At 32.8% G+C, this 72,089-nt stretch overlaps 1 pseudogene; it reads left to right on the top strand.

The window, feature by feature from the left end:
- Positions 1 to 20,625: 20,625 nt before the first annotated feature.
- On the top strand, positions 20,626 to 64,948 carry LOC120130261 (annotated as a pseudogene).
- The last annotated feature ends 7,141 nt before the right edge of the window (positions 64,949 to 72,089 follow it).

The following is a 72,089-nucleotide window of genomic DNA, read 5'->3' as shown; positions in this document are numbered from 1 at the left end:
AGTGTTAAGTGTTAAAAGTTTTAAAAGCGAGAAGTGTTATAGTAAGGGGGAGTAATTTCAAAATTGATTTCAAAACTTATTTTCAAAGAAAATCTTAAATTACTTAAGAGTTTTGTTATATCAAAAAGGGGGAGATTGTTGAAAACATTTTGATGTTTCGATATAACAATTTAAGTTAAATGAATTTTAAGATTTTACAAATGATTTTCTAAGTATATTCGATTCAATTAATCGAATATCAAGCTATTACTCCAAGTCTTTCAAGATCAATTTTAAACCTTACTAAATGTGTAAATTTGTGTTTTATACTTAAACTATTTTTAAACAAATTTTCACAAAGTATTTTGAACCAAAATCAAGCCTAAAATCAAATTTTCGAAGTGATGCACCGATGCACCAATCCATGCATCGATGCACCATGGAATTAATTGAACATCGAATGCATTTGATGCATCGATGCACAAAACTATGCATCGATGCACTCAGGCTTTTTCAAAACATCGAATGCATTTTATGCATCGATGCACTCTTAGTGCACCGATGCACTAAGTGTCCAACGGTCAAAATATTTGAATTTTACATTGATGCACCGATGCACCATGGGTATGCATCGATGCAGTGACGCTCCCAACTGATTTTATTAATTGTTTTCACACTTAAACGGCTATATTGACTCCATTAAGCATCCCCAATGTTCAGAATCATTTGAAGGTGTATTTAAACAAGCTTAGAAGCCTTTGATCAATAACAAGAAACATCAAGCAACTAGAATCAAGAGAGAATCAAAGAGAAAGCATCAAACCTCAAGTTTGAGCATTTCAAGCCTATTTTTCATTCAATATTCATTTTTCTTTCAAGAACACTTATTGTGCTCAATTGTATTTATTCTTGAGTGTTCTTTCTTTGTTCTAGAATTGTGCAAACATATTTGCCTTGTGAGGTTTTTCTTATAAGTTTACAAATTTGTAATCTTCTCTTTGAGAAAAGAGTATTCTTAAGAATTGGGGTGTATTCTTGAGGGAGTTGTAAGGTTATCTCTTTGGCCTCAAAAGAATGAACAAATTAGTGAATTTGTTGGAAAATCCTTAGTGTGGATAGCTAAGGTAGTGGACGTAGACTTTGGTTGATAAAGTCGAACCACTGTAAATCGTTGTGCAATTACTTTCAATTTTCTACAAAAGCTTCCACCAAAATTTTTATTGCCAATTCACCCCCCTCTTGGCCGATTCCATCGATCGATTAACTCAATAAAGACAACCATGAACTGATCAAGGTACGGTTGGAATACTCTAATCATGAGTTCCATAAATGTTGCAAATGCATTGGTTAATCCAAACGGCATTACTATAAATTCATAATGGCCATATCGAGTCTAAAAGTTGTTTTTGGAATATCCTTTTCTTGTATCTTTAACTCATGATAACCAGAGTGAAAATCAATTTTTCGAAAACACTGAAACTCCCTTGAGTTGATCAAATAAATCGTCGATTCTTGGGAGAGGATACTTATTCTTTATAGCCATTTTTTTGAGATGTTGATAATCAATACAGAGACACATCAAACCATTTTTCTTCTTTACAAATAGCACTGGTACACCCCAAGGTGACACAATGGGTCTGATGAATCCCTTATCCAATAACTCTTGCAACTAAGCCTTTAACTCACTCAGTTCTTTTAGGGGCATTCTGTACAGAGTCATTGAAATTGGTGTTGTTTCGGACATTACCTCAATTTGAAACTCAACTTCTCTATCTGAAGGTAATCTCTGTAACTCATATGGAAATTCTCGAACCGTCAGAATGTCCTCTAATCTAAACTCCTTGGTTCGAATATCGATTACATTGGCGATGAAAGCTTGACATCCTTGCAATAATAACTTCTTAGCCAACATTACTGATATCACATTAGTAAAAGGATTAAATCTTTCACTGACCACTATTACTTCTGATCCATCAAAACTTCTCAACACTACTTGTTTCAATCAGTAGTCGACATTGGCATGATAATGATACAATCAATCCTTTCCCAAGATAACTTCAAACTCATCAAAGGATAATTCCATCAGATTAGTAGGCAATTCAATCCCTGAATCCTTATGGGACACACTCGACACAATTGATTCACCCGAGCACTATGCCCTAACGGGTTAGTCATGATCACATCATTACTTATAACTTCAAATTGGATTTTCAGTTCTCTCACTAGTTTACTATTAATATAAGAATAAGTTGATCTCGGGTCAATCAATACCAAAAACGATTTATCAACTAATTGGAAAGTACCTACAATGATCTCCGGATCATCGCGATCTTTATTAGTCTTAAGGTTGAAGATCCGAGCAGTCGAGCGCATTTCAGGTTGAGTGGTCGACTTAGATTGATTTCTTCCTCTACCTCGTCCTCCACTTCTCTCAGGTACAGTAACAAATCTCTCCAGTTTTACAGACTCTCTGGTCATCAATGGGCAATCCCGATAAAATATCTCGTGTCCCTACATCTGAAACATGCTCCGAAGACCATTAAACATATGTCACTATGATTTTTTTCCATAATGCTGACATTGACTTGGCCTTCCAACTCTTGATTTAGTTTATTGAGTCTTCTTAGCTCTCACTAGGTTTGATCCTCTACCTGATGATGCATCTAATTTAGATTTAGACTGAGGTCAAAAACCTGAACCTTGGCTTTTCTTCGATTGCGATGCACTCGACGAGGCACCCATTTTCTTGGTCATTGGATTTTTTGCTCCCCATATCTTTCATTGTGAGTTCGCTCTAAAGCTTTAGCTCGATTTACCACCACTTGGAATATAGAAAGGTTTAGTTCTATTAGAAGCTCTTTCAATCTAGGGTGTAACCCCTCCACGAACCAATCACATGAGTATTTTTCCGTAGGGACCAATTCAGTTGAAAATTTGCTCAACTTATTAAACTCGTACTCGTACTCATACATAGTTTGATTCCCTTGCTTCAAATTCATAAATTATTGTTTCATTTTTTGAATGAATTGATCACCAATATACTTGTTCTTGAACTCTTCTAGAAAGAACGACCATGTTACTTGGTCCCTAGGAGCTCTTATCGTCACATTAGTCCACCATATACGCGCTTGACCTCATAGAAATGAGAATACTCCATCCAGCTTATCTATTTCAGAACAATAGAGACCCTCAAGAATAATCTGTATATCATTAAGCCAAAGATCCGCAGAAACAGGACCTTCCTCGGATTCTTCTTTAAACTCCGGTGTTCCTAAACTTTTAAGCTCCTTTACCATATTCATCATAGGGGCTGGGGAAGCAGACGGTTGAAACCCTTCAAAATCGCATCCAACATCTTGAAAAAGACTCTCTAATCTTGCACAGGCACTGTTTGAGGCGTCTGCTCGCAGGTGAATTACTACTACCCTCATTTTCTTATCCCGCTTCACTTTGGGAGCCCTCATAGTCCTACATCTATTAAGATATAATCACTAACTCTATTAACAAGACATCATACTAATTACCTTTTCAAATCAGAAATTTTTAATATTTCATTGGCTTGTTCACTTTTTTAAAACAAAAATTGCTTCGTTTTGAACTTAAAATCAGTTAAATCATATCTCTTATACCAAAAAATGTAACACCCCCAACCCGTACCTAACCCGGATACGAATCAAAGGTATCACATTAACTTTTCAAAACTTTGACTCTTTGAAAACTCGTTGAAAATTTAAGCTTTTACTTGTATTTAAGTGGTGAAACCCTTATACCAAAGTTACTATCGAAAATTTATAATTCAAAACGAAGATAAATACTCAATATATTTACATAACTTAAAATAGTATGCTTACAAAATTGATCAGATCCATTTGATTTAAAACTTTATAACACATGCCAACAAAATTTTAAAGTAACCAAAAGAAAACACCTACAATTCAAATAGTTCTGATCTGATTGTCTTTAGTTATATGATGCCCTTTCCTAGCTTTACTCCTCGGATCTTTTTGTACCTACGTGTGAAATAATCACACGCTAAGTCGTTGACTTAGTGAGGCAATAATGAGTATAATAAAACATTTAGAAACATTTGCTTATTCATTTCATTGAAAACATTGCATACTGAAACCAAGATACACTTCTCGAAATAACATATACTGTTACACATTATTCAATTTATATCACTTTGTTATATTAGCCCAATGCATATTACTGAAAACTCAAGGTATCTGAGTACATTGAGGTTGTGCACTATAATTGCAGTCACCACTGCCCATATAATTTGCATCGAAGTGCCACGCAGAATATGCACCGAAGTACCACATAGATTTGTCCCGAAGGACCGCGCATAATTTGTCTCGAAGGACCGCGTATAATTTGTCTCGAAGAACCACGTAGAAATTTGTCCCGAAGGACCACGTAGAACCCTCGACTCTTGGCATTCCAACTATACCTCAAAATTTCTTTCATATACTTTGGACTTTAAACATATAATTATTACACATTCCATTATTCAAGGTATCTTTTATTTACATGGAATACATGTGATTGCTATTTTATTCTAAGAAAAGATGTGTTAATTAATCAAACTAAACAAGCTAGATATTTTAATAAATTTGATTGTAAGTAAGGATTTTAGCAAATAATGTTAACTGACGAGTCAAAACCATTGACAACTTTTTGTGCACCGAATAGACGTTATCAATGGAAGGTAATGCCTTTTGGATTATGTAATATACCACAAGTATTTCAAAGATAGATGGATTCAATTTTTAATAAGTATAAAAAATTTTGTGTAGATTATATAGATGATATTTTAGTATTTTCAAAAACACAGAAATTAAATAGAAAACATTTAAATATTATTTCACAAGAATCCATAAAACATAGAATTATACTTAGTCCTAAGAAGATAGAATTAGAAAAAACAGAAATAGAATTTTTATGATTAAAATATCTTCTAATGGTCTTAAACTACAAGATCATATTATAATCAAAATAAAAGAATTTCCTGAGAATATTGAAGATAAAAAAACAACTTCAACAATTTTTAGGAATAGTTAATTATGAAAGAAACTTCTTTCCAAAATTATCTGAAAAATAGGTGTTATACGATAAATTAAAAATGATGTACCCTTTTCCTGGACTAAACAAGATTTGGAAATAGTTAGAAAATTAAAATTGAAATAACGGATGTTCCAAAAGTTTATCTACCTAAACAGGGTGATAAATTAATATTAGAAACAAATGCCTCAGAAAAACATTGGTGATATGTTTTAAAAGACAAAACAATGGATAATCAAGAATTAATATGTTGATATGCATCAGGTAAATTTAAACCAAATGAAATTAATTATGTAATTCTTGAAAAAGAATTGGTTGCCATAAAAAATGGCATACAAAATTTTCTTATTTATCTAGCACTTGAGAAATTTGTAATAAAAACTGATAACCAAGCAGTTAAACAATTTATCACCAATAAAAAATTGCAGACAATACCAAGAAGAAATAGATGGTATAATGAATTATGTACATTTAATTTTGAAATTTATATATTAAAGGAACTAACAATTTTATTGCTAATTTTCTTAGCATGCCTAATGGATAGAGGAAAAAAATTATAGAAACAGGAGGAGAATGAACAACCGTTAGGAAAAAACCCAACAAAGGGATTTCTAGACAACAAAATCCTAACCAAGGATTTGTGCCAGTACAACCTTCGGTAATGTATTATCTTAACCAAGGATATTATATTTCATATCCGAAAGGAGGTGTATAACAATTTTTGATGACACCTTCAATAAGCCAACTACAGTGGTCACAAGATCCAAATTCAATATATCAAGAAAGCTATGCTAAAATTATAAAAATGGCTAAAGCGCTGTTGAAACCACAACAATTAGAAACCAAAAAAGAAGAAATAAAAGATTTTTGTAATCCCGGTTTAGAAACAAGAATCTATAATTTGAATAATGAGGTATGGAAAACCCATATCACTAATCAAAGAGCTAATTTTAGAAGATTTTTTTCTAAACTTTCTGAAACTTTAGTTGAAGAAACAACTAAGGAAAATAAAGCTGAAGAATTATTACTAAACACCATAATCTATAGAGATTGGGAAGAATTAGAAATAGGTTTTTTGAAAGATGAAGAATTATTACTAAACACCATAATCTATGTTAGTAAAATTATATAGATTATGTTTATATAATAAAGCTAGAATAATATTACCTAGAGAAATATTTTCAAAAATAGATAGAGCAATTTGCAACCAGCAAGCTCAGTTCAAAATTGTTTTTTCTGAATATTTCCTACAAGCTTATGTCTATACAGATATTATTGGGGGGAAATCCGATAATTAAATTTAGACTGGATCATGAATTGTTAGATATAAAAAGTATTGAATAGGGTTTTGTTAGAGAAATAACTGTTTAAAACTTTTCTTTTCATCATTTGAAAGGTTTTCTAGCCTTTATAAAATCTAAGTTATATACTTATATTCCTCAAGATTATTATTATTATTATTATTATTATTATTATTATTATTATTATTATTATTATTATTATTATTATTATTATTATTATTATCATTATCATCTTAATATAAATAATCTAATTGGAATAGCTGGAAGAGAAAAATTCTATCAGCCTTACCAAAATTGGATTGTACTAAGGTACTTGGAGGACCAAAACTTTGTGTAGTAAATTAAGACAATAACAACTTACAGTCCTCTATTAAAAAGTGCTATAATAATATGATCTACTATCAAATCCAAGCAGGACTCGATCTAAAAGAAGAAGCAAGAAATATACTGAACGATAATGCCAAAAAATGTTGGACAGATGGCCAAAGAATATTTGTACATCAAAATTACATGGGTAACATAATAGACATTGAAGCCATAAAGCTATTACAAAAAATAGTTTACATGGAAATTGAGGACTACCCAAACAATATAATCGAAGGAATAAACTGCTAATGGGACAATTGGAACTCACCACCATTGTCACCGCAATCTTTAGACTTGGACGAAATCGAGACCATGAATTTGGACAACATGCTAGAAGGATAAAAATTGTCAGAAACTTAAAGAGAATGAAGACAATAATAAATAAAAGTACAAAATTTGGATGCCACCACATGGAGAAAAGTACAAGATGTTGAAGCCACAACAAGAAGACAAAAATAAAAGCACCAACACATTGAAGACTACCAAGGCGGACTTCAAAATAAATTGAAAGTAGTTTAGTAATGTAGTCTACAAAAGGAGAGACAAGTGATCACCTTTGGTATCACCTTTAGCATCACCTTTTCCATTACCACTCTCATCTCCAGCTTAGTTCCCTTAGGTTTTTCTTTGTAATCTTTTGTTCTCTTTCTTTTGTGTTACTATCCTTTTTGTAAAATACTTGTGTAAAATTGTTTCCACACCCATTTAAAAATGGTGACATTTTGATTGTTGAATCTTAGACCTAAAAGTGATATCGTTTGGGATTTTGACCCATGCCTTGACCCATACCCAAGAGTAAATCCATGTGTTTTAATATATTTAGGATATTTGTATTTTAGTCCTCCTGCTAATGCAATTTCATCCTTTTTTTTCTTGCTTTATTCACATTTTTTCTTTTAACTTTATATTTAATGTGATTTAGTGTTGATAAACCTAAATGGGTAGCCTAACTTATGCAATTGGGTTTGTTGATAAGCTTGGGTTTATAACTGGCCTGGGTGTATATATTATTGGGTTTAAGAAATGGGTAATTAGATTTATAATTTATATATTATTTATTAGACTTATTTTTGGGTTATTTTGGCCCAATACTGTATGTGAGTTAATTATTTAGCCCAATACGATATTAGATTTTTTTTTTATTTTGGGAATTACAACGTTTGCTACAGTAACTTGGAACTCGTCACATCGAAGTGACGAGTTTCAATAAAATATATATTTTTATTGAAAATTGTCATTTCAAGACGATAAAATTCAATAAAAAGTATATTTATTAGAACTCGTAATGACGAGTTTGAATAAAAAAATATTATTTGGGTAAACTCGTCATGTGAAGATGACAAATTTGTCTTGCACTGTACATATGCTGTAAATCTCAAATTAATTTTGGAGATAACCTAATGGCTAATTTTTTCGCCCGTCTGACCTAGTAGGTAAATTTTACCCTTATTTTTCATCTCGATTGAAATTAGGTTTTTAAACTCATATACCATCTCAAAAACTCTTTCGGAGGGAAAAAATCTCAAGAAAAATAGGTGAAAAACACAGGATGGTAAAAAGAATGAAAAAAACATAAGAAATTACTAATTACGGTGTCTCATGGAGGTAGTCTTTCAGTGCGACAAAAAAGAACTCATATGATTACAAATTATTAGAACTGTGTCCGTAGGGATGGATCGTGGGATGGGCATGGTTAATCGTTGAAATTTTTAAATGTTTCTATATTTTAAATTTTGAATAAATTATGCGTTTAGTATTTAAATTATTAGTTTAGGTCTATTTTAGTATCTAAACTTTTAATTTATTCAAAATCATACCTAAAATTTAGTTTTTTATTTTATTTTAGTACCCATTTTCAAAATTTAATGATAGGTTTTAAAAAATTGAAAGTTTAGATGCTAAAACGGGCCAAAATTGATAGTTTAGGTAAGCACAAATTTTTAATGGTCGAGATACTAAAATGAAACAAAAATTGAATAGGTATTGTTTTGAAAAAAAATTGAAAGTTTAAGTACTAAAACGGACCAAAATTGATAGTTTAGGTGTTAAATATGTTGTTTATCTAAAAAATTTATATATTTTCTATTGATAATCTATTTTCACCTCTAAAATTTTAGAAATTTATTTTCCTCTAAAATTTAATAAATCATCCTCCTAACATAATATTCTTTATACTCTATATATGTCTCTATATATCGATTTATATCTTCAAATAAGAGAGAAAATGTATTATCTTTCCCATATCGCATGTATAGAAAGGTTGGAAGCTTTATCTATACAATTGCCTTTAGCATGTAGTCTTTACTAGTTATAGACATTGAATCCAAACATATCTATTTCTACATGTATTAAAATTAATTAATTTATTCACCAACGGGTTGGAACAAGTGATTAGATATTTGATATCGGTTAAGTAAGGTCTTAGGTTTGATTTCTTGTGTATGCAAAAAATTCATGTTGGGAGACTCAAACACCATAACCAGGTGTGCAATTCGGGTCAGTCCAGATTAGCTAGGACTAAGCCGCAACCAAAAAATAATTAATTTATTAAGAATCAAAATTATTATCTATTGACAAAACAATAAAAATAATTTTTATATAAAAAAATAAATTTTAATATAAAAATTATTTTACACTTTTATTTATGTTAATATTAAAATTTAGTTAAATTAATTTTAATAATTTAAGATAATTATAGAATAATAATTGTTTATAATTTTTTAATCATTAACAACATAAAATAGATCCTGCAAAAATAACTGTTTAAATCTGAAACTTTTGAGAAACAACACTTAAACAAAGTTAAACTCAAGTGATTTAAAAAAATCCATTCGACCTGCACAAATTAAACAACCTCAGTGGTAAAGAAATTGTTGTTATTCTTAAAGTATCGGGTTCGAATACCAAAAATATCAAAGATGTAAACATTTAATATTTACATTTGAACATACAATACCTTATATTTACCTCATATTAATAAAAAAAATCTACTCAGCCTAATTATAAATACCTCTACTTAGTGTCATTAAGCGATATCCATTATGATTGGTGTGAAAACTTATGTGCCCGAACTCCAATACATGCTATTTATGATTGATCAAATTAACTCGAATCTTAGAAAGAAAGCATTCAAGTTGAGCATGTGGCATTTAATTTTGATCCCACTAATTAATTTATTAATTATATTTAAATGCTAGTAATTAATTAATCGCTAAATTAGTAAGTCTGCTAGGGAAGTAGAAACCAAGAAATCACTTTAAAAAGGACAGCTAAACAGTACCATTAATTTTGGCCAACAATTAATTTTAAATTAAATGTGTATACAAATTGCAGTCCTACCCTACATTATATTTTGTTTCTACTCACGCTTTTCATTATAATATTTATGCGTAATTATTTTTATTATTTGATAAAATATTTTTATTTTATGTATCATAATTAAAGATGATAAAAATACATAAAAAAGTTAATTTCAAATAATCATTAACGTAATTATACAATATTGAGAAATTTGTGTGCAGTGTTTAAAAATTTATGCTGTCTATTTATATTTTTCTTACTTTCAATATATTCATTGTCCAATTCTCCCCCACCCTCCCATGGTAAATGTATTATTTAGTTTCTTTTAAATGTATTTTTTATTGTAAAATGATAAAATTGATTTTATGATTAATCCCTTTAAATATTACAAATATTAAATTATATAATAATAAATTATATTTTAACACCTAAATTTTAAATTCAAGTTTACTCTTAAAAACCTCTTGCTTCATCCTCCATTAATAATACTCATATTTACAATAAAAAAAAATAATAGTGAGAGTAGAAAACTACATTCACAATTAGATTGATATCAAATTATGAAGTTATGTCATTTTCTTGAGATAGAAAAATAAAGATTGATTTTTTATAATTTCAAATTAATAAATTATATTTATTTTATTTTCATGCAAAATATAGTGTAAACTACACTATGATCACTAATGTTTGAGTATGTTTTCATTTTTCGTTTTCCCCATTGAAGTTTCAAAAGTAACAACTTAGTCACTAATGTTATCGATTTGTAACAAAAAAGTTACTCCATCGGTGTCTCTTTAAATTGATGACGTGGAACCATTAATAATTTTTTTATTAATATTTAGTTTTACCCCTAAAATATTGCTTAAACATTAAATAGGTTCTTAAACAATGATTGCATATCTAATTTATCCCAAAATCCTTTTAATTGCTATTTTTTTTTTCAAACATCACACCATCTCAATTATATTCCAATCACTTTCCTTGCAAAATGAAAACCACACTTAAACAAACTCTTGCCTACTAGTTTGTCTTTAAGTGCACATAAATTATTTTCATAATATTTTTTTTAGGTTGAAGAGTTTGAAAGATATAACAATATCTGCACCCTCAGTTTAGATGACAATCTCATTCGACCTAAATAACCCTCACAACTTCATTACCAAGATTTCACGATATAGTAAGACGGTCAATATTCACAACAGAATGACAATCTTGGATGAACTTATACCAATTTCGATAGAGATGACAAAGAGGAACTTGAGGGGCATATAGAATTCACGAACCTCGGGGTTGTAAGCCATAATAAATTTTTGGAGATGTACAAGAAATACATTGACCCAAAGTTTCAGTGGGGTGAACTTCACATTTGATTAACAAGCAAAGGTGATTGTTGCCCCTGGAAGTAATAATGAGATGGAGGCATCCAAATTGCAGAAAAATTTCCTGAATTGCTACTGATCATGGAATCACTGATATCGTATATCTTCAAACCAAACAAAAGAACTTGACCCTTTGAACATTTTTTCAGCTATAATACCCCAAGATTAACCTTTGCATATTTGTTAATTATTAGTTTGATTCATATGTTATTGTTATTGGCCTAGACAATAATTTTACTCGAAAGTTATAGGCATTTTGCATCTTTGGTCCTTACTCGCTGCACTGCAGTTGTGTCTTAGTTTGCTTAATGCTGGGAATACCATTAATGGAGGAACTGTCATAAGCTAGTTTACAATTTGTGTGATTTGCAGGTTGTTTGGTGCATTATTTTTACATTAAAACTAGTTGAATATATGGCTTTAAGTACGTCATCAATTTAACAGAGATAACGGTGGAATGACCATTTGTTACAAATCGATAATGTTAGTGACCATTTTGTTACAAATTGATAATGTTAGTGACCAATTCGTTACAAATTGACAATGTTAGTGACCAGTTTGTTACTTTTAAAAATTCAGTGGGGAAAACAAAAACTTACTCAAACATTAGTGACCACAGGATTAGTTTACCCTAAAACATATTCAATGATTTTATTTATTTAATAATTTTAGTTAAGTGATTGATTGCATTTTTCCAAAAGAACAATCGAAACATATCAAGATGATGAATTAAATTTTTTTAAATTTTTGATGAAAGTGGACAAGACATAGAGACAACTGATACAAAAGTTTTAGATTTCAACCAAATATTTCTTTTTTAAATTCACCATCAATTATACAAACTTTTTAAAATTTGAAGACAAGATTTAATATAACAACACAAAATCTTTATCTAAATCTTGAGTCAATAACAAGTAAACTATGAATAATCCTAAAAATAGGATAAGTTTATAAATTTAAGCAAACATCTAGCCATAAGAACACTTGATAAAAGAAAACGCAATGAAAACTCACAAATGTTCAATGAAAACAAGGATGAAATATATAGGGACAAATGGAAAATTAGCTCTAGATTGTTGGTAAGTATTTCCTTGATGTTGTTGAAGTGTTTTAGAGCTCTACTTATGCTTACTCTCATAAATATATTCGCTTGAGATTGCTAGAAGTAACAAATAGACGTTTGAGATTGATAGGTACAAATAGACGTTTTAAGGGTATCAAATACATTATACATTTAATGTCTAAATTTTGTGGCCATTAGACCTAAAATATTGATTTTTTTTATATGAACCAAGTTATCTTAACGATTGCATGATATTATCTTAGGTCATAGGTTTTAGACCCAATAGGAGTATTCCCCTTCCTTTCCTTAGAGTCATTCTTTCCTTTTTCATCTAGGTAGGATTAAGATTATATTTAGATAAAAAAAAGATAAATGATGTATGAATCATTAAGCGATCTTAGTTGTTAAATGAAATATTATCTCATTACAGATATTAGGTTAAGAAAAATTCTAAACAAATTAAATCATCCCAGACTACTCAGAATAATAATAATATTAATACATTTGTATGCAAAAGATTAGAAATCTCTAAAAATTCAAATCAAATGTTATCTAGAATAAAATTTATCATATCAATTCTATAAATTTTAAATTCACCACAAATGACTTAAATCTTAGATTAATTTTCAAATATTTATATTTTCTAAAAATATTTTCGATCCAACTTTCATGAAAAAAGAAAAGGAAAAATTGTGCATGAACCAAATTATTTCATTAGTTAAATAGATAAATATCATCCTTAAATGCTTCAGGTTCGAACATATTATATATCAAGGGTATTTAAACATTTACTCTTAAATAAATTACATTTTCTTGAATATATAATATATTATAATAACCCTTACATTAATTAAAAAAATAAAAGAAAGTAGAGGCGGTAGTTATATGCGATATGCACAGTCTTCGTAACCGCATGTGCTTATAATTCCAGACCTCCCTGGACCTATCAAAAAGCACCAACCCACTGTTTTTTTTTTTAAAGAATAAAGTTTAGGTTAAGAGTAGTTTCGACAGTACAAAATTAGAGCATACTTAAAACTCAATTGAGATTTACATAGGAATTTACAAATTGTCTATTAAGAGAGACAGTAGTAAGATTCAAACTTAACCTTATAAGCATAAATTTTTGAATCTCAACCACATGTACTTGATTAACCGGAGAGGAAATTATAATTGTTGATTAATGGATAAGGTTGTATTTTTTTAATTTTTTTTCCTAAAGTTGATTAGCGGATAAATTTAATTTCATTAGTTGAGATCCAAATATATTTTATTAATAAAAAATATATTTATTTTATTTTTTAATGTTGATTCATTGTAAATAAAAATATTAAATTAAGCTTTTCATTAAACTGATTTCTTTTATATTTAATATTTTATTGAATATGTCCAATTTAAACTTTAGAAAAGGCATTCATTTTCAAGTCAATGCATATATCAATTTTGTGTGAAGATTATAATAAGTTCTAAATATTACATAAATAATCAAAATTAAAAATATATTAAATTAATTATATATTAATAAAAGATATTATTTTATTTAATTGAAATTAAATCATAAATTTGATCTTAAAATAGTTTTTTCCTATCTAAAACATAATAAAATATAAGAAACTTGAATATTTTAGACGAAAAAAATCCACCAAATCGAGAGTTATGAATATCTTAAATTTCTTTATTTTTTAAAAGCATTAAATTGACATAATTTTGGCCATCCTTTACGTGGCGTCTTAAATCTAATTAGGTGTTAGCCATTAAATCATTTATGCTTTATTTGGTAAAGCGAAAAGAAAACTAAAAGAATAAAAAAAAGTAGGACTGAAAAGTGAAAATACAAAAGTTTATTTTTTTATTATTGGTATGTTTATTTTACTTTCATTTTTCTTTTCAACCAAGCAAATATTTTATTTTCATAATTTCATCATATCCTTCCATCCTTTTGTTTGCTTGGTAGAGTTAAAGAAAATTGGAATGCTATAAAACTAGAGGGCTAGAAAAGTGAAAAGATTGAAAAATAATTTTTCCTTCCATTAGTGTGCTTGATAAGATAAATAAAAAAATTGAAAGAAAATTACAATTTTATTCCTTCGTTGCTTGGTTTTTTTTTATTAAGCTAAGGTGATTATAAAGTAATATTTGTTTTAAATACTCGTAACTATTCGACAATGAAAATTCAATCACCCTGTTGCAGTTGCTGGTGCTCGAACCCGTAACCTCTAAGAACAAAAACGATTCCTTTAACTACCGAGGTAAGTTTGTTTGTGCCCTTCTTTGCTTGGTTGAATTGAAAAATGAAAGTAAAGAAAATTAAACCTTAAAAATATACTCCCTCTGTCCCATTAAATCTGTCAACTGTTGACTTTTTTAGTCAATTTTTTTTACTTTGACTCATCATTATTTAAAATTTATTATTGATAAAAATATGAAAAAAAATATTTTAAAAACCTTAGTCAAGTAGTTTTTAAATATATATTTTATAAAATTTAATTATTTAAAATATTTAATTTTTTTACTTTTAAAAATCAATAATTGAAACATTTAGTGGGACGGATGAAGTTAGAATTCTTGCATTATTTTCCCATTTCCTATAATTTTATATTAACTTTTATTTCCTATTAAAAACACTTAAAATTTATTTTCCTTTTACTTTTTTCACTCTCTCCTTTCTCCTTTCCATTTTTTCACTCAATCAAGTAAAATCTTAGTCTAGAAGTGAAAATAGTGGCCAACAATATAATGTTAAATTTTATTTATATTGATTTACATAATTATTCTTAAAAGATGAGATCTGATAAATTTCTTGTTTTTAATTTAATACTATCATACTTTTTTAATATATTATTTATATTACCCAAATCATATTAATTTATATGGGTATATATATAATAAATAAATAATTATAAGTTATTTACTATCATAAAAGAGTTAATAAGTAAATTATATAGCCTAAAACACTTCTGTGTTAATTTAGAAGGTCAGAATTAATGATTCAAGATTTAAATTTTTTAATTTATCAATAGATTCACATTTTATTTTTTTATAAAGTTTTATTACTAAAGGTTAAGCTAAAAAATCTATCATAGGCACAATTAAGTACAATTAAATCCAAAAACTACAAAAAGAGAGGCAGGAAAATTGTAAGATTGAGGAAGTTTAAGAGACGACAATTTAATTTAAGATTAAAAATGATGATTTTATAGCGTAATCGAAAGTGTGATAAAATCATAACATTTCAACTTGGGCGCAATTTAAAATGTTATCTTCTTTCTAATATTTTAAGTTGAATCGAAAATATTAACTTCGTCGTAACATTTAGGTTCAATCGAAAATGTTAGGAAGATTGTAACAATTTAGGTTACACATAACCTAAAATATCATGATTTTCATCAAAATTTTGACGCGCCCCAAAATCATTGTTTTTTAACCTTATATTAGGTTATCGCACCACCACGTAATCACTATCCAGCATTGGCAAATGAATAAACATTTATTGCTTTCCTGTTTTGCCTTTCCTTATTTGTGAAATACTAAACAGAGCGGTTGAGATCCCTTTTTTCCCTCGTAAGATTCTTGATGAGGTTAGGAATCATTTATATCTTCTCACTTGCTAAATTTTCTTCTTGTTCTGATTATTTGGATCTGGTATTGATCAATGTTTTAAAGCCATTAAATGCCTTAAATAAGTTATTTATTCATGCTGTATAACTTTATCGAGTTTGTTATTCAAGTTTCCTCTCTCGCTTTTGTTTTAGTTATCGAATGTGCAATTTATAAAAAAAAAAATCTAATTTAATTTGATCGAAAATTTATAGTCCGTTTGGTTTTAGAAAATATTTTTTTATTTTCATTTTTTAGAAAATAGTTTTCGTTTTTAATTTTTTGAAATTTAGAAAACATGTTTGGTTAATATAAATGAAAACTTGAATCCAAAACTAAAATAGTAAAATTGTATTTGGTATCTATTTTTTTTAAATAGAAATGCACAAATAGTTATTAAATAATTAAATTATAATTATTAAAAAATTATTACATAAATTTAACATGCGCGTTATGCAAATATAAAATAATAAAGTTGAAAGAAATTCCATAACCCAAAATTTATTTTAAGTTTATAATAAGAATAAAATATTAATGCATATTAGACATCGATTAAATTTAAAAAAATACACAAAAATATTATTATAAGCAAGAGCATATAAAAAGTTTCATTAACATAAAAAATATGTTTAGTGGTAATTGAAACCATCAAACTTTTGGAAAGAAATAATTATTGTAGTATGTGAACGTTTTTTGCACCAAATGTGATATTTTTTAACCCTTTGAACAACAAAATCAAACGTTGACCGTCAGAACACTTACATGACAGGTCACAAACTTACATGACAATCTACAATATTGATGTGATAATTTATGATATTATTGTGACAATACATTGTGAATGATGATGTAGTAGGTATACTTAATTGATTATTTTAGAAAGTTTGAGGTTTTATTTAATTTATTTTTTTTTAAAAAAAGTAAAAATAAAATTATAAAAAATGTTAAGATATTAAATACATTAAATATAAAAATTCTACAAAATTAAATTATTAATCAAAATTTTATTTAAGGACTACATTTAGTGTAAAAAAAGTTCAAGGACCTTATTGATCTTTTTACAAAAGTTTAAGTTAAAAAAAATATTGTTAGAATGATTTAAACTAAGTAAGGTAAGTTAAAATCTAGATATCATGTTTCCTTATTTTTAAATTTCCTAAACAATTTTAATGAAAATACTGAAAACATTTTTTTATGTTTTCATATTTTCACTTATTTTTGTTTTCATTTTCCAGAAAACATTTTCCAATTTTATAACCAAACACGTTTTCTATTTTCTAAGAAATAAAAATAAAAATAAAAATAAAAATAAAAATATCCTATTTTCTAAAACAAAACAAACCCATTTTTTGATTTTGACTATTATGATTTTTTTATAGAAAGCCGCTAATTTTATTAAAAATAGAAAATATCCAGAATTATATTAAAGATTTGCAAGCATAACTGTAACGTAAACTAAATTATAATTAGGACACTTTCCTATAAAAATTGAAGCAAAAACTAGCCATCTAGATCACACAAGGACCATAAAAGAAAAAGGTTAAAAAAACCTAATTAATGCTCGAAAAAATAAAGATATGAACAAATCTAACTGCATCGGCAAAAAACCACAAAAGGGGATAAAACTCCTAAAAGACCATCGACTGATAACTCTCCAAAAAAGTTATTATTTAGGATCTTTTTACCTAGGTTGAGCTTGAACTTTAGTATCATTAGGATCATATTAGGATCATTTTCATATATTTTTCATCATTTGCATCATGTGAGTGAGTTGATGGAATTTGAGTTGATTTTAATGTTTTATGTTGTAAATTGGAACGTTGATACTATAGCATTGCTTGAAGCTGCAGGAGATGCTGAGCGGATACTGTAGCAACTAATAACTCAATAGACAGTTATGGAATTTTCTGGATTCACACAACTGTCAATACAATTGTAAAATGGTTGAAAAATATAGGAAAAATCACATTTTTCCTATTAGAGGGTGCTTTGACTTATTGGGCTTATAAATAGGATTTCCTTTCACACTTTTGAGACTTCTTCAATTTTCTTCACCTCCAAATTTAATCCACCATGACCACATAAACCATTCTTCGGGGGGAGTACACCAGTAGTAGTGGAGCAGCCATGTAGTAGTGGTGATCGATCGGGGTTTAAGCTTTATTTTGGTTTCGTTACTTGAGAAAGGAATATACTTTATTTAGCTTAGATGTTGTATTGTTTTTGCATGTTATTTAGATTTGAACATAAGGTGTTTGATGAAACGTTTATTTTATGACTTTTGCTTGAAACAATATTGTTATGTGCTGGAGCTTTATGATATATTTTTAGAGATAAAATATTTTATGCATGAAATCTTGATGATTTTTAAAGATGGAAATTATTGGGGTTGCATGCTATTTATGTACAACATCGGTATTTACAAGAGTAAATTTATGCATATAGAGATGTATGTTACCGATTGTCTTTCTTTGTTAACTACTTGATTAATGGGTGGTGAAAATTGATTATAGTTATTTTAGTGTTTAATTGATAAAAGGAGAATAAATTGCTAATCATTGCAAGTTGCATAATTGTATTGCCACAACATAATCATACTATTAACAAATAAATGACAACAACATTTATTGGTCCATCGGTCTAATTGTTTTACAGTCAGCTGCAACATTCGTCTGCTTTCATTATTTTGATTTTTTGACTTTGGTATTTGTTAGATTACCATTTCAACCATACATTTTCCTACACTTAGACTCTTTTGTAAACAAGTTTTGCTCCCTGTGGGATCCGACACTCGTAACTTTATTTTCACCACTTTATTACTTAAATGATACATATACTTGCATAATTACTACATCTTACGTAGTATCAAGATTTGGCGTCGTTGCCAAGGAGCATCAATTTTCTTTAGTACTTACTCATTAGTTTATTTCTTTTTGTAGGTACTATTTTTTTAGTTTTCATCAGTTTATTCCCCGTGTGAAGATGAGCTAGAGCCATCCGATATAGAGATAGGAAGAACATTTAGAAGATGTTGTAGAGAAACTGCAAGAAATCGAACATTTATGGCTAGACAAGAAAACAATGCTCTGCTTCGCTACAGCACGGTGACGATGTTGAATTGCTAGATAGCTATAGAATTGGACAACAACAATTTTACAATATGGATGACCAAAATCGAACTATTATAGAGCACGTGGTGCTAACACTCGATGATTTACATCTTGGCATAGTGCGGCCAACAATTCATGTTGCACTAAAGTTGAAGTTTCTCCCTTACTCACTAAGAGATAAGGCTAGAGCTTTATTGACCTATAAGCCAATCAACATCACTAAGAGCCTTAGAGAACAAAATGGGGAAATTAGCACATGCATTGAGTAGTAAGTACCAAAGAGTGCTGCCCAACAACACTGAGAACCCAAAGTCACATGGGAAAGCTCAAAGCAATGAGCATTGCAAGGCCATTACAACTTGAAGTGGTCTCCGCATTGGGAAACCTATTGAGGACTCCAAGAAGACTATTGATGAAGAGGCTAAAAATTATGACAAGGGTAAGAGCATGAAAGTTGAACTTGAAACACATACTGATAGTGCCACAACAAATGAAGCAGGATAATGTAGTAACTCTGGACCATTGCCATCAATAATGTTTACCATGCTGCCAGATACTTTTCCAGCTCGAATGCTACAGTAACCATAAACAAGGCCACCTTCACCATTCCCTCAATGATTCAAGAAAACAACTGAGGATTCATAATTTAAGGGATTCATGGACGTGCTTCGACAATTAACAACTGACATTATATTGATTGAAGCTTTGGAGCAAAATCCAAACTACATCAAGTTAATGCTAGAAGTCCTATCTAAGAAAAGAATGCTTGGTGAATTCAAAATTGTTACACTCACTGAAGGGTGCAATGCCATGGCTGTGAGTAGATTGCCACCAAAATTAAAGGACGTGGAGAGTTTTACTATCCCTTGTGTTATTGGTGATCGATTTGTAGGTAAAGCATTGGGTGACTTAGGTTCCAATATAAATCTAATGCCTCTATCTATTTTCAAGAAATTTGGCATTGTTAAGGCCTAGCGTATTACCATGACACTTCAACTTGCTGATCGATCCATTGTTCACCCTGAAGAGATAATAGACATCGTGTTAGTTCAGGTGGACAAATTTATTTTTCCTATAGATTTCATTGTTCTAGACTGTGAAGCTGACAAAGAAGTGTCGATCATACTTGGCCATCCATTCTTTACTATTGGCCGAGCGTTGATAGATGTTGAAAAAGGGGAACCTACTATGGGGTTGAATGATGAACATATCACGTTCAAAGTTTTGAATAATGTTGTTTATATTGATGATAATGTTGAGTACCACTCTATTGACATCGTTGATAAAATTTTGCAGGAATGTTATCGCATTGAGATTGATATTTCTGATTTTACAGCAAAAGAAGAATCAAACGGACTAGAAGGAACCAATGCTTTTACATTGATCCTGGCAATAACAACAATTCTGCACTACTAATGCTGGCTACAAAGTTACAACATGATCACCTGAGTAAAACTGAAATTTCTACCATGGAGCATAATAACATAGAAGCAACGGAGGCAAAAAAGAAGGTTTCACAAGGCTCTGCCAATAAAGGCTCTCATCAGAAAATTCACCCTGTGAAGCTACAACATCTCTATGGTTTCAATAAAGAAGTGTGCTTCATGAAAGATTCCATGAATCAAGAGTTTCACTGTGAACAATATTGCGATCTCATAAATTCAAAGGACTTAGAGCAACATGATTATGTCATAACACTTTTAACAAGGTAATAGGGTTATCATTTTACAGGGACCTAGGAGAAGTTTCCATAAACTTCTATTTCACTATGTGAAATCATGCTTATTTACCTACTTTCAATATAAATTTAAGTTTGTTGAAAACATTTTGATGTTTCGATATAACAAATAAAGTGTAAATGAATTTTAAGATTTTATATTCGATTTGAAAAATAATATCTGATTAAATTAATCGAATATCAAAAATATTACTCCAAGTTTTCAAATGTCAATTTTAATCCTTACTTAAGTGTAAAATTGTGTTTTAATCTTAAAATATTTTTGAAACAATTTTTACAAAGTATTTCGAACCTTACTCGAGCCAAAAATAAGTTTTATAAATGGATGTACCGATACACCCATATTTCGAATGTAATTAGTATACCAATACATAGCCGAATGTACCAATACACTCATGTTAATTTTGGCTTCGAGAAACATCGAATACAATTAGTGTACCGATACACCTGGTATGTAACGATACACTTGGTCAAATAACGGTCGAAATATTTAAATTTTACACTGAGTGTACCGATACACTTTGATAGGGTACCGATACACCTATGCTCCCAATGGAATTTTTAAATGGTATTCACACCATAACGGCTCCATTGACTTCACCAATGATCCCCAACGTTTAGAATCAATCCAAGGTGTATTTAAACAAGTTCTGAAGCCATTGATCAACAAAAATTATCAAGAGCAGCTAGAGAATCAAAGAGAAAGCCTTAAACTTATTGTTTGAGCATTTTCAAGCCTATTTTCCATTCAATATTCATTTTTCTTTCAAGAACACCATTTGTGCTCAATTGTATTCATTTTGTAGTGTTCTTTCTTTGTTCTAGAATTGTGCAAACATCTTGCCCTGTGAGGTTTTTCTGTAAGTTTGCGAAATTTGTAATTTTCTCTTTGGGAGAGAGTGTTCTCAAGAATTTGGGGTATAATTCTTGAGGGAATTCTAAGGTTACTCTTTGTCCTCAAAAGAAAGAAAAATTAGTGAATTTATGGAAAATCCTTAGTGTGTATAGCTAAGGTAGTGGACGTAGACTTTTTTTTGAGAAAGTCGAATCACTCTAAATCGCTATGCAAATATTTTCAATTTTCTGCAAAAGCTTCCACCAAAATTTTAATTGCCAATTCACTATTCTTGGCTATTTCGTCAATCGATTAACTCAAAAATTGGTATTAGAGCTACAATCATTTGAAGGTTTCACCACCTCTTGAGTAGATTCGGGAAGAGTTATATCGATATTCAAGTCATCAATGTCCTCTACATCAAACTTCGACTTCGTTCTTGAGTTGATGTGAACACAACAACACAAATGGATCCTGAAGTCATGCCTCAAGGACCTATCACTCGTGCAAAGGCTAAACAATTTAGGGAAGTACTTTCTTATAAGTGTCTTAATGTTTTTAAATCTTTTAATGAGAAAGAACCCTTAGATAATAGGTTGTTTAATATGTTACATATTGAATATTAAATAACATATAGTTCACATTCTTATATTATACATTATATAATTTCATTTACTTAGTTTATTTCTTTATGTTATGCATGTAGGCACATTCGGCCAACACTTGGGAGCTAAATTGGAGCTAAATGGAGCATACAAAAGCAAGGATACTTACATGGGAACGATTAGGAGAGCATAAGGAGCAAATTGGTGAAAAGTTGTTTTGAGGCCATGAGCTCATAGCTGGATTGAGTTGAAGATTTGAGCTACAAGATGACCTCATTTCAACTGGGGAGCTGCACCATCATCATAACCACTTAGGACACTTCAAATATGTCCTAAGTCAAAATTTGTGAAATCGTACCTTTTCGTGAATAGTTGCCAACTCAAGAGGAACATTTTCACAAGGAGATGCCATAATGTTCACCATGCTACAAGTCACCTATGGCCAGCTCACCTTTAGCTCATTCACACCATAAGTAGCTCAAACATGAAGGGAAACCTTTCTCAAACATTGTGACCTTTCATGAATGATGCTGCCCGTGAAGATGCCTTTACATCCAAGAGCATGCTGATGAAGACATTATAATCATTGGAAGTTTAAATCACCAAGGAACATGATATAAAGCTCCATGCCTATTCGGCCACACACATGCCATGCACATGAGAGCTTTTGGCGCCAACATGAGAAGACACAACACCATTTGGCCAAGGGAGATATTTCCTCATCATTGCCGAATCATTAAGCCCCTTAATGAAGGGTTAGTCAAACCATTACAATCCCAAAGGACTTAATCATTCATTTGTACTCATCTCATTTCTTATAAATAGAGTGGTTTGCCATCATTTGTACTCATCTCATCTCTTATATAAAATATACTATTGTGAGTTATTTCTCTTCAAAGTTCTTTGTGAACTTTATCGATTAAACAAGTATAGTTCCTATACTTGTGGCATCATTCCTTCCATCTTGATTCCTAAATTCCTAGATTAATATCTAGTGGGTTGAAGACACTATCACCACCCCTCAAGCAAGTTTGTGAAGACCGGGATTGTGCTTCATAGTATAGTTTCCTCTTTGGTGTGTTTGAGATACAACATCACCACCATTGCCATTTCATCATCAACATCCTTCATCAAGACCATCATCAATTCCATAATTCCGCAACCATCTCTATTCTTATTCTTATTTTTTCATTTCATTACTTATATTATTATTCCCTTTATTAAGTCCATCATTAATCATATTTCCTTTCTTATTTTGTGCAGCCCAAGCTTATAAATTCAAGGACATCAGTACTTGTCAATCCTAGATCGGGACACAATAAGGCTATCTATATCTCTCCATCAAAGCGTGTAGATCACCTTACATCAAGCGGTAATCAGAGCATAGTTGGATTGACAACAAAAGTGTCATTGGCGTGCAAAGCAAAAGAAAAACAGAAGAAAAGACTCATTCAACAAAATTGGAGTGCAAAAAGAAAAGAAAAAGACAAAAAGAAGAATCAGAAAAAAAGAAAAGAAAAACAAATTCAAAAGAGAAAACAAGCCAAGGAAAAGTGCTCTACCATTACAAGAACATCAAAGAGGCCATCTACACTAAGTGTTATTTCTTGAATTGTAAGTCACATCTTCCTTTTTCTATCCTTTCATTTTCCTTGTCTTCAACCATTTCTTTCTTTTAATACCTTTAAATCATTTCTTCTACCTTTCCATTTCTTCTATTCTTTCTACCCTAACCTATTTACAGCCGACACACATAAGGAAGGAATTAACTTGTTATAATCTTGAGTAAGTTCCTCAAAGGACTTAGCAAGAGAAATTTGAGTGGACAAAGGCTATTGAGAGAGTGAGATCAGAAAGGGAATTGTTAAAAGCCATAATTATATTCCCGAGAGTAAACACGAGTGTTGAGTGGAGTGATCTTATCATTTTCTTTGGAGTGAACTTGAAAGGTTTTGTGAGTGTGCTGCTAAGGTTTATTTTCATTTTATTCACTAACAATGTCTCAAGTTTCAGGACAAATTTTTGTAGTGAAAAGAGCCTTGAATATTCAGTCCATTAAGGATAACCAAAGAGAGACCATTTTCACACTAGATGTCATGTAAACAACAAAGTGTGTTTCATGATTATCGATGGGGGAAGTTGCACCAATGTTGCAAGTACTTTAATGGTGGCTAAACTTGGACTCAAGACCATTAAACATCCTACACCATACAAGCTACAATGGCTAAATGATGGAGGAGAAGTTAAAGTCACCAAACAAGTCAAGATTTCCTTTTCAATTGGGAAATACCAAGACCAAGTCCTTTGTGATGTCATTCCAATGAATGCGTGCCATATACTCCTAGGGAGGCCTTGTCAATTTGATAAGAAGGCTATCCATGATGGTTTCACTAACCGGTCCTCTTTCTATCACCATGAAAAGAAATTCATTTTGACTCCTCTTTCACCAAATCAAGTTTCTGAAGATCAAGACACTTTGAAGAAAAGCATTGAAGTTTTCAAATCTATCAATGAGGAGAAGCCAATGAAGATAAACATATATATGCTGGAGGAAAAGATATTAGGAAACATTTGTTATCCTACAATGCTCTAATTGTACTTAGGTAAAAGGAAAGCTTAATTTTGACTAACATTATAGAAGGCTTGTCTTCCTCTATTTCATCTTTATTGTAGGAATTTGAAGAGTTATTTCCGAAAGATATCCCTAGTGGATTACTACCTATTAGAGGGATCGAGCATCAAATTGATTTTATACCTGGTTCATCCATTCCAAATAGACCAGCATATAGAAGTAACCCCGAAGAAACCAAGGAACTTCAAAAACAAGTTGAAGAATTGATGGACAAGGGATACATACGAGAGAGTTTGAGTCCATGTGCTGTTTCGGTGTTACTTGTGCCCAAAAAGGATGGTTCATGGAGAATGTGTGTAGACTGCCGTGCTATCAATCAAATTACCATCAAGTACCGACATCCTATACCAAGACTTGATGACATGTTAGACGAATTACGTAGAGCCACTATGTTTTCTAAAATTGACTTAAAGAGTGGATATCATCAAATTAGAATGTAAGAAGGAGATGAATGGAAACCGCATTCTAAACAAAGCAAGGATTGTATGAGTGGTTGGTAATGCCTTTCGGTTTAACCAATGCTCCAAGCACCTTCATGAGGTTAATGAATCATGTACTCCGGCCATTCATCGGTAAATTTTATGTTGTTTATTTTGATGATATTTTGGTTTATAGTCATAACTTGGAATCCCATGTGCAACACTTGAGGTACGTTATTGAAACCCTTCAAAATGAAAAGTTTTATGTAAATATGAAGAAATGTGTCTTTTGCACTAACATTTTAACATTCTTAGGCTTTATTGTAAGTTCACAGGGACTTGAAGTTGATCATGAAAAGATCAAAGCCATTTAAGAGTGGCCTACGCCTACTTTAATTAGTCAAGTTCGAAGTTTTCATGGTCTTGCAAGTTTTTACAGAAGGTTTGTGCCTAATTTTAGTTCTATTGTCGCCCCTTAACATGGATCATTAAAAAGAATTCTATCTTTTCATGGAGCAAAAAACAAGAAGACGCCTTCAACGAAATGAAGGAATGTTTAACCAAGGCACCTTTACTTGCACTACCTAACTTTGATAAGACTTTTGAAGTGGAGTGTGATGCTTCTGGAATCGGAATTGGGGCTGTTTTGACTCAAGAATGACGACCCATTGCATATTTTAGTGAAAAGTTGAATGGTGCCTTGCTAAACTATCCAACTTTTGACAAAGAGATGTATTCTCTCATACGGGCACTTGAAGTTGGTAGCATTATCTTCTACCAAAGGAATTCGTCATACACACTGACCATGAAGCCTTGAAGCATATCAAAGGTCAACACAAGTTAAATAAGCGACATGCCAAATGGGTGGAGTTTTTGGAGTCATTTCCTTACGTTATTCATTACAACAAAGGTAAAGAAAACATTGTAGCCGATGCTCTCTCCAGAAGGTATGTACTCCTTAATGCCCTTGATTCAAAGTTAATTAGTTTTTCATATATTAAGGATTGTTATGCTACTGACCATGACTTTGAAGAGAAGTATAAGTCTTGTGAGAAAGGTGCATATGAAAAATTTTATAGGCACGAGGGATATCTATTCAAAGAAGGGCGTTTATGTATTCCTCAAGGGTCTCTTCGAGAAGTGCTTGTTCGAGAAGAACATGAAGGAGGTCTTATGGGTCATTTTAGAGTTAGCAAAATATTGGAGATTTTGAAACAACACCTCTATTGGCCTAAAATGAAGAGAGACGTTGAAAGGGTATGTGAAAGATGTGTCACTTGCAAAAAGGGTAAATCAAAAGTTATGCCTCATGGACTTTACATGCCTTTACCTATTCCTCAAGCACCATGGGTTGATATATCAATGGACTTTGTGATGGGACTACCAAGGACAAAGAATGGACGGACTCAATATTTTTGGTAGTAGATCGTTTTTCCAAGATGACACATTTCATACCATGCCACAAGACAGACGATGCAACACATGTGGCCAACTTGTTCTTTAGAAAATTGTGAGATTACATGGCGTTCCAAGAACCATAGTCTCCGATAGAGATGTTAAAATTCTTAGCCATTTCTGGAGGACATTATGGAGTAAGATTGGAATAAAGCTGCTATTCTCCACAACATGCCACCCTCAACGGATGGGCAAATCGAAGTGGTGAATCGAGTATTATTAACATTTTTGAGATCTATCATCAAAAGAACATCAAAGATTGAGAGGAATGCTTACCACATATTGAGTTTACATACAATCGGGAAGTTCATTCAATAACCAAGATGTCACCATTTCAGGTAGTGTATGGATTTAACCCCTTAATACCTCTAGATCTTCTTCCCTTGCCTCAAGAACACATGATCAACAAAGATGGTAAGAACAAAGCTGAGTTCATTAAGAAACTTCATCAACAAGTTCGAGACAATATAGAAAAATGAACAAGGTAATATGAACAACAAGTGAATAAGGGATGCAATCAACTAAAATTGAAGGAAGATGATTGGGTGTAGGTGTATTTTAGAAAAGAACGTTTTCCTTCCCAAAAGAAATCCAAGTTGTTACCAAGAGGAGATGGACCGTTCCAAATCATCAAAAAGATCAATGATAATGCCTACAAATTGGATTTACCTGGTGAATACAATGTAAGTGCAACTTTTAATATTTCAGATCTCTCTCTATTTGAAGACAACAAAGATTTTAGGACAAATCACTCAAAAGAAGGGGAGGATGATGTGAACACAACAACACAAATGGATCCTGAAGTCATTCCTCAAGGACCTATCACTCGTGCAAAGGCTAAACAATTCAGGGAAGTACTTTCTAATAAGTGTCTTAATGTTTTTAAATCTTTTAATGAGAAAGAACCCTTAGATAATAGGTTGTTTAATATATTACATATTGAATATTAAATAACCTTTCACATTCTTATATTATACATTATATAAGTTCATTTACTTAGTTTATTTCTTTATGTTATGAATGTAGGCACATTCGACCAACACTTGGGAGCTACATTGGAGCTAAATGGAGCATGAAAAAGCAAGGATACTTACATGAGAACGATTAGGAGAGCATAAGGAGAAAATTGGTGAAAAGTTGTTTTGAGGGCATGAGCTCATAGCTGGATTGAGTTGAAGATTTGAGCTACAAGATTACCTCATTTCAGCTGGGGAGCTGTACCATCATCATCACCACTTAGGACACTTCAAATATGTCCTAAGTAAAAATTTGTGAAATCGTACCTTTTCGCGAATAGCTGCTAACTCAAGAGGTACCTTTTCATAAGGAGCTGCCATAATGTTCACCATGCTACAAGTCACCTATGGCTAGCTCACCTTTAGCTCATTCACACCATAAGTAGCTCAATGAAGGGACACCTTTCTCAAACATTGTGACCTTTCATGAATGATGTTGCCCATGAAGATGCCTTTACATCCAAGAGCATGCTGATGAAGACATTGTAATCATTGGAAGTTTAAATCACCAAGAACATGATATAAAGCTCCATGCCTATTCGACCACACACATGCCATGCACATGAGAGCTTTTGGCGCCAACATGAGAAGACACAACACCATTCGACCAAGAGAGATGTTTCCTCATCATTGCTGAATCATTAAGCCCCTTCATGAAGGGTTAGCTGAACCATCACAAGCCCAAAGGACTTAATCATTCATTTTAAGCATTATGTACTTTCATCAAAAGCCATGTATCCACTGAACAACCATGTAACCATTCGGCCAAGCCCTCTCATTTCCTATAAATAGAGTGGCTTGCCATCATTTGTACTCATCTCATCTCTTATATAAAATATACTCTTGTGAGTTCTTTCTCTTCAAAGTTCTTTGTGAACTTTATCGATTAAACAAGTATAGTTCCTATACTTGTGGCGTCATTCCTTCCATCTTGATTCCTAAATTCCTAGATTAATAACTAGTGGGTTGAAGACACTATCACCACCCCTCAAGCAAGTTTATGAAGACCAGGATTGTGCTTCATAGCATAATTTCCTCTTTGGCGTGTTTGAGATACAACATCACCACCATTGCCATTTCATCATCAACCATCATCAATATCCTTCATCAAGACCATCATCAATTCCATAATTTCACAGCCATCTCTATTCTTATTCTTTCATTTCTTTACTTATATTATTATTCCCTTTATTAAGTCCATCATTAATCATATTTCCTTTCTTATTTTGTGCATCCCAAGCTTATAAATTCAAGGACATTAGTACTTGTCAATCCTAGATCGGGACACAATAAGGCTATCTACATCTCTCCATTAAAGTGTGTAGATCACCTTAAATAATGACTTCTTGCCTGTCAACAAGCCTTCTTTCTTTAATAGAGATAACTATGCTTATTGGAAGAATAGGATGAGGTACTTCATTCAAGGTAGTGACATGGGAGCATGGAAATCGTGATAAATGGATACAGTGAACCATCCACTGATACTAATACGTGGAATGAATAAGAGACGAGAATGTTCCAGATCAACTCAAAGGTTGTCCATATTCTTTTCTGTGCACTTGGACTAGATGAATATGACAAAGTTTCATCTTGTACAACCGCCATGGAGATATGGGATAAACTACAAGTCACTCATGAAGGCACCAATGAGGTAAAAGAATCTAAAATCAGTCTTCTTACTCATAGCTATGAAAATTTCAGAATAAAACTGGATGAAGACGTCAAAGCTATGACGGATAGATTCTCCATGATTTTCAATGGCCTTAAAGCGTTTGGAGAAGTAATTCCCAATGAGAAGCTTGTAAGGAAGATAATTTATTCTATTCCAAAAGCTTGGCAATCGAAGAAGAGGACAATTATCGAAGCTAAAGACCTAAAGTCTTTAACTCTCGATGAGCTCATAGGTTCTCTCCTCAAGCATGAAATGATGATTCAAGATGAGGTAGACCTCGAGAAGAAGGACGAAACAAAGAAGGAGACAAAGAAAAAGAAGAATATTGGAGTTGCTCTCAAATCCAAAAAAGATGGGAGTGATTCTTCTGATGATGACGATGATGAAGAGATGAAATTATTTGCCAAACGGTTTAGAAAATTAATAAAGCCTAATAGAGGAAGAAAATTCAAACAAATTGAAGGCTTCAAGAATGAACCAAAAGAGAAGGACCCAATCATATGCTACGAATGCAAAAAGCATGGGCATATGAAATATGATTGCCCAAATTTGAACAAGAAGTGTCTTTCAAAGAAGAAAAAAAAGAACACGTGGCTACTTGGAGTGATGACGAATCATCCAATGAAAAGGAACAAGAAGTCGTAAACTTGTGTTTGATGGCCACCGGGGAAGATTCTCAGGTAACCTCTAACTCATTTGATTTAGAAGATTATTCTTTTGATGAGTTATTAGAGGAATACAATGGGTTGCCATTAGATTATGAGAAATTATTTACAAAATACAAGAAAGATATTTCAAAAATGAAAATAATCTCATATCCAAGACCAACAATAATATTGAAAGTAAAATTAATGAATTGCAAATCAAAATCAAAGATTTTGAAAAGAAAATTCTGATTTGCATAATTTACTTTCAAGAGTCAACGATGATCATCAAAAGGAAATTGATGATCTTAAAGCTTCTTTTGATAAAGTTGGAACAAAACGTTTTGAAAAAAGGAAAAAGTTCAAAATCCAACTATATTAGAAAAATCTTTAAAAACTACAATCATAGAGGTCCCCAAAGAACCTATAATGGGAAAATCGTTAGAAGTATATGGGTTCCTATTACTACTAAAGATAAGGATATCCTACACAAATGGATACCAAAGGGGACTAGGATTTTAGGCACTAATGAATATGGACCCAAAAGAATTTGGGTACCAAAAATTAGAAATTAATCTATGTTTGTAGGAAAAGGAGCATTGCTACAAGGCATAAAATACAAGTCCAAATTCATGGTTCCTTGATAGTGGATGCTCAAGACACATGACCGGAGATAAGAGCCGATTTATAGAGCTTAATGACAAAAATAGAGGAGTGGTAACCTTTGGTGACAACTCAAAAGGTTACATTGAATGTATAAGTACTATAGATAATACCTCTTCCATAAAAATAAAAAAATATTATATGTGAATGGGTTAAAGCATAATCTATTGAGTATTAGTCAATTATGCGATAAAGGATACAATGTCTTGTTTGAAACAAATGGTTGTAAAGTTATTGACATTGCATCTAATCGGATTATGCTTGTTGGTCATAGAATAGGAAACATTTAAATGGTGCATTTAGATTCTATTAATATGACTAACTTATGACTAGTTGCTAAGGATGAACATGATTGTTGGTTATGACATAGGAGACTAGGACACACTAGCATGAGTGTTTTACAAAGACTTATTCAAGGAGATTTAGTAAGAGGATTGCCAAAGCTAAAATTTGATAAAGATAAAATCTGTTATGCTTGTACTAAAGGAAAACATAAAATAGCCTCCTTTAAATCCATTAATGATGTATCAACTTGTAGAGTATTACAATTGATCCATATAGATCTTTTTGGGTCTATTAGGACTACTAGCTTGGGTGGAAAACAATATTGCTTTGTATTGGTAGATGACTATTCTAGATATACTTGGGTTTTTTTTAAGTACTAAAGATGAAGCATTATAAAAATTCATCACATTTTCAAAACTAATCCAAAATGAAAAAGGTTACTCCATTTCAAGTGTTAGGAGTGATCATGGTACTGAATTTGAAAATCTTGGATTTACTGATTTTTGTAATTCAAATAGGATTAGCCATAATTTTTCATCACCTAGAACCCCTCAACAAAATGGAGTTGTTGAGAGGAAAAATCAAACTTTAGAAGAAATGGCTAGAACCATGCTTTGTGAAAATAATTTGCCAAAATATTTTTGGGTGAAAGCCACAATTACCGCTTGTTATGTTGTTAATCGTGTAATGATTAGGCCAATTTTAAAGAAAACTCCATATGAAATTTTCAAAAATAAAAAGACTAACATTAGTTATTTTCATCCATTTGGATGTAAATGTTTTGTTTTAAACAACGGTAAAGACAATCTTGACAAATTTGATGCTAAAAGTGATGAAGACATTTTTCTGGGTTATTTCTTAAATTCTAAAGCTTATTGGGTATTTAATAAAAGAACTTTAGTCGTAGAAAGTCTATTCATGTTGTTTTTTATGATAATCCCCTTTCGAGGAAGGTTCTTGTGTTAATGATGACGTAGGTGTTGTAAATACACATGAAGTTGGGCATGACGTTGGAGAACCATCATCAAATGAAGAGTTAAATCAGTCTAAGAGAACCTAAGAATATCAAAGAAGCATTAAATGATGAAAATTGGATTATGGCTATGCAAGAAGAGTTAAATCAGTTTAAGAGAAGTAAAGTATGCACATTAGTTGAAAGGCCTAGTAATAAATCTACTATAGGTACTAAATGGGTATTTAGGAATAAGCTTAATGAAAGTGGTAACATAGTAAAGAACAAGGCTAGACTTGTTGCTCAAGGGTATACTCAAGAAGAGGGTATAGACTATGATGAAACATGTGCTCCTGTAGCTAGGATGGAAGCAATTAGAATGTTATTAGCATTTGCATGTTTCAATGAATTTAAATTGTATCAAATGGATGTTAAAAGTGCATTTTTAAATGGTTTTATAAAATAAGAAGTGTATGTGGAACAACCTCCTGGTTTTGAAGATTCAAAATTTCCAAATCATGTTTTTAAATTGAAAAAGGCTTTATATGGTTTAAAACAAGCTCCTAGAGCTTGGTATGAAAGATTGTCAAACTTTTTAATTGAAAAAGGTTTTTCAAAAGGGAAGGTTGACACTACATTGTTTTTAAAGAGAAAAGGTAAAGATTTATTAGTAGTTCAAATTTATGTTGATGATATAATATTTGGTGCTACTAATGATGCTCTTTTCCAAGAATTTTCTAAGCTAATGCAGAGTGAATTCGAGATGAGCATGATCGGGGAGCTTTCATTTTTCTTGGGGCTCCAAATCAAGCAAAGAAAAGATGACATCTTCATCAATCAAGAAAAGTACGTCAAAGATATTCTTAAGAAGTTTGGATTGGAAAATTTAAAATCCCAAGCAACTCCAATGAGCTCATCTACAAAGCTTGACAAATATGAAAGAGGTAAATGTGTAGATGTTAAAATTTATAGGTCTATAATTGGCTCTTTGCTTTATCTAACTGCAAGTAGACCGGACATTATGTTTAGTGTTTCCTTATGTGCTAGATTTCAATCATGCCCTAAGGAATCTCATATACAAGCCATTAAGAGAATCTTTAGATACCTTAAGGACATTCCTAGTTTAGGAATTTGGTATCCTAGAGAGTCTAGCTTTAGCTTGCATGTCTTCTCTGATGCCAAATATGGAGGATGCAAAATAGATAGGAAAAGAACCTCCGGTACATGTCAATTCCTAAGAAATATGTTGATTTCTTGGTTTTCAAAGAAACAAAATAGTGTTGCATTATCTACCACTGAAGCGGGATACATTTTAGTGGGTAGTTGTTGCGCACAAGTTTTATGGATGAAACAACAACTTTTAGACTATGGAATTGAAGTTGGTACCATTCCTATCAAGTGTGACAATACTAGTGTTATTTTTCTCACTAAAAATCCCAATACTCTAAAACTAAGCACATTGAAATAAGACATCATTTTATTAGATATAATGTCACTAAAGGAAAGATCTAGAATTTGTTGATACTTTGCATCAATTAGCGGATATTTTTACAAAACCTTTAGAAAAAGAAAGATTTTGGAAATTTAGGAGAGAATTAGGTTTAACTAACCCGCCTTAACTTAATGTTTAAAATAATTTTAGCACTTTTAGTAAGAATTTGAAAATGCTTATAAAAATAACATTTTTGAACGCATTTTATGCTAATAGTTAGGGGGAGTTTATGATCTTTAGTGAAAATTAATATAATGTTCAAATAAACTTTAAGGTAGATTTTATTGATTAAACATAATTAATTTTCGAAATATGAGTTGCCAATACCACTAGAGCTAATTAATTTAGCATTCAGAGTGTTTAAAAACAGATTTTGACATTTTTGTGCAAAGTGTATCGATACCTAGGTATCGATACATTCTCGCTATGTATAGATACACTATGAATATGTATCGATACACTCTGAAGTGTACCGATACACCCGTCGGTTTAGGCTTAAAATCCCTAAAAACCTCATTTTGCCAAAACCCCTAAAGAAAAACACTCTTCACGTCGTTTTCTCCCAAATCACCCAAAATCTCCACTTTGCTCATTTTCAATGATTTAAGTTAGAATTTGTTCATTTTTCAACTTATAATCCTACTACACTCAACAAAATCGTGTAAACAACTCAACATTCCACTCAATCTTCGATTTTTTCAAGATAAATTTTTCTAAAAACTATTTTATTGATTTTTGAACATAAGACTAGTTTTAGTTAGTTATAGTTCTAAATAGATATCGTACATTGCTTATATTATGATTCTAAACTAGATTCTACAACTAATTTGGTAAAAAACACAATATTTTTCAAAAAAAAATTCTTAAATTTTGAAATAAAAAAATTGTTTTGTTTCTAAATTGTTTTTGATTTAATTATGTTGTTTTCATGAAAACTATACATATTATCATTCTTCAAACATTGTTTTCAAAATAGTTTTCAAATTTTGCCCATTAGGATATTATTTAGAGAACCTTGAATATTGAGGACTCATATTGAGTTTTGGGATTGATATTGTTGAATACATTTGTTTTCAAATTGCATGTATTCTTATCCATTCCGATTAAAAAACATGTCTCATTCCAAACGCCCTAGGACTTCATCTAGTCGGCCAAACCAACCTCCAAACTGACCTCCTATTCCACCTCCCAATCCAAATTCAAAACCAAACCCAAATGATCCCGAAATGTTTTTAATTTTTTGAAATTTAGAAAACATGTTTGGTTAATATAAATTAAAACTTGAATCCAAAACTAAAATAATAAAATTGTATTTGGTATCTAATTTTTTTAAATAGAAATACACAAATAGTTACAAAATAATAAAATTAAACTATAATTATTAAAAAAACATTACATAAATTTAACATGTGTGTTATGCAAATATAAAATAATAAAGTTGAAAGGAATTCCATAACCCAAAATTTATTTTAAGTTTATAATAAGAATAAAATATTAATGCATATTGGACATCGATTAAATTTTAAAAATGCACAAAAATATTATTATAAGCAAGATCATATAAAAAGTTTCATTAACATAAAAAATACGTTTAGTGGTAATTGAAATCATCAAACTTTTGGAAAGAAATAATTAGTGTAGTCCCTGAACGTTTTTTGCACCAAATGTGTTCTTTTTTAGCCCTTTGAACAACAAAATCAAATGGTGACCGTCACAACGCTTACATAATAGGTCGCAAACTTACATGACAATCTACAATATTGATGTGACAATTTATGATACTATTGTGACAATACATGATGAACGATAATGTAGTAGATATACTTAACTGATTATTTTAGAAAGTTTGATGATTTATTTAATTTTAAAAAATTTAAAAAATATTTAAATTTAAAATTATAAAAATATTAAGATATTAAATACAATAAATATAAAAATGGTAAAAATTAAACTATTAACCAAAATTTTATTTAAGGACTACATTAAGTGTAAAAAAAGTTCAAGGAGCATATTGATCTTTTTACAAAAGCTTAAGAGTTTCAAATACCATTAAGTTAAAAAATCATTGTTACAATTATTTGAACTAAGTAAGGTAAGTTAAAAATCTAGATATCATGTTTCCTTATTTTTAAATTTCCTAAACAATTTTAATGTAAATACTGAAAACATCTTTTTTATGTTTTCATATTTTCACTTATGTTTGTTTTCATTTTCCAGAAATCCTTTTCCAATTTTACAACCAAAACACGTTTTCTATTTTCTAAGAAAATAAAAATGAAAAATATCCTATATTTTCTAAAACCAAACATACTCATTTTTTGATTTTGACTATTATGATTTTTATAGAAATCATATAGTTTTATTAAAAATAGAAAATATCCAGAATTACAGTGAAGATTTACAAGCATAATTGTAAACGTAAACTAAATTATAATTAGGACATTTTCCTATAACCATTGATGCAAAAACTAGCCACCTAGATCTCACAAGGACCATAAAAGGAAAAGGTTAAAAAACATAACTAATGCTCAAAAAAATAAAGATACGAACAAATCTAACTACATCGACAAACAAATCACAAAAATGAATAACATACTGAAAGACCATCGACTGATAACTCTCCAAAAAAAATTATTATTTAGGATCTTTTTACTTAGGTTGAGCTTGAACTTTAGTATCATTAGGATCATATTAGGATCATTTTTATATATTTTTCATCATTTGCATTATGTGAGTGAGTTGATGGAATTTGAGTTGATTTTAATGTTTTATGTTGTAAATTGGAACGATGATACTATAGCATTGCTTGAAGCTGCAGGAGATACTGAGCGGATACTGCAGCAACTGATTACTCGATAGACATTTATGGAATTTTCTGGATTCAAACAATATTTTCCTTTTGGAGGATGCTTCGACTTGTTGGGCTTATAAATAGGATCTCCTTTCACACTTTTGAGACTTCTTCAATTTTCTTCACCTCCATATTTAATTCACCATGACCGCCTAAACCATACGCCGGTGGAGTGCACCAACATTAGTCGAGCAGCCTTGTAGCATCAGTGACCGGTCGGAGTTTAAGCTTTATTTTGGTTTTGTTTACTTGAGAAAGGAAGATACTTTATTTAACTTGGATGTTTTATTATTTTTTGCATGTTATTTGGATTTGAACATATGGTGTTCACTGAAATGTTTATTTTATAATTTTTGCATCAAACAATATTGTTATGTGATGGAGCTTTATGCTATATTTTTAGAGATAAAAATATTTTATTCATAAAATCTTGATGATTTTTAGAGATGGAAATTATTGAGGTTGCATGCTATTTAGTACAATATCGTTATTTACAAGAGTAAATTTATTCATATACAGATGTATGTTGTCGATTGTCTTGATTTGTTAACTACTTGATTAATGGAGTTGGTGAGAATTAATTCTAGTTAATTAAGTGTTTAATTGATAAAAGGAGATTAAATTGCTAATCATTGAAAGTTGCATAACTGTATTGTCGCATCATAATTATACTATCAACAACCAAATGACAACAATATTTATTGGTTCATCGGTCTGATTGTTTTACTGTCAGCTGCAACATTCACCTGCTTTCATTATTTTGATTTTATGGGTACTTATTTTTTTAGTTTTCATCCATTTATGCCCCGTGAAAATATGAGCTAGAGCCATCCGATCCGGAGATAGGAAGAACATTTAGAAGATGTCGTAGAGAAACTGCAAGAAATCGAGCATTTATGGCTAAACAATAAAATAATGTTCTGCTTCGCTACAACACATTGACGATGTTGAATTGCTAGCTGGCTATGGAATTAGACAACAATTTTACAATATAGATGACCAAAATTGAACTATTAGAGAGCACGTGGTGCTAACACTCGATGATTTAAATCATGGCATAGTGCGACTAATAATTTATGCTGCAAATTTCGAATTGGAGCCGGTCATGCTTCAAATGCTGCAATCTATGCGACATTATGGTAGGTCATTTACTGAAGATCCTAGAGCACATTTTCTAGCATTTATGAAGGTTTGTGATTCATTTGTTCAGCAAGGAGTCCCTGAGAAAGCACTAAAGTTAAAGTTTCTCCCTTACTCGTTGAGAGATAAGGCTAGAGCTTGGTTGAGAACGTTGTCGCATGGTCCTATAGCATCCTAGAATGAGTTGGCGCAAAAGTACTTGCTGCGATTCAATCGATCAAATATGAACGTAAAGTTTCGAAATGACTTGACATCTTTCAAGAAACTAGAAGACGAGAATTTGCATGAGGAATGAGAGAGGTTTAAGGATTTGTTACGAAAATGTCTGATGCATGATATCTAAATTGGACACAAATAGAAATGTTCTATAATGGGTTGAACATGCACACTCAAATGATTGTTGATACTTCAACAAACAAAGCATTTCTAGACAACACATATAATGAGGCGTATGATATTTTGGAAAGAATATCAAACAATAATTATCAATACCCCAACATGAGGAACATGTTTGAAAGATGCAAGGCTACAGTGATGGATTCTGATACTTTCCATTTCATAGCTTCCCAATCTCAGCATTAACGAACATGGTAAAGAATATATAAAAGTCAGGAGCTATGTACGAGGTAAAGACAACATCACATATCTCATGTGTATATTGTGGAGATAATCATATCTATGAGGAATACACCCAAAATCCTGACTCCGTCTACTATGTGAGGAATTACAATAGGAATGATAATTCTTATGTTAACACTTATAATGAGAACTTTTGCAACCATCCAAATCTATCTTGGAGAAGTCAAAATGTTGCAAATCTATATCAATTGAGGATGCTACAAAATTATAACCAACAATATTATCATCAGCCACAATAGTACAATCAACAACAACTGATGTTTCAGCATCAGACACAACAACAAGCTACAAAACCAAGATAGAATTATCAAACACAATATTCTAATTAAGCCTCCAACCTTACATCTCTTGAAGCCTTAATGAAAGAGTACATGGCAAGCCAATCAACATCACTAAGAGATGTATACAACCAAATGAGGCAATTAGTACATACATTGAGTAGTAAACAGCAAAGAGTGCTGTCCAACAACATTGAGAACCCAAAGTCACATGGGAAAGCTCAAAGGAATGAGTATTGCAAGGCCATTACAACTTGAAGTGGTCTCCGCATTGGGAAACCTATTGAGGACTCCAGGAAGACTATTGATGAAGAGACTAGAAAGCATGACAAGGGTAAGAACATGAAAGTTGATCTTGAAACACCTACTGATAGTGCCACAATAAGCGAAGTTGGACATTGTAGTAACTCTGGACCATTTCCAGCAGTAATATTTACCATGCTGCCAGATACTTTTCTAGTTCGAATGCCATAATAACCACAAACAAGGCCACCTTCACCATTCCCTCAATGATTCGAGAAAACAACGAAGGATCCATAATTCAAGGAAGTCATGGACGTGCTTCGATAATTAACAATCGGCATTCTGTTGATTGAAGCTTTGGAGCAAAATCCAAACTATATCAAGTTCATGCGAGAAATTCTCTCCAAGAAAAGAAGGCTTGGCGAATTCAAAACTGTTGCACTCATTGAAGGGTACAATGCCATGGTTGTGAGTAGATTGCCACCAAAATTAAAGGACCTAGGGAGTTTTACTATCCCTTGTGTTATTGGTGATCGATTTGTAGGTAAATCATTGGGTGACTTAGGTTCCAACATAAATCTAATGCATATATCTATTTTCAGGAAATTTGGCATTGGTGAGGCCTAACGTATTACCGTGACACATCAACTTGTTGATCGATCCATTGTTCACCCTGAAGATATAATAGAAAACGTGTTAGTCCAAGTGGAAAAATTATATTTCCTGATGATTTCATTGTTCTAGACTGTGAAGCTGACAAATAAGTGTCGATCATACTTGGTCATCCATTCCTTGCTATCGGTCGAGCGTTGATAAATATTGAAAAAGAGGAACTTACTATGGGTTTGAATGATTAACATATTACGTTCAAAGTTTTGAATAATGTTTCTTGTAATTGATGATAATGTTGAGTACCATTCTATTTACATCATTGATGAAATTTTGCAGGAGTGTTATCGCATTGAAATTGATATTCCTGATGTTACAGCAAAAGAAGACTCAACTGAACTATAAGGGAACCAATGCTTTTACATTGATCATGGCATCAACAACAGTTATATACCACTAATGTTGGCTACAAAATTACAACATGAGCACCTGAGAAAAACTACAATTCTACCATAGAGCAAAATGACATAGCAGCAGCGAAGGCAAAAAGGAAGGTTTCACAAGGCTCTGCCGATGAAGGCTCTCATCAGAAAATTCACCATGTGAAGCTGCAACATCTCTATGGTTTCAATGAAGAAGTGCGCTTCATGACAGATTCCATGAAGCAAGAGTTTCACTGTGAACAATGTTGTGATCTCATAAATGTAAAGGACTTGGAGCAGCATGATTATGCCACAATACCTTCAACAAGTTAGAGGGTTATCATTTTACTAGGACTCAGGAGAAGTTTTCGTAAACTTCTATTTCACTATGTGAAATCATGCTTATTTACTTACTTTCAACATAAATTTAAGTTAGATTGAATATTTTTTGTCATTTCATTTCTTTTATCTTTTCTTTGTAAGGAATGCCACAACATTATCTACTGCATCACCAGTTTTTCCTCGATGTTTTCGTCCATCAACTGCCACTATGCTACATGAGCAATAATGTCGCGCCTATTAGCAGAAACAACCTAAGGACGCTCAACTAGGGGAGTGTTGTTGTCCCTTTTCTCATGTTTTATTTGATTTTTTTCTCTTCTCTTTGTTTGCTTGCATTGAGGACAATACATCTATTAGGTTTAGGGGGTGTTGTCCAGTTTTTTTGAGTTTATATATAGTTTTTAGTTTTTGTTTTTTTTGTTGTAATTAGGAATTACATTTTAGTATTAATTGCATGAATTTAGCATTTTATTACAGCATATAGGAACTGCATTTGTAATGCTGTAGGATTAATATTAGGAAATCATTGAACTTTATTTTCTTTTGGAAAATTTTGATGATTCCCAATGATGAAAAAAAAAATTATATACTGTGAAATGCCAGGGAAATGCTATAGAAACTTAGTAGAATTAGAGTTCATAGAAATTTTTAACACTATAGGTGTATGTTCACAATACTTAGAGATGTTAGAAAATTTTGAACTATAAATCTCATATATTTATTAGATGTTGCAGTTAATTTTGTCAAAAGAAAAAAAAGAAAAAATAGAAACTTTTAAAGAATAAGTTGGAAAAGAAGGTAATAACTCCAACATAGTCTCAGGGAATAAGTTGGAAAAAACTGGTAACAACTCGAACATAGATCAAGACAGATTGATGTAACATTGAAAATCTTTAAATAAGTAGGATCATTTTTTTCTAACTTAGCGAAGCATTGATTGTATACACCTAGCATGCACACTACTACACTCTATGAATTCTGAATTTGCTAAGTTAAAATCCAATCCTTCATTTAAGATCATATATATTGTATGCACTGCTGCAGCAATTCTTTGAGGGATGGAAAAATGAAATTGAAGAAAATTGTTGATTGGTTTCATGATATATTTTTCTGAGGTGTTAATGTTAATTTTAGTAATCATGCATGTTGTTGCTTGAGGACAAACACACACTTAGGTTTCGGGGTGCGATAACTCTCCAAAAGAGTTATTATTTAGGATCTTTTTACCTAGGTTGAATTTGAACTTTAGTATCATTAGGAACATATTAGGATCATTTTTATATATTTTCATCATTTTCATCATGGGAGTGAGTTGATGGAATTTGAGTTGATTTTAATGTTTTATGCTATAAACTGAAACACTAATGTTGTAGTATTGCTTGAAGCTGAGCGGATACTGTAGCAACTAAAAACTCAGTAGATAATTATGAAATTTTATGGATTTGGATAACTGTCCAATACAGCTGTAAAATGGATGAAAAATATAGTAAAAACATATTTTTCCTATTGGATGATTATTTGACTTGTTGGGCATATAAATAGGGTCTCTTTTCACACTTTTGAGACTTCTTCTTTAATTTTTCTTCACCTCCATATTTGATCCACCATGACTGTCTAAACCATTCATCGGGGGAATACACCAGCAACATTGGAGCATTCGAATAGTTACGGTGATAGATCAGGGTTCAAGCTTTATTTTGGTATCGTTACTTGAGAGAGGAAGATATTTTATTTAGTTTGGATGTGTTATTATTTTTTCATGTTATTTGGATTTGAACATAAGTTGTTCGATGAAACGTTTATTTTATGATTTTTACTTGAAACAATATTGTTATGTACTGAAGGTTTATGCTATATTTTTATAGATGAAAACCTTTTATGTATGAAATCTTGATGATTTTTAAAGATAAAAATTAATGAGGTTGCATGCTATTTATCTACAATGTCGATATTTATGAGAGTAAATTTATGCTTATAGAGATGTATGTTGTCGATTGTCTTGATTTGTTAACTACTTGATTAATGGAGTTAGTGATAATTGATTCTAGTTAATTAAGTGTTTAATTGATGAAAGGAGATTAAATTGCTAATCATTGCAAGTTGAATAAATATATTACCACAACATAATCATGCTATTAACAATCAAATGACAACAACATTTATTGGTCCATCGGTCTGATTGTTTAACTGTCTGGTGCAGCATTCGCCAGCATTCATTATTATGATTTTTCAACTTTTCTATTTTTTAGATTACCATTTTAACCATACATTTTTACAATTAGACTCATTTGTAAACAAGTTTTTCTCAATGTAGGATTCGACACTCATAACTTTATTGTTAGCACTTTATTATTTGAACGATACATATAATTGTATAATTTCTACAACATCTTACATAGCATCACCACAAATTACAAATCAGAGTCAAGCGATGTGAGAAAACTATCTGCGAGCACAAAATGCATATCCAAATCAATATAAGGGTCCAAAGCAGGGAAGATCAACATGATAATAAATAAGTTCCATCTTGATCAGTCGCGGCGATGTCAAATCCAACCCTGAGAAGAAAGATAAATGAAAACAACAACCAAAATGAGCGAAAACTAACAAAAGGTAGAGAAAAATGTGTAACGCCCTGAAATTTTGGGTCAGAAGTTTCGGGTTAATTATAATCGATTTTAAATAAAAACCTATGGCTTGTAAGAATCCTTGACCCAAGAACAAGTGAAATTGGGTTTGGATTGAGCCCAATAGTGGATAAAAGGGTATTTTTAGTTTGTAATCAAAATCAGGAGGACCAAGAGAGTAATTAGATAAATTTTAATTTGAAAGGATGAATACCTATTAATTTGGGTGATCTCATATCTAAACCAAGCTTCTTTTTTTCTTCACAAGTTTTGTCTTATCTTTCTCACCCAAGTCTCCATATTCTTTCTTCTTTCTCCTCCATGTTCGGTAAGTTAAAGGTGATAACTTGGGAACCTTGCAACCTTAGTTCGACAACATAAAGTAAGAATCAAAATCAACATTATCTAGACCTTAGTAGGAGTACCGAAATTGAGTTATTTTTCAAAATATCAAACCAAATTTTAGTATTGATACTCATGTTAAAATCGATACCCCAACACCAGAGTATCAATATTCAGCCAGGAGTATCGATACTACCTTTCCCTTATCAATTTTTATTAAGCAGTTTGTATCGATACCAATATGAGAGTATCAATACTTATGGTTCAGTATCGATACTGAAGGGTCAATATTGGTACTCGTAGACAGTTTGGATAAATAATCCAAGGGTTGATGGTTTAGACTTGAGGGGACCAAATACATCAGTATAACAGTAGATAAAACTACAAGTGAGAATAATAATTAATACATAATAGTAAAAGCAGTAACATCTAGGATTACATAAAACTAACCTTGTTTGACACTTAAGAATCATTCAGGACATTCAGGTCTCTTTAGTAGAATTTGACAATTAGTGGATATCCAGTCAGCGTCAGGGTACTTCAGTAGCCGAATGGGCGTAGATGCCACAAGACTCGACGGAGTAAGTTGGTGGGTGTATGTTTTTAATGCAACTTCGGATCTCACCCTAGATACCCAAGGGTATCTCAGAAAGGCTAGAGGGATGTGTGAGCTCTGAGATATAGAACCCTCAGCCGCAACAAAATGCCTACTCAGTAGTTCATATCAGTATTTTTACATGTTTCATACTTGTGTCACTAGCCAGCTCTATGGGTGAGCATTCGATTGATTCGATTCAAGTAAAAAAAATTCAAGTTACTCGAGTTGATGAGTCGTAGTTTACAACTCGAACTTAGCTTGAAATATTTCGAGTCGAGTTATTTGAGTTTCTATACTAATTTTATTGTAATTATTTATAGTATTATGGCAATGATTTGTTCCAATTTTTTAACTTTATCTAACCATAATATATATATATTCTTTCATATTATAATGTTATTTAATATATCAAATACAATTTAAAATTATGAATATTCATAATATTATATTTTAAATAAAGTAGTTTGAATGTAAAATATTAATGGGAGTATAAATGAGTCAAGGAAATTAGAAGAAAGAATTTGCAAACAATCGTAGTCAAAAGACCAAATTGAGTAAAATACAAAGTTAAGGGACTAAATAAAAAGAGAGTATATCTTTAGTAAAAAAATAACAATTGAAGTTACATAGGTATTCTATTGTGGTATATGAGCATATGGTTCAAACTTGGTAAAAAAAATGACTTAAAGTAAATCACAAATTGAAGTAACAAAGAAATAATGAAAAATTGAAGGACTAAATTGAAAAATAAAAATATTTGTTATAAAAAATATGAATTGAAAGTACACATGTATTCTACTATGTTTTAGGAGCACGTGTCTCAAATTTGGTAAAACGAACTTAAAATAAATGACGAATTGAAGAAATAAGGAGATTATGAAAAATTAAAGGACTAAATTGAAAAATAAAAAAATTTATCAAAAAGAGGAGTTGAAAATACAAATGTATTCTACTATGGTTTAGGAGCATGTGGCTCAAATTTGGCAAAAAATGGACTTAAAATAAATGACGAATTGAAGAAATAAGTAGATTATGAAAAATTGAAGGACTAAATTGAAAAATAAAATATTTGTTATCAAAAAGAGGAATTTAAAGTACACATGTATTCTACTATGGTTTAGGAACATGTGGTTCTAATTTGGTAGAAAATGGACTTAAAATGAAATAGGAATTGAAGAAATAATGAAATCATGAACTAAATCATAAAATTGTCAAAATACTTAGTTAAATATTCGATTTTTTGAGTAACTCGAATCAAACTCAAAAATCAAATTTTTAATTCGATTTGACTCGAATAACTCGATACAAATAACTCGAAATTAAAAAAAATCAATTTTCGAGTCGAGTAAAGTTTTGCTCACCCCTATCCAACTCATTTAGTGAATGCATGTAGTATAGTGAAATTATTTGTGAGGTATTGAGATCGTAAGCTCATTGTATGGAATGTGTTTCCATGCGCAGGTCTTTAGGTGATCAATTTGGGAGCGTCGTCGTCACCAGATATTCTAGCTTATCATAGGTTTTTAGAGTACGTCTCAATTTGTATTAAAGGGTATGTACTATTCTAGAATCTTATGCGTTCAAATGTAACTCTATTGTGATTTAAACTTAGAGTATTTTTTGGATGATAGGGAGCTCCCCACATTTTGTAAATTCAGATTTATTGTCACGTTTTACTTTATTTATGTGGATGGTTTTTATTAATCATTTTATAATCATGTTTTAAAGAAATTTTTTGGATTGGCCATTTCAGTGGCTCCGTGTGATATCGTAATCTATGGATATTTAGGTTAGACTGGATTAGGGTGTTACATTTAGTAGTATCAGAGCGTCAGGTTTAGTCATTCCTATGACCTGCAGGTTAGAGTCAGTCAGCGTCTATATACGTACATGCCTTCAGAGAGTACAAAGTACTAGAATGATTGGAATGATGATAATGGCATTCTTTTTCTTTTTCATTTCAGATAAATCCTATGGCAGATGACCTACCCCATAGTTAGGATGGTAGAGACGAGAGTCATGTCTCACTAGTAGCAGACACCGGTGACGAGTTCGTTCTGGATACATATCAACAAGAGGTACCATTAGATGCGGGGGTTTATGAGGTGACATTTTTCAAGGGCCTCACATTTGTACTTAGATAGATTGCTAGGTTCTTATCTAGTTCATTAACTACACCACCTCCCCCACTAGTACCCTAGCTTACCCAGTGACCATACCCCATGAGTCATAAGTAGAGCGACTCTGTGGGTACAAGACCATAGAATTCTTTGGTTTAGGGGATAATAATCCCATAGCAGCAAATCAATGGCTTAGAGAGATGCTCAACCTCATACAGTTGTACCTTACCCTAGAGGGTAAGCTTGAGTTCATCACCACCCTGCTCAAGGGTGATGTGATAGATTGGTGGAAGATGATCAAGATGGCTTTAGAGCCAGAGAGGCTGACATGAGAGTAGTTCCTCATAGAGTTCTCATAGAAGTTCATCAGGGAGGCTCACACCGATAACCTGAGAGAGCAATTTGTGCATTTGGTTTAGGGGGACCGTTCAATTATGGAGTATGAGTGCAAGTTCTTCAAAATGAGCATGTACGCACCAAATTTGATCTCCACATAGGAGCACAACTATTGTAGGTTCAAGGAGGAGGCATCTAAAGATGTGCCAACAAGGTTTGAGGGGTTCCTATAGTTGAGGTTCCTTATACCACTTCGTTAGAAACTGCCCAGGGGCACAGGGTACAATACTAACAACAACTCATAGATCGGCGCCATCATTGTAGAGAGACCAAGGGCCAGGGTGGTAGTACTATGTCTGGATGGTAGAGCAGAGGGACGACCATGTTAGTGGTTGGTGTAGAGTCGAGAGCGGCATCTAGATAGTATACGGTGAGAGCCCAGGAGAAGTGTGATACAACGATGTGATATCAGGTACATTTACTGTCTTTTCCATACTAGTTATCGTATTGATAGATCCTGGTTCCACCTAATCCTACATATACTCCAACCTAGTTCAGGAAATATAAATCTTAGCAGAGGACATAGAGGTAGATGTCGGAGTATCAAGCCCCTTAGCTCTAGTTGTTCTTATAGACAAGATTCATAGACGATGCCCAATAGTGATTCAGGATCAAACTTTTCCAGCAAACTTGATGGAATTACCTTTTAGAGAGTTTAACATGATTTAGGGGATGATTTTTAATAGAGCACGGTGCTTGTTTGAGGTGTAAAACCAGACGGTTTAAGCTCAGAGCAATCGATGGGACCAAGCTAGTGATGAATAGTGAGAAACCCAGCCAGTTAAGGATTTTATTAGTTATAAAAGCCCTGAGAATGATCAACCGTGGTTATGAGGCCTTCTTGACTCATGTGGTTAATGCCTGAATTTCAGTTTCAACACCCGAGGATAACCGAACAGTAAGAGATTTTCCCATTGTGTTCACAAAAGAATTGTCGGGTTTGCTAACTGAGTGTGAATTAGAGTTTTACATTGAGGTAATGTCGGGTTGAGCTCCAATTTCCATGCTCCCTATCGTGTGGCACCGAAAGAACTAAAGGAGTTAAAGGCTCAATACATGATTTACTAAAGAAAGATTTCATTCGACCATTCATCTTTCCTTAGGGACCACCAATCTTATTCGTTAAGAAGAAAGATGGGTTGATGAGGTTGTGTATCAACTATAGACAGTTGAACAAGTTAACCATTAACAACCTTTACTCACTTCCCATGATATACGACCTCTTCAACCATCTTAGAGGAGCGTGCGTTTTCTTAAATATTGATCTATGGTCAGGCTACTATCAGTTGAAAGTCAAGGATGCAGATGTGGCAAAAATAACTTTCAGAACAAGATACAGTCATTATAAGTTCCTAGTGATGTTGTTTGGACTCAGCAATGCCTCAACGACATTCATCGACTTAAAAAACTGAGTCTTCCACCCATACTTAGATCAGTTTGTGATGGTGTTTATAGATAACATCCTAGTGTACTCCCGATCAGAGACAGAGCATGATCAACATCTTTGTATCGTCCTTCAGATACTCAGAGATATACAATTATATGCCAAGTTTGAGAAGTGTGAATTTTGGCTATTAGAGGTTTCTTTCTTTGGTCATTTCGTGTCAGCAGATGGCATTATAGTCGACCCCCAAAAAATTCATGCCATAGTTGAGTGGGGACCTCCAAAGAATATGTTAGAGGTGTGCAGTTTCCTTGGATTAGCTGGGTACTATCGTCGATTCATAAAGAGCTTCTCAATGATAGATGCCCTGCTAACCAAACTGCTTCAGAAAGGAATCCTCTTCATTTTGAATGAGAAGCGATAGGAGAGCTTCGAACAGTTGAATGTCATCTTGACCTAACCCCCAGTATTAACACGCCAGAGTCGGGTAAAGATTTCACAATTTTTAGCGATGACTCATTGAATGGTCTTGGATGTGTTTTATGCAAGATGATAAAGTGGTAGCTTACGCATCTTGTCAGCTTAAACCTCACAAGTGCAATTACCCCACCCATGACTTAAAGTTAGCAGTATTCATGTTCGCTTTGAAAATTTGGCAACATTATCTCTTTGTGGGAGAAGTGTCACATCTTCACTACTCACAAAAGCCTCAAATATCTACTCACTCAGAAGGAGTTGAACCTTATACATAGCAGATGGGTCGAGTTTCTTAATCACTACAACTGTGTGATATACTACCACCTAGGAAAGATTAACTTTGTACCAGACGCCTTGAACAGAAAGTCAATGACAAAGTTGTGAGCCCTCCTAGCATGTTTGAGTTTATCCAATGAAGGTGGGTTGTTAGCTGAGTTATGCGCTGAACTAGAATTGGTAGGCAAAACCAAGAGGTTGTAGAGTTTAGATTATCGGTTAAGGACTAGGATTGAACAATTTTGTCTGGGCGAGGCCGTAGGTTTTGAGTTATGTGATGGAGATGTATTGTACTTTAGGGGTCGATTGTGCGTACCCGCAGATGTTTAGTTGCACAATAAGATTCTCCATGAGGCACATTACAGTACACTTTAAGTACACCCAGGTAGTAAAAAGATGTACTCGGAGCTTCGTTTGTTTCTTTGGTGGCCGAGCATGAAAAGAGAAACATCAGAGTTTGTCGCTACATGTCTAGTGTGTCAGCATGTTAAAGCATAATACCATGTTAGGAGAGGAGATGAGAGTTATAATGCCTCAAATTATGGGTTAGGAGTTTCGGGTTAATTAGAACCGGGCTTTGAATAAAAACATATGGCTTCTAAGAAGCCTTAACCCAAAAACAAGTTGAAATTGGGCTTCGATTGAGCCCAATAACGGAGAAAAAGGGTATTTTTGATTTACAATTAAAATCAGGAGGACTAAGGGAGTAATTAGACAAATTTAAATTTGAAAGGCTAAAAACCCACTAATTTGGGTGAACTCACATATGAACCAAGCTTTCTTTTTTTCTTCACAAGTTTGGTCTTCTCTTCCTTACCCAAGTCTTGATCTTTTTTCTTCTTTTTCTTCCAAGTTAGGTGATAACTTGGGAACCTTGCAACCCTAGTTCAGCAACCTAAAGGTAAGAATCAAAATTAGCATCTCTAGAGCTTTCTTTTAAGACCACAAAATCAAGGTTTAACCATGGTTTACAAAAGTGGGTTTTGTGAGGGTTTAATGTGCTTGGAAAAATCAATATTTTTTTAGTAATTTCTAGCCTTAGGAAGTGTTTTAAACCCTTCTTAACCTCTAAATTCAATTAGTAATCCATTCTTTGATATTTGCTTAGTGAGAGAACTTGGAGAGAGCTCCAAAGCTAGAGGGAAGGAAAAACTTACCTTGGGTTGAGCCTTGGACACTTCCAGCAGTCTAAACACTCAAGGTATTTCACTTCTAACTCATCTCTACTATATGTAAATAATTAAGTGTGTTAGGATAGGTTGCATGAGATATGAGGCATGTTCATGGTAGATTGCATCTTTTGATATTTCAGCATGTTATAAGACCTCTTTATGATCCCTTAACTTGGAAATAAGTCTCTAATAACAATTAGGACCCTCAATAGGATTTTTTGGGAAAACATTGGCATCTTTCATGGCCCAAAAAGGGCAATTTGGAAAAGAGGTATCGGTATTGTAAGAACACTACTGATATTGTTCTTTAGCCAAGGTAAAAATAGTACGAATTTAGGAGGGAAGTATCGATACTCATTCAATAAGTATCGATACTGAAGGGTCGATATTGATACTTGCAGGGTAGTATCGATACTAAGAACAAAAATTAAATTCCATAATGCATTTTTTGTATCAATACTCAATGGAGTATTAATACCCAGGGTAGGGTATCGATACTCCAAGAATTGTTTTAAAACATCAAACCAAATTTTGGTATTGATACCCCAGTACCAGAGTATTGATACTCAGCCAGAAGTATTGATACTACCTTTCCCATATCAACATTTATTAAGCAGTCATTATCGATACCAACATGTGAGTATCGATACTCAGGGTTTAGTATTAATACTGAAGGGTCAGTATCAATACCCACAGATAATCTGAATAAGTAATCCAAGGGTTAATGGTTTAGACTTGAAGGGCCCAAATACATTAGTATAACAGTAGATAAAACTACAAGTGAGAACAGTAGAAATAATAACAACAAGGATTACATAAAACTAGCCTTGTTTAACACTCTAGAAACAATCTATCACACCTGAGTATTTTTAGCAGAATTCGATAGTCAGTGGATATGCAGTCAGTGCCAAGGCAATTCAGTAGCCGACTAGGCGCAGATGCCCCAAAACTCGACAGATTAAGTTGGCAGGTGTACATTTCTGATGTAGCTTTGGATCTCACCCTAGATACTCGAGGGTATTTCAGAAAGGCTAGAGGGGTGTGTGAGCTCCGAGATGCAGAACCCTTAGTCGCACCATGATGCCTACTCAGTAGTCCATATTACTATTTTTGCATGTTTTAGACTTGTGCCACTAGTTAGCTCATTTACTAAATGCATGTAGTATAGTACAATTATTTGTGAGGCACTGAGCTCTTAAGCTCATTGTATGGAATGTGTTTCCATGCGTAGATCCTGAGGTGATCAATTCGGGAGCGTCGTTGTCACCAGATATTCCAACTCAATAGAGGTTTTTTGGAGTATGCATCAACTTTTATTAGAAGGCATGTACTATTATATACCCTTATCTGTTCAAATGTAACTTTATTTTTATTTAAACTTATTGTATTTGTTTGGATATAGAGAACTCCCCACATTTTGTAAACTCAGATTTATTGTCACGTTTTACATTGTTATGTGGATGGTTTTTACCAGTCGTTTTACAATCATATTTTAAAGAAATATTTGGGTTGGTCATTTTGGTGGTTCCGTGTGACATTGTAATCCATGAATCTTCAGGTCGGACTGGATTAGGGTGTTACAAAATGTGCCAAAAAACAAAGATAAACGTGCCATAATGGAAGAGATAAATGTATCACAAAGACAAAATTATTCTTATTAAAAACTAAAAAAAACAAAGAGAAAAACAACCAACGATCGGTAACTAGTATCAAAACCGTATATGGGCAAGATTTAATTATATAATGTAAAATTAAAAAGCTTTACATTCTTTTAGAATTGTTGGATGAAGGAAAATCAAAGGTTGAGATTAATAGTAAGAAATGAGAAGATATTCACTAAAAGTAATAAGGAGTTAATATCATCCTTTGATTTTCCCTCATCCAACGATCCTAAAAGGGTGTAAAATTAAAAAAAATTACATTAGGTGTAAGTGGATCAAATCCCATATACATATAGGATTAGGATCCACTTTTAATATGTAAAACTAATAAGTTTTACACTAATTTATAATCATTAGATATAAATAAATAAACACTTTAGATTTAATTTAAATTTATAACCTATAAATAAATATACTTTTTAACTCACGGGAAACAATATATTTTTTCTTTTTAGGTTTTTAGGTTTATGGTTTAGGGAAAATTTTGAAGTTTGGATTTGGGTATGGGGTCAGGGATTTTAGGATTTAGGATTTTGGAGTTTTTTATTAAAGGATTTTGGAGTTTGGGGTTTGAGATTGAAATAAAAAATATATTATTTTTTTGTAAGTCAAAAAAATATTTTTTTGGTTTATAAATGTTAATGAAATTTAAATTATTTATTTATTTAAATTTAATGATTATAAATTAATATAAAAATATTAATAGTTAATAAAATTATATATAAAACTATAATAATGAACATGTGATGGTTATTCAGTTATACATGTCAACAATAAATCGAAGCAAAAGAAGATTTTTGTTTAATAAGTTTTTACTGTTACTATTTAATTATCAAGATATCACTTACAAGTTAACATTTTATCCAAAAATAAAATATTAATAAAATGTAGGACATCTTGAGATAAACTTTATCTTATCTTAGTGATTAAAGGAATTGTTGTTATTTTTAGAGGTCACGGGGGCTGTCATAGGGTGATTCAGTGGTCACTGTCAAACGGTTGAGAGTATTTATAACATATATTATTTTACAATCGCCTTAGCTTAATAAAAAATATTATTATTATTATTATGTTTTAGTTTGATTGAAGATGAAAAGAAGATAAATATATTAAAACAATGAATTCAAATTTTGACTTTGAATTTTAATTAAAAAATTATAATATTTTAATGGGTAAATTATACAATTGACCACTCAACTATTTGACCCTTTTATTTTTATCACTGATATTTTAATTTTGTCAATCAGACCACTTAACTATTTAATTGTAACAATCAAGTCACTTGCCGTTAAAAATTGACGGAAATATTGACGTGTCAGTTAATACAATTGATATAATTCTATGTTTAGTCCTCAATACTTATATATTTTATTAATTTGATGTTAATTTTAATCTAACTTAATAAATTTAATCCTTTAATTAAATTATGACATATTTCACAATATGAATGGAGGGATATTTTTAAATTTATTATTTTATTTTCATGCAATAAGATTGTGACACGTGTCACTATAAGATTGGATGGAAAATTAGTATTAGAAGAAAATACAAATAGTCAATTAAGTTGCATTTATACCTTTAGTCAACTATCAAGTCTAACCGTCTTGTTTAGTTATATAGCCACCGGTCACTCACTCTCTCTGCAAAATTGTTAACTGAAAGCCAAATTTTAAAAAAATTCTCCCGAGTTTCCTGCTATAAGTGGAGTGAAAGAGAAAGCTTTCGAGAACTCAACATCAATGGAAAGAACGCAGAGAATCGTGGAAGAAGATTTCCATGGCTTTAAGAAATGATGATCATTTAAAACGTTCTCTTCTTTAATTTTTGTTGAAACGCATTGTCATCGCTGAATTTGAAGCAAAGAATCCGGCAATGTGGTGGAGATCCGGAGAAAAAAAATGTTTTAGGACGAAAATGACTTGGCGTTCTTTTTCTTTAATTTTATTTTTCTCTATTTAATCTCTCTTGTTCCTAACTTCCGTTTGGAGAGGAGAGGGGAGGGGGAATCGAGCAAAGAGTTAAAATCAGTGGAGTCTCGAATGGATCAGTACGAAATTATGGAACAGATCGGCCGGGGTGCTTTCGGTGCGGCCATTCTCGTTCACCACAAATCCGAGATGAAAAAGTATTCTTATTATTTCTCACACTCTAAATTTCTAATTACATAGACATGTGAGTGTGTGTGTTTTGAAATTTTTGGTGATCTTTTAAAAATTTTCAGGTATGTATTGAAGAAGATCAGACTGGCCCGGCAAACGAAGCGTTGCAGAAGATCTGCCCATCAAGAAGTTAGTTAATATATTTTGATTACATAATTTAATATGTTTCAAATTACAAGTTGTAATTTCCTTCGAATATTGTGGAATGTAGATGGCACTTATTGCGCGAGTTCAACATCCTTACATTGTTTAGTTTAAGGAAGCTTGGGTTGAAAAAGTAAGATACGGTACTACTCTTTTTGTTTTTTTGCTAAGATTCTGGAATCGATATACACTTTTAAATAGTACCTTGCTGAGTTCGTGGCTGTCTTTCATTGATGTTGAATTTGAGTTTTGTGATTGTAATATAGGGTTGCTTTGTTTGCATTGTTACTGGATATTGTGAAGGCGGCGATATGTGAGTTTCCAAGCTTGAGAGGAGAACTTTGCTTTTCAGTTTCTTCAATTTTTGCAATGTGTCGATATTTTTCATTTTGTTGTTCTTTTTTCACAGGGCTGGATTGATGAAAAAATCAAATGGGATCTATTTCCCCGAAGAGGTAATCTAATTTCTCTGTAGCTGTTGATTTTGCTAGTTTCTTATAGGGTTATAAGTGGCAGTTAACAGCGATGATTGTAAACATTGTGCAGAAACTCTGCAAGTGGTTTGTGCAACTACTTCTGGCAGTTGAATATCTGCATTCGAATTTTGTTCTGCATCGTGACCTAAAGGTCTGTCTCAGATTAGAATAGTCTTTCTAGTAACTTAATGATTCATGGATAAACATTTCGCCCTATCTTGGAAGTGTTCCAATATTTTTCTTACTAAAGATCAAGATGTCCGCCTTGGTGAGTTTATAATTTCCTTCGTCTTCTTGGTTTCTTATAGATTCTTTTTCCTTTCTATAATATCTTTGAGTTATATTTGATATCCTACCTGATTGCACATTCTTTGATTGTTATCCTAAGTTTTTTCCCCCCGTTCTGTACTGATTTAGGGGATTTTGGACTTAACAAAACTCTGAAGGAAGATGATTTGACTTCCTCGGTATGTACTATGTGATGAAATACTTTTTTTGATAAAGTTTATTAAATCTATCCCAACCATCTCCAATCCAACCATCTCCAATGATAGAAAAGATGTTTTTGGATCATTTTCCCTGTCATTTCTCTCTCATTTTCCCCCTATAGTTGGGTAGCTCAAAAACAGAGCTTGCTGTTAATATTTGTGTTCTGTTTACCGAGCCCTCAATTCACTTGTGCATTTTATATAAAAAAATCTTGAATCATAGCATGGTACTGATAGAGTAGCTAATTCATAACGTATTCCACTCTTCCAAGGTTAACTGTCGACTAACAGGTTGATGTGCTGGTAAGGGTAGAAAAATAATATGATCAAGGAACAAGCATAATGTTCACTGGGTTGCTGTTAAATGGTGCTTTATCTGCTCACAACTAATTGGCAAACAAAATTATAATTAGACCAACTTGACTAACTTAAGTAATCACTTTTCTGTTTATGGAAAGAATTAAAAGAAATACATAATCATTGGCCAAACCGTCGTATTTTCTGGGATGGTTGACTCCATTACCGAGAAATTGAAAATACTGGCATGTATGCCACTTCTTGTTACTTTGTCAAAGCGGGCATATATATTTAATGACAAGAGAGATGTATGTAAAATTTTCAGTGGTCTTACATTGATATTTTATCAAAAAGAAGCTAAAAACTGCAAAAGGATTACAGATTAAAATGCTGGAAATTAACACTCATGTGTATCAGTTATAAATGTCAGAAGACATAAGTTGCATACATGTCAGTATACTAAAACTAGGTTTTCTCAAGCCTTCATATTGGCAACGGACCATAGAACAGAGTTTGGACCTCTGTTAAGATAAAAGTTGTTTACCTTTTTTCTCATTTTTCATTCTTGTATCTATTCTTCTTTACCTAAGGACGTGCAAGATAATAGTTGTTTTATGCAATTCTCAGGTTGTTGGCACTCCCAATTACATGTGTCCTGAACTGCTTGCAGATATTCCTTATGGTTTCAAGTCTGACATCTGGTCTCTGGGTATGTCAGTTCCTATATAATTGACTTGTATGGATTTTTTTTGGGGCTAACGTGCTTCTTGTTGAACAGGATGCTGTATGTATGAGATGGCTGCTCATCGCCCTGCATTTAAAGCTTTTGTATGTGTTCTCACTAGGGCTGAGCAACGAAACCGAGAAAATCGAAAAACCGACACGAACCGAGTAAAACGGTTCGGTTCGGTTCGGTTTTCGGTTCGGTTTAAAGGCTTCATTTTTTTGATTCGGTTCGGTTCGGGTTTTCCATATGGAACCCATTTGTTCCATATTGAACCAAATAGGCAATTTTTGTAAAAAAAAATTATAGTTTCAAGTGATTTTTTTATTGAAAAACTGATAAACCGAACCGAACCGAACCGAAAAACCCGAACTATTTAAAAAACCAAACCGAACCGAAAAAACCGGTTTCGGTTTTTTCGGTTTTTTAACTATTCGGTTTCGGTTTCGGTTTAAATATTAAAAACCCGTTTATTTCGGTTCGGTTCAATTTTTGGTAAAAAACCGAACCGAACCGAACCGAATACACCCCTAGTTGTCACAATTCCTTTGGTTGAACCTATTTCTTGTATTCTGCAATGATCCTATGTAAACTTTTTAGGTGTAACATATAACCCATTTTGGCCAGTCGAGGAAATTTTAAAATTTCGTTTTTTTTCTATTCCTTTTATCTTATGATGAAATTTCACCATTTCCAAATGAAACATAACTTTCTATCTGTTTATCTATTATTAGGAATTACTAGTAGCAAGCTTTGTTAGGTTCATAACAGTTTTGCATGAATCCAATCTCCAGTCTTTTAAACAACGGTTTCAACGTACATACTGTTCTCTACTTGTCTTGTGTAACGTGATGTCCTTTGAGAGGTTCTTCACAACTGCTAGTTTTTATAACTTTGTTCTGGATGCTGTCAGTGGCAAGCATTATTTTAGACCCAAGGAACCAGCTTTGGAAGAAGGATTTTTATTTTATTTTGATTTTCTAAAGTTTCTCTGTTAGCTTAAATAAAAGGAAATTACGGTTGCTCTTATTGTAAACCTCTATTTAAGAAGAAATTTACTAAGGAATACAAGAAGTTTAATTTTCAGTAAGTTAAGGTAGACTACTCCCTTAGAGTTCCGCCACCATAGGCAAGAGTATGAGGTGAGACAAGGGCAGAGACCCTTATTTCCAATCAGATTTTCACGTTAATCATCCAGTAATGTTATCCCATTCCTGTAACCATAACATCCTTTAACCATGTAATGAAAAGATTTGATTTAACCAATTTTTATCAAACTTCTTGTTCTAGGACATGGCAGGATTAATAAGCAAGATAAATCGCTCTGCCATTGTCCCCTTGCCTTCGTGCTACTCTCCGTCGCTGTAAGTCTTAATTTTTATTTTAGAGCTCACTATAGTTGTATGTAGGGATGTAAGCATGATTTTATATTAGGAGCGCGAACTTAAACTTAAGGGGGAAGAACTAAAATTTTAGGGGGCCGAACTAAAATTCTAGGGTGTGAAACAAATTTTCAATAGGAAATACATAGAAAAAATTTAAAATATATGGTAGTTTTTAATTTTCAAGGGGGAGACTGCCCCACCCGCCCCCGCTCAGTCCATCCCTAGTTGTATGTTTCCATGATGGCGAAGTATTCTCCATGATTTTTCATGCTCTAACTGCGACTTTAGTTATCCTTGTTGCTTTTAATTATTCTTTTATATATTATGTTTGGACCATTTGTAGATCTCTCAATCAAATTCTTTCTTACGCCTCTTGGAAACTCTTATTTTTTTTTAACACAAAACAGTGATTTTTGTTTAAAATACCAAGGGACTCAATGATCCTTATTTTGGGGTTGGTATGATTAATGCTTTATCCTGTGTCAAATATTCAGCTCCTCACATGCGTGATAACTAACTCGTGTAGTGTTACTCACAGGAAAACATTTATCAAGAGTATGCTAAGAAAGAATCCGGAGAATCGACCCAGTGTAAGTCATTTTTCTTTTTGCTCAACTCTTGGGAATTCTATAACCACAGGACTTCTGTGTAACAGTTTGAATTTTCTCCTTGCTTAGGCATCAGAACTTTTGAAGCACCCTTATTTGCAGCCATATGTTGATCAATATCGTCCATCATTCAGCTCCCCTTCAATTAATAGCTTCTTTAGTGATAAAGATAGTTTGCTTTCAAATGACAGAAACACTTACGCAGTGGTTTCAAATAGCAATAATGAGATCATTAACACTGATTCAAATTCTAATGATGATAAAGATGCCACCGAGCAGCACCTACCGCATGATGAAGAGAAATGCCCCACTATTATTACTTGCAAAGTCGATGAAAAAGGAACAATGAAACCTTCTAATTCGGAACAGGGTTCTAATGTTCATTCAAAGAAACCAAAAACCATCAGAAGCATAGGGAAAGTAGTAGAAAATGGTTCCCCAATGAGAGGCAACAGCAAAAAAGCAGTGGATGGATTGACTCAAAGAAATAATGTAGAGGTATCACCCAAAGTTCTCAAACCACCTGTTCGCACTTCAAAGTATAAAGCAGATTCACCAACTGTTGCTTCGGCAAAGTTACCACTAGATGCTGCAAAAAGAATGCCAGGATCAAATCATTCGAAGCACCAGGTACTTGGTGATTCTGTTTTAATTTAATTTGTTTGTTAGTGTTGTTAGTTGTCACTTATTTTGCAAGATTATTCTGTCCAGTTGCCGTTAACTGAATCCTCCCCAAAGACTATACCTAGACATGAAGGGCTTCCTCCGCCTGGATCTGGGAAGCATTTTGCTGAAGATAGACTACTTTCTAAGACGAGGAAAAGAGCTCCTTCCACTGTTGCAAGAAGATCATCTATGACAGGAAGAATGAAGCAGGTTGGAACTAACATTTCTAATGGGGCAAGCAACATACAAAAGTTAGGACCTACAGAGATAAACCAGGAGCCGGTAACTATCCCTCGTCAGCTTCCCAATGCTTGCCGTACAAATGCTTCTAGGGAGGTAAAACAAGAGGCTGAGATATCTCTAACTGAAGCTACTGACGGGAGGCACACAGATTGTTGCAATTCTTTCTCATCTGTTGAAAGTCAGCATGCAATTCGGTGCACATGCATCGAAAGTGTGAAATAAAAAAAAGGCAGCCTCAATTGTTGACAAAATGAAAGGGCAAACTACAAACTTTAGTCACTAAAGTTTAGGGTATTTACAAATTGATCCTTAAAGCTTCAACTATAAATACCCTAGCTCATTTAGCTTAAAACCATCCCAAATCATTCTTACTTTCTCCTAATACTAGAGAATTTAGAGAGTTTCTTGAGAGTTGTTTTCTCCTTTTTATCAAGATAGAACTATCATTGTTTTCTCCTTGGTAGATTGAGAGAAGTTGTAATCCCTATTTTCTCATAGTGAAATTCTTCTATCGTTGCCCGTGGTTTTTACCTTATATTATTTGGAGGTTTTCCACGTAAATTTTGTGTCTCTTTTTATCTTCATTTTTATTTTCTCAAATTATCAGTTGCGATTTTGCTCTATCCGATAGCCGTCTTCCTTAACAATTGGTATCAGAGCCAAATTTGATTGTGTAATATCTGCTTATTGTCTTTTTGGTTGTCACCAAAAGGTGGATCCTCCAACATAAGAAAATAAGAAGGTATTACCCATTCTTTGAGGGTCAATAGTGAAATAGTGAGAGCTATCAATAATAGAAGCTATGGTAACGAAATTTGATATTGAAAAATTCAATGGGAGAAATTTCTCATTGTGGAAATTTAAGATGAAGGCCATCCTGAGAAAAAACGGTTATCTAGCAACTATCAGTGAAAGGCCAGTGGATTTCATAGATGACAACAAATGGATCGAAATGGACGGGAATGCTATGACAAACTTTCATCTAGCATTAGCAGATGAAGTATTGTCAAGCATCGAGGAGAAGAAGACAGCTAAGGAGATATGGGACCATCTCACCAAATTGTACGAGGCCACATCGTTGCACAATAAAATTTTCCTTAAGAGAAAATTGTACACTCTCCGTATGCCAGAATGTACTTCAGTGACGGAGCACTTAAATACACTGAATACTTTATTTTCTCAGCTTACATCCTTAAGCTGTAAAATAAGAGAACAAGAACGTGCTGAACTTCTACTTCAAAGTCTACCGGATTCGTATGATCAACTCATCATCAACTTGACAAACAGTAATGTCACTAGTCTAGTCTTTGATGATGTTGCAGCTGCTGTTCTACAAGAAGAAAATCGGCGCAAGAACATGGAAGACAGACAAGTAAATCTGCAACAAGAAGAAGCGTTGACAACGATGACAACGATGAGAGGGAGATCAACAGAACGTGGCCAAAGCAACAGTCACAAACATGGTAGATCGAAGTCGAGGAGCAAGAAGAATTTAAAGTGTTACAACTGTTGAAAGAAGGGTCATTTGAAGAATGATTGTTGGAGTCTAAATAAAAACTCCAATTCACAAGGCAATACCGCAAACACTTCAGATGATGGAGATGCTCTATGCTGTGAAGCGTCAACCACCGTGGAAGGAAGAAAACGATTTGCAGATATATGGCTCATTGATTCGGGAGCAACATATCACATGACCTCAAGAAGAGAATGGTTTCATCATTATAAACCTGTCTCAGGAGGATCTGTTTATAGTTGCAATGATCATGCCTTAGAGATCGTTGGCGTGGGAACCATCAAATTGAAGATGTATGACAGAACAATTAAAGTTGTTCGAGATGTGCGGCACGTGAAAGGCCTGAAGAAAAATTTATTATCCTACGGATTGTTGGATAATAATGCAAGCAAGATTGAAACACAGAAATGAATCATGAAGGTGTTCTGTGGAGCGCTTGTGGTGCTGAAAGGCGAAAAAATAGCTGCAAACTTGTACATGCTGAAGGGAGAGACTTTGGTAGAAGCAGAAGCCTCTGTTGCCTCATGTAGTTCAGATTCGGCAATGCTATGGCATCATAAACTTGGACACATGTCAGAACAAGGAATGAAAGTCCTTGTGGAGAAAAAGCTACTTCCAGGCTTAACAAAGGTATCACTTCCTTTGTGTGAGCATTGCATAACAAGTAAGCATCACCAGTTGAAATTCAACACATCAAATTCTAGAGACAAAAGTGTTCTAGAATTGGTTCACTCTGACGTATGGCAAGCACCAGTAACGTCCCTAGGTGGAGCAAAATACTGTCTCATTTATTGATGACTACTCCAGGAGATGTTGGGTGCACCCTATTAAGAAGAAGTCAGACGTGTTTTCAACTTTCAAAAACTTCAAAGCGCGGGTGGAACTTGATTCTGGAAATAAGATCAAATGTTTCAGAACAGATAATGGAGGAGAATAGACAAGTGAAGAATTTGATAACTTTTGCAGGAAAGAAGGCATCAAAAGACAGTTCACAGTGGCGAACACTCCTCAACAAAATAGAGTGGCAGAGCGGATGAACAGAACCTTGTTAGAAAGAACAAGAGCAATGTTGAGGGATGCAGGCCTAGAAAAATCATTCTGGGCAGAAATAGTCAATACCGCCTGTTATTTGGTGAATCGAGCTCCATCAACTGCAATAGAGCTGAAGACACCAATGGAGATGTGGACTGGAAAACCAGCTGATTATTCAAACCTACATATATTTGGAAGTATAGTGTACGTGATGTACAACTCCCAAGAAATTTCAAAGTTGGATCCAAAATCCAGGAAATGCAAATTCTTGGGGTATGCTGATGGAGTAAAGGGGTATCGCTTGTGGGATCTCACTGCCCGCATAGTGATCATTAGTAGAGATGTTATCTTTGTAGGAGATAAATCACAAAGAAAAGAAGACGATGATAGAGCTGAAAAGTCAGAGATTACTCAGATACATGTGGAAAAAGAGTTTGAAGAAGGAGATTCTTCTGAAGCAGAACCAGCACATGATGAACAAGAACCAGAGAGTTCTGAAGCTCCAGCAACTCGTCAATCAGATCGTGTGAGAAGACGTCCCAATTGGCACTCAGATTATGTTATAGAAGGTAATATTACATACTGCCTTTTAATAGAGGATGGTGAGCCATCAACATACCAGGAGGCAATAAACAGCTCAGATGCTTCACTGTGGATGATGGCGATGCAAGAAGAAATCGAAGCCCTTCATAAAAATAATACATGGGACCTTGTGCCACTACCACAAGGAAGGAAGCCAATTGGTAACAAATGGATCTTCAAAATCAAGCGAAATGGTGACGATCAAGTTGAGAGGTATCGTGCAAGACTGGTGGTCAAAGGATATGCTCAAAAAAGAAGGTATTGATTTCAATGAAATATTTTCTGCTGTGGTTCGACTAACAACAGTTCGAGTAGTTTTGGCAATGTGTGCTACATTGAACTTACATCTAGAGCAGCTAGATGTTAAAACTTTTCTTCATGGAAATCTTGAAGAAGAGATTTACATGCTCCAGCCTGAAGGTTTTGAAGAAAAAGAAAAGAAGAACTTGGTTTGCAGGTTGAACAAATCTCTGTACGGTCTAAAGCAGACGCCGAGGTGTTGGTATAAGAGATTTGATTCCTTCATTATGTGCCTTGGATACAACAGACTTAATGCAGACCCTTGTGCTTATTTTAAGAGGTCTAGTGATAACGATTTTGTTATATTGTTGTTGTATGTGGATGACATGTTGGTTGCAGGACCCAACAAAGATCATATTGAAGAATTGAAGGCACAACTGGCTAGGGAATTTGAAATGAAGGACTTGGGATCAGCAAACAAGATTCTAGGGATGCAAATTCATCGAGACAGAAGTAATAGGAAGATTTGGCTTTCACAAAAGAATTACTTGAAGAAGATCTTGTCACGATTCAACATGCAAGATTGTAAGCCAATTTCTACCCCTCTTCCTATTAACTTCAAATTATCCTCTAGTATGAGTCCTAGCAGTGAAAAAAGAGAGGATGGAGATGTCTCGAGTACCACATGCATCAGCAGTGGGAAGTTTGATGTTCGCTATGATATGCACAAGACCAGACATTGCACAAGCAGTGGGAGTGGTTAGTCGGTACATGGCGAATCCAGGCAAAGAGCATTGGAATATTGTAAAGAGGATCCTAAGATACATCAAAGGGACCTTAAATATTGCATTATGTTACGGAGGATCAAACTTACTAATCAATGGTTATGTAGATTCTGACTATGCAGGGGATTTGGATAAAAGCAAATCTACTACAGGATATATGTTCAAAATTATTGGTGGAGCTATAAGTTGGGTTTCAAAAATGCAGTCAGTTGTGGCTACATCCACAACAGAGGCAGAATATGTAGCAGCTACACAAGCCAGTAAAGAAGCAATTTGGTTGAAGATGCTATTGGAGGAGCTTGGGCACAATCAAGAGTATGTCTCTCTGTTTTGTGACAGTCAAAGCGCCTTGCATCTAGCAAGGAATCAACATTTCATTCAATGACAAAACACATACGAGTTCAGTACCATTTCATTCGTGAAAAGGTGGAAGAATGGATGGTAGATATGCAGAAGATCCATACCAAAGACAACATAGCAGATTTCATGACGAAGGCGATCAATGCTGATAAATTTACTTGGTGTCGATCCTCTTGTGGCCTGTCAGAGACGTAAGCAACATGAATGCACAAGGTAGAAATAATGATGTGAAGATATGATTGTTCCAATCAAATCTTCAAGTGGGAGATTGTTGAAAGTCAGCATGCAATTCGGTGCACATGCACCGAAAGTGTGAAATAAAAAAAAGGCAGCCTCAATTGTTGACAAAATGAAAGGGCAAATTACAAACTTTAGTCACTAAAGTTTAGGGTATTTACAAATTGATCCTTAAAGCTTCAACTATAAATACCCTAGCTCATTTAGCTTAAAACCATCCCAAATCATTCTAGCTTTCTCCTAATACTAGAGAATTTAGAGAGTTTATTGATAGTTGTTTTCTCCTTTTTATCAAGAGAGAATTATCATTGTTTTCTCCTTGTTAGATTGAGAGAAGTTGTAATTCCTATTTTCTCATAGTGAAATTATTCTATCGTTGCCCGTAATTTTTACCCTATATTATTTGGGGGTTTTCCACGTAAATTTTGTGTCTCTTTTTATCTTCATTTTTATTTTTTCAAATTATCAATTGCGATTTTGCTCTATCCGATAGCCGTCTTCCGCAACATCATCTTCCATCTCAATTCAAGCAGTTGAGATTTGTGATGATTCTACAACCCATTTTAGTATCATGAAAGAATAGGCACATGATGGTAATCACCCACGTCAATAGCTTGGAACCGTATCCACCATACAGCTCCCCTGCTCTGAAATCTGAGATTCCTGAGGTTCTGTTGAGAGAAGGCCACGGACTCAATCATAAATCTATTAGGTGCTTTACCGAAGAATCTAGGACAGCGCAGGATCTTCTGCATTCCAGTTCAGTTGATGCAAAAGGGAGTTTGAGTGCCCCGTTGGACCTTCCATGCGTTATTTCTGAAGAAATATCTGCTCCTAATGCTACTGCTGAAAGCAGGAACGTGCCTTTAATCTTAACAAGTAGTAGGGATGATGCCCCCATTTACAGGCCAACTAGCAGTGATGATGCACTTATAAGCAGGCCAAGTAGCTGCGATGATACCTCAATATACAGGTTAAATACTATGGAAAATGTCCCTGTAAGGAGGTCAACTACTGGGGAAGGTTTCCTGGTTGGCAGGACAAGTGTGAAGTATGGAACCGTGGCAGATGAACCTAATTGTAGGCCTGATATGTTGCTCTGTTCACGTATTCCTTGCATTGCCTCACCAATTTCATCCACCCAGAATAATTCACAGCGAGATAACGGATCAAATGTTCATAATGCAACAACTGAAAAGCCAGTTAAGACTTCTTGTTCTCCAGCTTTCAATGAGGTTATACATGTTATAAGGCACAGTAGTTTCCTTGTTGGCACTAAGCAGCCCGTAACGGAGAAAGTACAATTGGGTATTCAAAACATGGATGTCGGGGAACTCATAAATGTGGAGACCGACGAATTGGATACGAAAAACATGACTAGTCCAGTGACCCTGAAGTCACTGAGTTGCTCCGAAGCTTCAAGTTCAAAATCAAATGTTTGTGATAATTCCGGTGTTAAAGAAATGGATGTTAGGAACTCCTTTTCCTCATCTCGAAAATCCGATTCACCGGGGCCTGCAAGCCCCAGCTCTTCTGCTCCGGAAGAGGTGACACCAGCAAAGGATACTTTGGATGTCAACTCTTCTACGCAAAGGGCAGAGGCACTTGAAGGGCTACTAGAATTGTCTGCCGAGTTACTGCAGCAGAACAGGTTGGAAGAGCTTGCGGTCGTTTTGAAGCCTTTTGGGAGAGATAAAGTGTCCCCAAGGGAGACGGCTATCTGGCTAGCCAAGAGTTTGAAAGGGATGATGATCGATGACTCTGGACGGGCTGCATGAATTATTATTTTCAGGGGTAAGCTTTCTTTCTGTTCATTTCCCCTTTTCTTATTCACATAGCTGTTCTAATTGTTAGCCTCGTGATTATTACCATGCTAATTCCCCCTTCCACTTACATTTGAAAACTTTAAACGGAACAAGCAGGTCTTGCCTTTTCACCACATTCTCTAATTCTTTCAATGCATCACCTTGCTGTACATAGTTGACAATACAAATTAAGTATACTTGCAGAGATAAAATGTATTAATATGTTATGTAACGTACTAAATTTAAAGCAAAGGGAAAGTGTAGTGATGGGTGTTGGGAGTAGGGATAGACGTAGGATCTTATGTTAGGAGTGAATTAAAATTTTAGACAGGGAACAAACTTCTAAAATTCTAAGGGATGAAGACAAATTATGAATAAAAATAAAAAGAAAATATGAAAAAATATATGATAATTTGAAATTTTTAGGGGGCTACATCCTCACTTGCTCTCCCTCGGTCCATCCATATTTGGGGTGCGATCGCATCCCTTAAAAATTTCAAATCTTCATATAATTTAAATATTTTCTCTCTTTATATTTTCATCTAATTTTGTACCCTAAGTTTTCTAGTTTCGTATGCCTTATAGTAGAACTTTCTATGTTTGCACCTTTAAATTTTTAATAGAACCTTCTAAGTCTATCTCTTGACATAAAATTATGCGTTCATTCTCATTATATCTTCGTAAATACGTTTGAAAATATGTCATAAACAAGTGTCAATGTATATATGTTGAAAATATGTCATAAATATATACACATGGTTATTATGTAAATAATAAGAACACAATACATAGGCAAATTATTAGAATTAGGGTAAGCTATACGAATGATCACTGATGTTTGAGTACGTTTTTCGTTTTCTCCACTAAAGTTTCTAAAGTAATAAATTAGTCAATAACATTATCGATTTGTTACAAATTAGTCACTCGATGTTAATCATCGTTAATAGGTGTGATAGAATGCACTGTTGGATCGTTTAGAGCTTACCTAGACTAGGTTGACCACCATGTTGGAGACTCAAATTTCTTCAACTATCACTTCTTCTCCTTTAAATAAAAACTCAATCCCTAAACTTAATTTAGAGTTTTTCATTCATATATTTTTTCTTTAATTTCTTTCTGAAAATTGCAAGAAAAATCCCAATAAGGTGAAGATGGAAGACTCCATGGGTGTTTCGCTTTGCAATTATGGATACCTAACTAAGGTGACCACTGTTTGGACGAATGAAAACTGTGGAATGTTGTTTTTTGGATGCCGAAACTATAGGAAGAAGATGACTAAATAATGTCACTTTTTTGTTTGGATGGATCCTCCCATGATGCCTCGGGCAAGTGGAATGATGCTTTGGGTGAATTGAAGATTTTTGTTGAAGAATGCTTTTATTTGAATGGTGGATTGAAACATTTTGTAATGGTGATTTGTATGGGTTTTTCTGATGATTGAAATTTCTTAGGATGTTATTTTGTAATTATGCATTTATGAAATGAAAAATTCCCTTTTACACTGTTAAATTAGCATATGATTTTTTTTACATTGAACTACAAGAATAATCAAAATAACTTCAAATGACATAAAAATAAGAAAAGTGATAATCAAATTAACTTAAAACTAATTGTTGAAAAATTAATTTGAATGCAAATTTATACTAGTTCAATATCACATTAAGTCAAAGCTAATACAAATTAAAATAATAATTTGTGAAACATGCTCTAGTTTAATCACATTAAACCTGAGCTTATATAAATAAAAAAACAATTTGGAAATCCTGCTATGCATCAAACCATATCAAAACATGGGAAAAGAATGTACATCATAGTCATTATAATTAAAATAATGGCTATCCAATAATGAGCCAATATTTAAAAGTAGTAGGTATATGACAAAATAAATCAAATTCTAAGGTAAACTACACACAAAAATTCCATCATCACTTGGACAAACTTCAATCCTTTATTGTTGTTTGTGATTCTTGTGTGGGACAGTTAGAAACATAATTTGTTTCACTTGCAGACTTAGAGTGGATTGTTGTAGGTGGTGACATCATCCGACATACTGTTGTAGGTGGATTAAGTGGTCTCCTTGTAGTTAATTTTTGTCTCACTTCTTGTTGCTTTGGAGTTGGCTGCTGGGATGGCTGGTTAAGTGGAGGACTTGGCTAGATCCAGCTTCATGTTGCTGATGTTGGTTTAGTTTTCTGTTACCGCTATCTTCACCTCTACAGGCCCTCTTATTGTGGCCACGTTTTTCACACTTGTAGCAGTTGTCCCACACATTTTTCCTGCTTAATTTAGGACCATTATTGTTTACTTCATCAGTTTCTCTCCTTCTTTTCTTAGTTGACGGAAGGTCTTCTCAATTCTGGAGATATAATTGGCTCCATGTTAGTGACAGGAGTCCAATTGCTTAACATCTTTCCTACAATGTTTGGTGCCAACTTCTATTGTGATTCTTATTTGAACCACTTAATATCTGTTGATTGCGAGCTGTTGTTTGCAGGCCTGCATAAGCTTAGAGCACGTTCTTATTCCATGGATGTTTATGTTTCTTGTAGTATATAGTATGAATAAAATTTTAACAATTGTCTGCATATTTTTCCTAAAGCAATCGAAATTCAGATACATACCAAAGAAATGAACTATCATTTAAAGCAACTCATGTCTAATATACATTTGCTTCTAAACTTATATACGTATGGATTAAAAGCATTCGGTATCCTCCAAAACAGAATTTAAGAGGTATTCTAATGTTAAGAAGCTGTCATGTATTCGAACTAAGATGGAGACGTAGACTAGTTCGTCATTGGGAAGGATAAAGCTAAAATGAAGGATTAACTAAAAGCACGTTTAAATTAATGTGAAGCTATCAACTGGGCGTTAGTTAAAGTGGTAAGCAGTTTGATACCATTTAAGCAAAGGTCACGAGTTTGAGTTCTTCTGTATGCAGAAAATCTCTATTGAGAGACTCACTCACCAAAACCATGTGTGTTATGCGGGTTGGTCTAAATTAGTCATGGCAAAACCTTAGAACTGGGAGGACATAAAAAAAAACCCTACATTAGGTTTAGGGATTGGGTTTTTATTTGAAAGAGAAGAGGTGACCGTTGAAGATACTTGAGTCTCCAATGTGACGGTCAACCCAATCCAAGTAAGCTCTAAACGATCCATCAATACATTCCGTCACGCCCGTTAACGGCGACTAACATCGATTAACCAATTTATAATATGTCGATAACGTTAGTGACCGATTTGTTACTTTTAAAACTTCAATAAAAAAACAAAAACAAACTTAAACATTAGTTACCTAGTTTACCCTTAGTATTATTAGATCACTAAAAGGTACGTGCAATGCGAATGGATATTCTATTTTCTACAAAACGATATTGTGAATTTTTTTTTTTGGCTATTTATCTATTTCTGTACCAACTATAATTTGTTGAAGGTAAAATTAAATAGAACATCTTATATTGTGCGTTTTTGTGGATTGAGCCCCTCTTATAATGTAATCATTTCTAGTTATCTACTTTCCGAAGTACGTGCTTTTAGTCTTGAAGTTAATTTTCCACCTCAATTTTAAACTATTTAGCTTTTTTTTTTACACATGTCATGACATAAACATTGCCCTCCTTTTTTTTCATATTTCAAGAGGACCATTTTTTTTGTGTTAGAAAATGGAGGTAAAATTGATCCAATACCATAGATGGGTTAATTATTTAGCTTAATAAATCTACGGTATTTATTACAGTGACATGAAACTCGTCACATCATCGTGACAAATTTTAATAAAATATATATTTTTTATTTAAATTTTTTATCTCGATGTGATAAATTTTAATAAAAATATTATTTGGATTGTCATATCGACATGATGAGTTCACCATGCATTGTAAAATTTTTCGTAGATTGCAAAATATATTCCAAAAAGACATATTGAACCAATTAAATTTTCTGCCTGGTCTAATGGGAAAAAAAACTGAAAATGGAGCTAAAGAACCAAGATATTGTCACTAATTCAACACATGTATTGGGGAGATATGCATTGATCCGTAAGATCATACAAAGACGTGATACAAGTATGGAGAAAAACTTACATAATTATATAAAACACACATAATTTTACGCTAATACAACTGGGTTCCTCCCCTTATGGAGTAGTTTTATTTCGTAAGTCACTTACAGGAGCTGCATCAAACAACAATATATTACCCACAAACTACACTCGATGTTTCGTGAATGCGAACAGACACATGATTGAAAGTAGAAACATGATGAGGAGGAAGCAACTTGGGCGTATTCATATTTATAGTTTTCTTAGGTTCCAATGCATACACGTTTACCCCGAACAATACTACACCTGGGGAACCCGGCCTTGGTTTCGGTATCGGCTTCTCATCTTTTTCTGCACAAAATCAACATTACTTTTAAACACAAAAACCAAACATATACATACTTAGTGATAGGCATGGGTCCGGTTTTTAGTCAACCCGATCTGATCCGATAAAAATGTCCTCTATACTCAAAATTCGAGTTTGACTCGAGTTTAGAGTGACTTCACTTGACCCGAAACTCGACACGATAAAAATATTCTTTATACATAAAACCCAATTTAACCCGAGTTTAAGAGATTTCACTTGACCTAAAACTCAAATTGTTTTTTGAAATAAAACTCCCACTAATAACCGGCCGGGCTTAAATCCCATGGCCATGCCTATATTTAAGTTGGTGTGTACTCTTACTTTGGATAACTAGAGATCGAGCTGAGGCTGGAGCAGTGAAAATAAGGAGAGTGGACAGTAGAATGCAAGCTACGAAAAACGCCTTCATTTTGGATAACATTTTGTAGATTTGAGATGAAATAATTCCTTAACTTTGCTGTCTAAAGCTTAATATTGTTCCTATTCCGTTTTATAGTCAATTCCAAAGCTTCATTATCCTATTATAATCATGATTCTTCACTATCATCTTAATCAGTCAAATTCAAAGACAATAGAAAATATTTTTTTTGAAGAGTTGTAGAATTGAATAATAAAAATAATTTTGAATATGACGAAGTCAAATTCAAATATGATGATTGTTGGCAATTTGTTGAATTTTAAATTTTAAATAAACAAAAGTCAAACAAGATTATTTTTGTCTAAATTTTCAAATAATAAATTAGAAAAAAAATAACCATTCTTGTATGATGTATCTATAGCTAACTTTGGATTGTTTCAGGGCTGGCTTTTTTACGACTAAGTTTAGGAACAAATTATTGAGATATGGAGTGTGACAGAGATTTTTTTTATGTAAATAAAAGCGGCTGGTTTTATTTAAAAAGATAAAATATTTAAACTTTCAATAAAGTTCACTACTATAACTAGGATATTTTTTATAATCAATTTACACAAGAACCTAGCCACATGAGATCATACGAGATCATATCAAGAAAAAAAATTAAAAACTCATTCAAAAAGTTCGGACAAAATATAGATACAAACATATCTAAATGAAGGCAATTGAATTACGATATGGTGACCAGACTATTGAAAAACCATGGACAATAGCAAATCAAATTCGAACTGTTAGAACTAAATCATAAATAAATATGAAAAACAACCATGATCTAATCACGTCAAATCATCAAGAATAAAATAAATACTAAATTAGCATATGTGTACTTGAATTAATTGATAGGTTAAAATCCTTGAATCTTTCTTTGTTTGTGATCTTCCAAGAAGATAGAGTTCCTTAAGTATAAACACTATAACTAGGATAAGAGTAAATAAGAGAGTATCTATTCCTTGTGGACCATAACCCCTTTATATAGTTGATTTAAGAATTAGTTATTGTTTGTACTTATAACTCTGCTCCTCATCAAATTATAAATACAAATTTAATAGAATCTACACTTTTATTTCCATAACACTTTTAATACCTTATGACTTTATAACATAATTGGTCACCTAATTTATGTCATATTTTATGATAACAATATCCGTTATAAAATTGTGCCCATAATTATAGATTTTAATCCAACAATCTCCCACTTGGTCAATTTATGTTTCCCGATAAATGTATAACCTTATGAACTCAAAACTAGTTATCATACAATATGTATTCTATAACAATCTCGTCCATCAAATATATCCATATAGGATCAAAGCGGCCTTTGCCATATCAATCATGACTAGACCCATCAATGGTCATGTATACAAACATAGTCAAACGACATAGATCAATCACGAAGCGTGTCATGGAAATTACATGCAATGTGAACCGCACATGTCTATTTCCAACTAGCCCTCTTTAAACATTAGTGAGATCAAATTGCACATGTCTATTTCTGTAGAAAATAACCTTTTTAAAAAAGAAATAAATTTCCTTAAACTGAAGTAACTGAAATTGTGTTTAAATAAACGAGCATTAAAATTACAAACTCCCACTAAAACCGAATATCCTTAAATGATATTACACCCACATGAGTAGTGTGCTCATGAAAGACCTTGGGTGAGAGTTCCTTAGTAAGGGCACAATTATGAGCTTGTACCAATATGCTCTATAAACACATATCCACTCTGAAGTTTCTTTAACAATCATAAACATAATGTTTATGTACTTAGACTTTGGTTTTTCTGTTATATATGGAATAAAGGACTGCAACATAGTTGTCACAAAATAATTCAATTGGTCTTTCTTATCAATCCATAATTAGTAATCCATGTGACAAAAATTTGCATCCATATTCCAATAATTTTGCAATCGAGCTACAAAATGGTGATCAGACTACTAAAAACCACATACAATAGCAAACCATATTTAAACATAAAAAATTTATTTTTGAACTTAAATCACATACCCAAATCTACTATAACAGTTTAAAACAAAAAAGATTATCAAAATAATAAATAAATGTCATCTTGATCGATTAAACCAAAGTACCGTAATATCAAAATAAACAATTATACAAGAGAAAATAGTAAGCAAATGAAATTAACGATGAAATATGAAAATTAAAAAGGATCATGACCTGATAAGATCTAGTTGATGTAAGGAACTCTTGCCTTTGATTGCGGATCTATTGAATGAGAAAGCACATGCAATAAGTTAGGCACAAATGGAATGGCTTGGTGGTTGATATATGGTGAATATAGTGGGCTTAAATGATGATGACGAAAAGAATATGGCTGTGGAAGTAGTTTGGGCATGGTGATGGGCTTAAGATAGAAAAAAT

The sequence above is a fragment of the Hibiscus syriacus genome, unplaced genomic scaffold, assembly GCF_006381635.1.
Source record: "Hibiscus syriacus cultivar Baekdansim isolate YM2019G1 unplaced genomic scaffold, ASM638163v2 tig00001644_pilon, whole genome shotgun sequence".
Classification (NCBI taxonomy): domain Eukaryota; kingdom Viridiplantae; phylum Streptophyta; class Magnoliopsida; order Malvales; family Malvaceae; genus Hibiscus; species Hibiscus syriacus.
Note: the sequence above shows the minus strand (reverse complement) of the source record. Positions and strands in the feature narration are given on the sequence as shown.